Here is a 69,513-nt window from a genome sequence, read left to right on the forward strand (position 1 = left end):
ATTGCTAGAAGAGAAGAGAATTCTAGTTCAAATGCACCCAGCAGAGGTGGGTTGCCACTGGTTAGCACCGTTTCAGACAAACTGGTAGCGCATATTGGGACTGGGTCACCGAATTTGTAGGGACGGCAGACTGTCCACACCCCCAAACCAGTTCCCCAGTTGCCGCTGCCATTGCTGGCTTGGTTTTTAATCTTTTTTTTTCATGTTGTGCACATGCGCACAACAATTTACATTCAACTGTGCACACACAGCGCCCACATAGCGCACACAAAGCATGTGCAAAGCAAACCGGCAGTAATGCCGGCAGCAAGCCACCTCTGGCACCCAATGACTTTCTCTGACTGAGCGGGAACTCAAATCTGAATCTTCCAAGTCCTAAACAAACACCGTAACCACTAAGTCACACTGCCCTTGGAAATGCAGATTCTGCCTGTGTCCTGTACTCATTTCCTTCATTCTTTCCTGAGTCACGTACATTCTACTTCTGCAAAATGGGGACTGAAATCAAAATATATGGGTCTGAAAGACTAGCTTTGTTTATGAGCTCAGTTTCCATTATAATTGAGGACATTGCACATTGACAGCCCTAAAAGCCCAGCCAGGATAATAGAATATCAAACAAAGTAATTTTAACTGGCTTATAAAAAAGCAAGTTGTTATAGTTCCATTGTATTTTAATGGGGGACAAGATGTTAAGTATAATCAAGGCAAGAATAGCTAGCTGGAGAACTCTTAGAGTTGGGGTCCACACATCTTAAAGCTGCCATATTGAAAACTACTGCCTTAGATAGATTTACCAATTATCTGCAACGCATTGCACAATATAGGGACAGACTTAGCCATAGTTTCAAATTGGGAAACTGTGAGCATCGTAGACAAAGCTAAGCTCAAAAAGTTAGAGAATTCCTGAAAGCCTGGCACTCAGAAAAATCAGCCATCAACAAGCACATAGAGCTAAACGATATCTACTTACCATTCAAAAGAGACAATAAAAAAGCTAAAGAGGAAACAAAAAAGACCAAAAATACCTCCTTGCCAACAATCAACATCCAGTTAATTAATACCAGATATTCAATAATAAGCAGTACCCCAATCAAGGAACTACTAACTCATACAAACAATCAAACAATAAACCACAGCTTAATCAAGAAACTATCAAGAATACTCCCACCAACAATAACAGAACAAACCACTTGTGTATAAACACAGAGCAAATCCCAGTCCCTTCCAGCATTACCTTAATTGGGAAATGAAATGTTTGCAAGAAACAACCAAGATCTGAGAACACCAAGGACTCATAGGAATGTAAGACTCTTTTCCTGACAATATTTTATGGAACAACTTTGTGGTCCTTATATACCTGTACTAAATATCAATACTCCCCAAAGCCTTTTATTTCTTTATAGATTATTTCTTAGTAAAAGTATATCACATGTAGTTATGCAGTTCCCAATGAGAGAATCATTATGACATTACTGTAGAACAAATTTGGGACATTCAGAGCTACTGTATATTGTGTTGGTGGGAGTGTTCTTGATAGTTCCTTGATTAGGCAATTTGTTTGATTGTTTGTCTGAGTTAGTAGTTCCTTAACCTAATATTCTCTGGAGGTTGGAATTTCTTCAGGGTGTGGATTTGCTGGATGGGGATTTTAATCTAACACATTTGAAGAAAATCAAGTGGTGGCAGACTGGAATAATTTACTCCTTAAAAGGTATCCCAAGAAATTTGAGAAAACAAATGGAAACTAAATTGCCTATTTCTTTTGTAGAGCTGACTAAATATGGAAAGTAGTATAGAATGAAATACAACAGTTGATACATCATTTGGCAATAACAAAATATTTTAATGGACTCTTTTTCTGGCATGGGAATGCCTTGCATTTAACGTAAACATGGTTTATTTTAGGAAGTAAAATTACGGACCCTGAACTCTGCAGTGCTCCTCAGTGGATCTAATGGAATGTAGTTTTCCTATGTCCTGGAATGATTAGAATGCAAAGGGTTTTTTACACTCGTTTACTACGGAGGCTAATGCGTGATGGCTGCTATTTTGAGAGTCAAGAGTCATTACTACTGCTTTTAATTAGAAGAAATGTCAGGGAGCTTGCAATTTAGATATGTTGATAGGATTGGTATCAACATCTCAACACCTTGAAACATACCTTTTTTCCTGCTTCCTTTATGAAGTCTATTGAATCCCCACAATCTTATATTTTACAAAATAGTTTGTATTTTGGATATCTGTGGGTTATAAGAGGTGATGATGTTTTAAATTTGAGTGAATGATAGCAATAGCACTTAGACTTATATACCACTTCATAGTACTTTACAGACCTCTCTAAGCAGTTTACAGAGTCAGCCTATTGTTGCTCCCAACAATCTGGGTCCTCATTTTACCAACCTCGGAAGGATGGAAGGCTGAGTCAACCTTGAGCCTGGTGAGATTCAAACTGGCAAAGCCAGCAATCAGCAGAAATACCCTGCAGTACAGCATTCTAACCACTATGCCACCACAGCTCTTCGTGATATGGTTTTATATCTACTATCTCTTGCCTAAAGCAAAATATCCAGGTATCTGATGTTTCTTAAGACAGGTGACATACCGGTATCTGAAATGCATCACACTTTTAGATGCTTTGAACCAGAACTTTAGGTATTAGCTAATATCAGCAAAGCTAGTATTGATTAACATGAACTATGTTCAAGTCAATATCTTGAAACTGGTCCAAAAAGAAAACCATGGTTACATCAACTTTCTTTTGGAGACATCACAGATTGGCATTCGTTTATGTATTTTTTATGTATTGGGAAAAGTATTGCCCAAAGGCACTTTTCTCCAATCTTGTGCACTCCAGAGATGCTAAATTGCAGCTACCATTATTCCTAGTCAGCATCACTTTTTGCCTAAGTGAAATTGCTAAGAAGTCAAGTAGGATAAAGATGTCATGTAATTTGTAGCTCAGCACTGTGTCATGAGGAAAACTAGGTAGGACTGGAAAGAAGAAACTAAATAGAATGAGAAAGATGGGCTGGATAAAAAGGGAAAGGGATATTAAAGGATTTGGGGAAGTGGACGGGAAGACATCAAGATAATGAAACTTTCTATTACCCGGATCTCAGGACAAGGTAACCTACACATTAAAACCGTGATGGCGAACCTATGACATCCGTGCCACAGGTGGCACGCAAAGCCCTCTCTTTGGGTGTGTGAGCCATCGCCCCAGCTCAGCTCCACCACATATGCACGTGCGCCTGCCACCAGCCAGCTGCGCATGCATGGGAGATGCTCATGCGGGAGATGCATGCACATACACATGCACTGGAGTGGGGCGCACGCAGGGGGAATGCACGCATTGCATTATGGGTGTGCATGCTTTCGGCATGCAAAGACAAAAAGGTTAGCCATCACTGCATTAGAACATAACCTACACATGGCAAAGGTGTATGTTAAAACATAACGTACACCTTTGCCTTTTGGTTAGTTTAATTTAGAGCTCAGATTTATTGCCTTATAAATTAATGAAGTACAGTGTATTTAATTGTTTAATTAAAACTACCCAAGCCACATAACATTATTTTTACAACCATATATCAATTTAGAGTTCTACGTTATTGTGTGGGAATTTCCTTTCCAGTAGTGTGCATTATCCCTTACAAAATGGAGTTTATATAGCCCCACAGAGAAATCTTGAAATGGCAGGATGTGTGTGTGTGTCTATTTTGTGTGTACATGTGGAAACCCACTGAAAGAAAATGCTGAAGGTTGAGAAAAGATCTCTAAAATCAACTGTACATTTTAGATGATTTTAAGTTGAGGCCAAACAGTAAATGAAGGGTTTGGTCATTTATGTTGACTGATGCCTTTGTGTTATGGATTCATTTCTGTCTACAACATCTGAATTGATTGTTATGCTTGTCATTAAAAAAAGTGCACAGAAATAGGTCTGCGCATGCGCAAAATGTTTTTAAAAGGAAAAAAAATATATTTGTGCAATTACAATTGTTCTGTGCATGCGCAGACCCAAAAATCAAGATGGCGGTCCCATAGGACAACCGGTTTGGGGCCGTGGCAGGCCTGGGTCACTGCCAGTTCCAGCGACCCAGGCCACCAAACCACTACCAGTTCGACCAAACTGGTCCGAACCAGTAGGAACCCACCTGTGGTCTATATGCACTTTTCCGAAGATGCACATGAACATCATCATGAAAACAGTCCCATGGGACTTCATTTGACATATACTCCTTGTTAATATTCTCTGATACCTTTTCCAGAAAACATTGTTTTCTCTCAGACTTCATGCTTAAGAAGTTATTGAAATACATTTATGTGTTCTTAAATACAATAGGAACATTTATTCTAACATCAGTCCAATACAGAACAAGTGTCAGATATCTGAAGTTTGTTTTAAAAGGAAAAACTTGCTTAGACTAGGCTCAAATCCAAGATAAGCCAAGTTAAAAACAGATAGAGATTCTGGCAGTGAAAACTAACATAATCAAGAGAAAATGCATAAAGGAAAAGTAACTTGCCAAAAGTTAAGGAAAAGAGAGTTGGCAAGCTGCAGTAATCAAACTTCAGTTTATGTCACACATACATAGAATAATGGAAGTGGAAGGGACCTTTGAGGTCTTCTAGACCAACCCTCTGCCCAAGGCAGAAGATCTCATTGTATATACCAGATAATAAGAGAGATAGCCAATCATTTCTTCAAAACTTCCAATGCTAGAGCATCTACATCTATTCCATCGATTATGTATTGTTAATGTCAGGAAACGTCTCTGTAATTCCAGATTGGATCTCTCTTTAACAGGCTTCCACTCATTGCTTCATGTCTGGCCCTCAGGTGCTTTGGAGAATAAGTTGACCCCCTCATCCCTTTGACTGCCCCTCAATTACCGGAAGATGGTTATCATGTCACCCCTTTATTAAGTTAGGCATACTTAGCTCCCTTCTCCATTCCTCATTGGTGTCAAACGCGAAGCACAGGTCTCAAACCTGTGGCGTCACATTGCCACAATGTGACGTTTCACAATGTTTTTCCCCTTCGTGAAGTTGGGGTGAATTTGGCCTGTGCGTGATGCACCTGGCCCACAGGTCGCCAGTTTGACACTTCTATCAGACAGTCTAGGCTCCAGACTTCTTATCATCTTTGCTGCTCTTTTCTCCACACTTTCTAGAGCTTCAGCATTTTTTTTTAATCATGGAACCAGAATTGGATGCAGTTCCAAACACCAGTGTAACATAGGGCAGTACTAATACTTCTCGCGATCTTGATGTTCTCCCTCTGTTGATGCAGCCTAGCTAGGCCCCCATTATTATATATTTTGCACTAACTAAACAATGATATCATGATACATATTATGGAATCATGACTTATCACAGAAACATATGTGCCTAACGTCTCTCACCATTAAAGAGCTGAAGTTCAAAAACATTATGAGAGTCACAAGTTGTCCATCTTTGGTCCCCCGGTTTAAGAAATACAAACTGAAAATACCCAAAAGTTGAAATTCTCTGCATCATAATTAGACATCTAGCAAAATCTTGCATAAAACAACAACAGAAATGTTAGTCTTGTAATGATGAGCTTCTCCTGAAAAAGAACTCTAATTTGCATTATGGGACAAAGGTTACAAGCACAACAAAATGTAAAGTGTTTTTCAAAGAAATGTTCTCTGTTTTTAAGCCATAAAGCTTTATGTTTATACTAACAGGACTAAAAATAAAGAATTATATCAAATGGACCTTTGGCTACAATATGGATTATGTCAAAGGTGATATTTGAAAAAACTGTTAAAACTTACAGATAGAACAGTTAGATCAGTACTTCCATGATTTATGACAAACTCAAGACAAAAAGGGTTTAGTTCTTTTTAGTAGTTCTACAAAACTGCTTTAAAACAAAAAATGATTTGCAATAAGTGCTTTAACTGGAAGAGGAAAGAAGGAGCTGGAAAAGAACATCTGGCCAAGTTATTTCAACTCTGAAAAGTGTGTACAAGTTAGTGGTGGGTTCCAGATCCCAGCATTGCCCACATGGATGCATGCAGTGCATGCGCACACGTGCACAGCAGATGCAGTGCATGCTCACACATGCACAGCAGATGCAGTTCATGCGCACACATGCACAGCAGGCGCATGCATCGTACATGCCAGTGACGCTTCCGCAAGCCTCCGCAACGCTCCAGCTACTTGACGGAGCGTCGTGCAGGCGCTGTACATGTCATGCATGTGCGCAGAAACGCCAAAGGTCTTAAAGGACAGGTAAGGAGCTCGGGTGAGCGGGTGGGCCCTCCGGAGCACCGTTACAGAACAGAACCCTGTGATCCGGGCAGGCTCCGGTACACCCGTACTGGGGCATACCGCCTGCAACCCACCACTGGTACAGGTAGTCCTTGACGTACGACCACAATTGAGCCCAACATTTCTGTTGTTAGGTGAGACATTTGTTAAGTGTGTTTTGCCCCATTTTATGATCTTTCCTGCCACAGTTGTTAAGTGAATCACTGCAGTTGATAAGTTGGTAACATGATTGTTAAGTGACTCCAGCTTTCCCATTGATTTTGCTTGTCAAAAGTCTGCAAAAGGGGATCACCACTTGGGACAGAGCAACCATCACAAGTATGAACCAGTTTCCAAGCATCTGAATTTTGTTCACATGACCATGGGGATGCTACAAAGGTCGTTAAGTGTGGGAAATGGTCGTAAGTCCCATTTTTCAGTGCTGCTGTAACTTTGAACCGTCACTAAATGAACTTTTGTAAGTCTGGGACTACTTGTATTTATTGCAGGTTTTCTTCCCCATAGTCCTTTTAAAAAAAACAAAATCGTTTTCAAAATCCTTTGCCCATTTTAAACAAGACTTTAATTACTGCTGAAATTGTAAAAATGAGGAAAATATGAAATATTTGAAATCACTTCTCTTTTCGGAAAGAACTTTTGTCTAGTGCCATGTAGCAGTTTCTCCTTCATTTGAACAGCAAGTGGGAAAATCAGCAACATGCCCCTCTCTCAGATCAGGAACATCTGTGGTCTTCCAGATGTTGCTAAATGCTAACTCTACAATGTTCCTCACTGTTGACTAAGCTGACTTTGTCCCAAATTATAATTTAGTGACATATGGAAATCTGTGGTTATAAGCTTGAATTTAAGTGGTAGGCAGTCATCCAAAGAAAGGTTTTTATGTTGAGGAACTAAAAAAAAACACCCAAGGGATTGTTCTTTTTTCTAAAACATATTTATGTGAACTGTTCTAATAATGAATTCTGCATTTATTCATTAAATCTGCCATGCTATATCAAATAACTAGCATTTAGTTTGGTTAGGTAAGCAGATTTTTGACCATACATCATGAAAGTGTCAGAGATGCATTGGAAGAATATTTTTCCATGCTAACCTCTTGATGCCTGCCCCCCCTCTCTTTCTCTCTCCCTCCCTCCCCCTCACTCTCTCCTTCTCTCTTGGAGGAAGTGGGGAGAGAGAGAGAGATTGGTGGTGGCAATGCTCTTTGTCAAGACATACAAGACTCCTTTGAGCCTTATTATATCTTGGTTGTGCAACATTACATGATGCAAATTTAATACATCATGCAATGGAAGAGAGTGAATAACATTTTAATTCAAGAAAGGCACCAGTGAACCATTGCAGGCAGAATGATGATGATGAACTCATGAACTGGCTAACTATCCAAGAAATTAATCCAAATGCTTTGAGAATGTTGAGATCCCGCAATATCAAAGCATTAGCAGTTTGGGATGCTCCAAGATCTTAGAAGGATTATATCCTTCAAAAAACCATTCTCATTTATGCTGCTCAAAGTACTACTGGACTGCAACCCAGTTATTCTCCAAACTCCATTTTTTCCCCAAACTGTGCAACTCAAAAAGTATAACCAAATACTTTTGCCCTTTCATTACATGCAACCTATACAAATATATGCAGAGTTTAGGAACTATTAAATAACTTCATATGTAAATATGACTTTTCTTGTACATATGAAACACACACAAAAAACCTCTCAATGTTATGTGGGAAACAGTTTGGATTGAATTTATGTATGAATATAGCTCAGAATTAAAATAATGTAAATCAGGGGTGTCAAACTTGATTTCATTGAAGGCTGCATCAGGGTTGTATTTGACCTTGGGGGGCAGGGGGGCATGGGCAGGGTGAGCATGGGCAGCTTGACATCACCCATGTCGGGGGCACCTGTGGTGACCCAAGTGTTCTGCAAGTAAAAATGAGCTCCCGAGCTCCATTTTCAGCTGCGACGGCCTCCTGCAATCCTCTGTCAGTGAAAATGGAGCTTGCGAGGGCCACGGGCAGCCCTCCCGTGCTCTGTTTTCACTGGCAGAGGCACTGTGGGCCAGTCCTTTGTACGGCCCCTAGGCCAGATCTAAGCACCAGATCTGGCTTCTGGGCCTTAAGTTTGATGCCCTTGATGTAAACCATGCAGTGGTGGGTTCTGGATCCTGGTGCAACTAGTACGGTGCAACCAGTACAGGCATGCAGGGCGCATATGTGTCCTTACCTCCTGAGATGGTCTGTGACGTCTCTGCGATGCTCCAGCCGCTTAGCGGAGCGTCACGCAGGCGCCGTACGCTCCGCGCATGTGCATGGAAGCGCCAAAGAGCTCAAATACCGGTAAGTAGCACGGGCGGGCAGGTGGGCCCTCTTGAGCACTGTACCAGAACAGTAACTGGTACTCCTGCCAGGAACCATGCCCATATCGGAGCATACCGGTCGTAACCCACCACTGAAACCATAGTACTTCAGGATTCCTTTGACCAATTCACTTTGTTCTCTGACTAGCCACTGCTACCAAAAACTTTTACCGGTGCTGAGGAGTGAAATGAATTGCATGAACTTGAATTTTATTTTAGGGCACTTGTTTGAAAATTATGTACTCATCTGAAAGCGGACCTCATCAAATATTGATGAGAATAATATTTGAAAGTTGTGCCAATTTATTTTGGGATTAACTATCAGAGCAATTTTGGGTTTGGGTTTCGGTTTGGGTTTGTATATAATGGCACACATTTTCATAAAGAAAATTTGCCTCACTTCTCCTTTCTGGCAGCTGAATTTCTGATCCAAGAAGGGAAATCATAGATTGCCCACTTTGTAGCTTTTGGTAGATCTAACAAAATCATCAGCTCTTATAGCAAAAGATTTGTCTTTCCATCTAGTATGTGATGAAATTTTCAATCGGGAAAAATGAGGACAAGCAGGGATAGTCTTGAAGTGGCCTTGACTGGGCTCTCAACAGAAATGGCCAAAATGGAATATCAGTGTAATTGTAAAACATTTAGAGTCTCCAAACATTCCTTGCTCAGTAAATGTGTGCATAAAGCTGGTCAGAAAATTGTCTCCTCAGCCATTTTATGCTGAACAAATTGCTAAAAAGCATGTAAAGCTGTTTCAGAGATAACAAGACCTAAAGGAATTGCAGCAGGTGATGGGTATTATAGCACCATCTGGATTTGTTGTAACTCAGTCAAAATAGCTTCTGTCGCAATTCAGTGAAGGGTAGGGTGTGTGTGTGTGGAGAGATTCAATAGTAACTTTAAGCAATGATGAATTGAAAAAGGGAACACATCAAAGATAACAAGTCTCTTTAAAAAAAAAAAAAGGTATAAATTTCTATCTTTTCTCTTTAGTAAAAATAAAATAAATCCAAAGCAGCTCACAGTAATAAATTTGACATAAATTATAAAGACAACCCTAATTCTTAGTTGTCAGGAAGACAATATTGAAATTCACATACCATGCTATGCCATGATTCATTTAATCTTGGTTGCATAAATAAACCACCCCTAAGCAGTTTTACGCAACATATTAAGATAAAACTGACAAACCATGAACATTGCTTACCACAAGTTGTGAAGTTACTGTAAAAAATAATAATCAAACAGTTCTTCAGAAATGATGGCTATTGTGTTTTTAAGGTCCAGTCTCTAGATAGTTCATTAGAGAAACCATGACCATGCTTAACAGTATCATTTCTGAGCTGAAAGAATCAGTCTGCTTGCTATATGGCAACAAGCGTAGTTTGTTTTGTTTTCCCACATGCCACATAGGGCAGGGACTAGTATTAATCTTTGCTCCTCTCTCCCATTCTCTCTCTCTTCTTGAGTCATCCAAATATTGCAGTGTTTCTCAACCTTGGCAACTTGAAGATGTCAGGACTTCAACTCCCAGAATTCCCCAGCCAGCATTTGCTGACTGGGGAATTCTGGGAATTGAAGTCCAGACATCTTCAAGTTGCCAAGGTTGAGAAACACTGGATTAAAGGGTCGTAAAAAGAAAAAAAATGTGAATAATGCTGAACTTGGACACCAGAAAAATATTCCAAACACAAATCTTCTTTTCTCTTTACCCTAGAAGAAAAAGAAAATAAATTATTAGACCCTGTCCTTGAAACTGCCCCTTCCCCATGAAGCAGACATTTAAAAACCAGCAGCAGTCAACCCAATGCCAGTTTGCTTCCTGCTGGAAAAAAAAGGGAAAGAGTAAGTTTCCCTTATTGTTAGTGTTAGTATTCCTGTCCTGGTGAAAATAGTTGTAAAGATCTGCTAAGCAGTTCCAACTGCCCAGTGGAGTGCTGGATGGTTGTATTTTGAGATGGCTTCTACACAGTATTGTGCATTGGTCTGATTTTATTTCCCAAAATCTGGAGAACTTTCAGTGAAGGTTTTTTCTCAAGTCTCTTTTTCCTTCAAAGATTTGTGTATTGTGTGTGACCAGCTGAAACTCAACTGGAAGGACTCTTGAAGCAGAGTTCAAATGTACAGAAACTCTGCAAACTGAGGGCTTTGCAAGAAAAAGAGTGTGTTTTTTCCCTTGATTTGTATTACACCTCAGCTAATTAACAAATGAACTCAGGAATCCAATATATGCCACACTACAGGACTGGAAGAGACCTCTGAGGTCAACTTATGATACAAAACATAGTCATAGGGCTGGAAGGGACCTGATAGGTCTTTTGGTCTAACTCCCTGCTCAAGGCAGGAGATCTTATACCAGGGCTGTCAAACCAGAGGTGGTATTCTGCAGGTTCTGAATGGTTCACCCAAACCGCAGTTCTATGGCATCCCATTTAGGCCCCTTTTTTAGGCAAAGCGCATGCGTCAAAGGCGGAGTACATATGCGGACGTGGCGTGTGCGTCAGGGGTGGGTTTCAGCCAGCATTACTGGCAGTTCCTCATGCACATGGCTTGTACATGCACGCACTGCGTGCGCTGGGTTACACTGCATGCGCTGGATGCAGAACTCCCAAAAAATGGCAGCAACCGGGGAACTGGTTCGGGGCATAGCCAGTCTGGGCCACTGCCGGTTCTGCGACCCAGGCCGGCATACCACTACTGATTCAGACGAACCAGGCCAAACCAGTAGGAACCCACCTCTGGTGTACGTGCACATTTGTGAACCAGTAGAGAAGGTAAGTGAATACCACACCTGTGTTAACCTCCTGGCCCTTGGGCAGGATGCATCACGTTCTGGCCACACCCATACCCGGTTTAATGAAAGGGGGAAAGTCCAGATACGTCACGTGACATTTGACACCTCTGCCTTATACGATCCCAATCAAATGGTTATCCATCATGAGAACACAGAGGCCTTAAGTTGCTTCTGGGTTAAGCAAAATATCTGTTTGGAACTGGTTTCAGTTTAATCCACTGGCCACTAGGTTTCCATTCTTCCCTACCTGTCTGCCACTCTATAAAACATTATCTTTGTATCTGATTTCTCTCCTTCGTTATCAGGCTGCCCTGATTTCCTGGCTTCTGGATACTTATTTATAAAATTTCCAGCTTTTGGACCCTGACTTAGCCATCACTTAGCTGCTGAGTGCTTGGCACTTTCACGCTGCTTGAACTTTAATCTAAACTTCATGTTCCCAGTGTTTTTTTACTTCAGTGTATATGCCTTCTTGAATACGCTTCCTTCTGTGAGTTATTGCATAAATTGCAGAAAATCTAGGGGCAGGCCAAGTCTGTGTTGTTGATTTGTGAAATTTCTTCATAGTATACTTATTGGCCATGTGTCTCTGCCTTTTTTAAAAAAAAAATATTTTCCTTAGTAGTTTCTAAGTATTTCATCAATTGCTTTTTTTCTTTCAAACTGAATTAGACACCTATTATCTCAAATTATCCTAATCATAGCCATATTTCAGAGGTGGGTTGCAAATCCCGGCGCTACCAGTTTGCTCGCACTCATCTGTGCACACGCAATGCTTCTGCACATGAGCAGAAGCGTCCAGGTGGATGGGCGGAGCCTCCCACTGTCGTCACTACTGGTTCGCCCGATACAGGCCAAACCAACCCACCTCTGCTGTATTTGGGGTGTATGCTCAAGTACACAGATTTCCTCTGCTCTATTTCGGAGGGTTCACAGAGTATGAGAAAACAAAATCAGGGTGGAGATACAAATAATAAACAAGCAGAGCTCTGATCATATTGTTATGGTGACCTTCTTGACTGTTTTTCATATACTCTTCCTGTCATTTGCTTTTAGCTACAGAAATAGAATGGAACAAATGTATACTTGGAAAAAAAAGATTAAGCAGTTTTAGGCAAACATTGAGATCAAATCATCCTTATTTATTATTAGGGGAGGGTTGAATTCACATCAATTATGTATAGTTACTCCTGTGGAGCACCATTACCCACTTAAAATGCAGTGTCAGTAAGTCGGTGACCCCAATTACTCTGCACCTGGCATTACTGGGTTTGTTTTAAGTTTGGTAATGAAGTGGCATCCAAGCAGGGGTGGGATTCAAAAATTTTAGCAAGAGGTTTCTCTGCCTGGTTGCTGGGTGTGCGTGACCATGGTGGGTGTGGCCCTGTCGGCCTCCTGCACCATGGTGGGGGGTGCATCTTTGCCCTCCCCAGGCTCTGGAGGTTTTCCTCGAACCTCTGGGAGGGCGAAAATGGCCTCCCCGGACTCCGGAGGCCCTCTGGAAGCCAGAAATGGGCCATTTCCAGCCTTCCCGAACTTCCAGTAGGCCCGTTTTTTCACCCTCCCTGAGCCTCCATGCGCACCCTGCACTTACCTGCATCCAAAACGGGCCACATGGGGACTCCTTGGAGGGGCGGGGTGGGCAGGGCAGGGCCAGCCAAGGGTGGGATTTGTGGGTTCTCCAAGCTGCACAGAATCATAGCTAGAGGTCCTCCCGAACCCCTGTGAACTCCCAGAAGCCCACCCTTGCATCCAAGGCTTGACTGTAGTTTAGTTCTCACAGCACACTAAACCAAGATCAAAACCAAGTACAAATGGGACGGAGTTTGTATTGTGGTGTACATTCATCATTTCCTCCCCTTTGCAGGCTTCCAGGTACAGGGAGTCTTGTTTTAAGAGGCACCCCAAAACTCTCTTACCAATGCACTACACATTTGTAAGTGTAATTTTTGCAAGTGTTATCCAGTAAATAAAAGCGTGTGGAAAAATGCAAAATACTAAACTATATTATTATTGACCAGTTTTACTGCGTTGAATGGAACATTCTGTTCCATATAGTCATTTTAAATATTGACCAATCTTTTTGGAAAAGATACCCTTCAGACATAGAGCCAATGGCTACGGCCTGAGCCCTAAAAGGCTCTGTCATCATAGCTTACCAAGATGTATTAACCCAGCTATAAAAATGAGAGAAGTCCACTGGCATTATCTTCCATGATATGCTGGGAATTTAGGAAGTCTGCGTTTCTACATGTCAAGTCTTTGAGACATTAGCTGAGTGAAAAAATCCATGGAATAGTTCAGTGGTGGGTTTCAAAATTTTTTAGAACCTATTCTGTAGGTGTGGCCTGTTTTGTGGGAGTGGCTCGGCGGTCATGTGACCAGGCGGGCATGACTTGGTGGGCGTGTGACCAGGTGGGTGTGGCCAACTTGGAAAATATGGTGAAACTCACTTAACAATGCTCTTGCTTAGCAACCAAAATTTTGGGCTCAATTGTGGTAGTAAATTCTTTTTCTTTCTTCCTTCCTTCCTTCCTTCCTTCCTTCCTTCCTTTCTTTCTTTCCTTCCTTCCTTCCTTTTGTCTCTCTCCCACTCTTTCTTTCTTTCATCTCTCTTTCCCACTTTCTTTTTCTTTCTTTTTCTTTTTTCTTTCTTTCTTTCTCTCTTTCTATCTGTCTCTCTCTTTTTCCTCTCACTCTCCCTCCATTCCTTCCTTCCTTCCTTTCTTGTGCGTATCTCTCCCCATTCCTTCCTTCCTTCCTTTTGGAACAAAAAGTACACTAAATTTCACGAACCGGTTCTGGCATACCGATGTGAACTGGGAGAAACCCACCCTTGGAATAGTTGCTTTTGAAGGATCTATTAATTTTTAGAGTGAGGTCGCCAGGGCATTCCTGGTACCCGAAAAAGGACATTTCTCTGAGGAAACTCATGTTTCCAGAGAACTAGGAATGTCTTGGCAGCATCACTCTAACAAAAATAATAGATCTTTCAAAAGCAATTATTCCATGAAGTTTTTCACTCAGCTAATGTCACTAAGGGGGCCCAAAGGCTTGATATATAAAAATGCAGACTTCCTAGGAATTCCATGACTAGAGAGTGTATAATTGATAGACAGTGCTGGACAGTCAGAGGAAAAAAACTGCCATTATTCCCAGTCTCTTGACAAGAAAGGCTTAAACATTCAGTGATTTCCCCGCCCCACCCTCAGTTATTATATTGATGTAGAAAATCCTAGCGGATGTGAAATTAAGAACTGTATTAAGTAAGATAGCCTTAAATACCAGATGTTTAGTGTATGTTATTTGGGAGCAAACAAATGTGTTATCATTTTTCATTCATCATAGTCAAAGACTTATGACATGCTTGGCATTGTTAAATGTTATTAATGGGCATCCATCCATATATGTTCTGCTTCTACTTATCATTGCTGAGAATTCATGATCTCAGTAGGTTTTTGAGCTGCAAATTCTAGGAATCATAATTTTAGTACATCTGGAGAAGATCAATTTGAAGAAAGCTAGCATGGTACTTACATTCTTAGTCTAACCTTCCTTGAATGTTTAATTGAAATAACAAGTTACATTAATAAATCTAAGAAGATAGATATGCATACAGGCCAAAAGAAGAGGACGATAAAGAATGAGGTAGCAGGACGGAGTCAACAAAGCAGTAGGTGTAAGCTTTAAGCTTACACTCCAGCGGATGGTAGAGGACAGGAAGGCCTGGAGGAATGTTGTCCATGGGTCACGATGTGTCAGACACAACTTCGCAACTAACAACAACAACAAGGCCATAAATGATATAAATGGAGATACCAATGATACATAGATATATGAACAAAGCAACAATATATTTTTGGGTAATATAATTTTATTCAGAATATTTGCAAACGACGTAATCTTTTATTTAATCATTTCTTTTAATAGCAAATTCAAGTCAGAAATGCTTGTAGAAATGTGATCTGAACCTAAGAAAGTTAAATCAACTCCAACCATCTCAGAACAACTTGATTTGTAATAAATATAACCCACTCATTTTCAAATCTGGTTTCATAGCTATGCTTTAAGTACATTGCACAAATATTGATGCAGTCACAGAGTGCATTTTATTTTTTGTAAACAGCCACAGCGAGAATCAGACTAACTTTAATAGCAATTCTGATCTTTTTATGACTATTATTAAAGAACATGCACTGTTTCACCCTATATCACTCAACCCCATCTTATAATCTTCATGCCTAATACTGTGCATAACAATTGGTGGGAAATTGGGAATATCCATTAGATATTTTGCTGACAAAATAACTTCAGATTTCTAAACTCAATCACAAATCAGAGAAAATGCTTCAGAGAATGAGAATTCTTGGTCAAAAGTAGGCTTTCTCTGACATCATCTGGTCACTGTAGTATCCAGCAATGGACAATATTAATCTATCCCATAAGTGGCTGAATTCTCACACAACAGTAAGAAATGTTTTCTTGAATCATAATTTTTTAAAAAAAGATAAACCACAATTCACTAGCTTCCATAAAACAAATGACAAACCATGCTTGACATACAATGCTAAATGAAAAGTAAAAATTGTGGTTTTGCATAATACTCTTCAAGACATTTGGATGGACAACGATTTGACAGCTCAGGGATTCTACTCAGAATTTTAGTGGGAGTGAACATCACAGTTGGTGGGATGTTCATGCAAAATAGGTGTGACCATGTCATATATGTAGCCAGCATGATTTTTTTTTCATTTCTTTCCACTGACTATTTAAAGGGACAGATAAATAATGTCTTCTTTTATCTTCATGTAAAATGTATCAAGTTTATGTTGAGGTTTACACTATACTTTCTTAAAAGTTAAGAAATCCCACTTCCAATTTTCAATAACTGAATTTTGCAAAGGATCCAGATAGATGCAACACATTAAAAAAAATCATGCAGTCCTGAGAAATAATGTGTACCCCTTTCTCCTTTTGTATTTCAGCAAACAATCCAATCCAAAAGGGAACAATTATTTCTATGTTATTAAGTGTTATCCAAGTAATATTTAAATATATCCTTTTTGCATATGTTTGTTTCCTAGGAGAAAAACAGACAGCAAAAAATTATGGAATTAGTGTGGGTCAGGAGGATGGAATTGTATGCACTAACCTTATCCATGATCCAGGAGTCCGCAAAGTGTTTTGTCAACTGCATTGGATTGGAGGAACTTAACACCCACCCCTCTCCTAGGAAAATGAGATTTTTAGGAAATATTAAAAGGGCAGAATATTTCCCCTAAAAGGGAGGCAGAAATTCACATACACACCGCCACCTTTGTCAATGGGCCATTAAGGCCTGGATCAGTCTATTCTACATAACAAAGATCTATCTCCTTCAGGCAGAGCCATAGGAGGAATTGCCCAAAGCCCCTTCATTACATCATCACCCAGCAAGGCTCAACCAAGCCTGGGACACAGGCAACCTACAAAGTTACCCCTGCATGGCCCCATGGGAGTCTGACAATCAATCAGAATACAAGCTCAAATTCAAAAATCCCAGAGAGGCCATAAAACCCAGGCACTCTCAGCATCTCTTTCCTTTTTTTTTTTTTTTTTTTTTTGCCCAGACCTCAAACTATGTGATCCCATGATTCCAGTGTCTTCCCACTTGGAACTGAACCCCGATGGACATTTCTTCCAACAGAATAGTGGACATGCATATTATATACATCCATAAGCTTAGCTGAAGAATCAACACAATTTGCACAGTCCCAAAGTTTTGATAGATACATAGGATCTTCACGCATAGCTTCAGTCCCAACACTATCGGGTATCAATTCAACCTGCCACATTGTGTAAATATCAGTTATGAGGGGTCTTTGGTTCTCTTTGAATTTAGTTGTTGTTCACCGACATTTTATTACCCAAACTAGGTAACATCATCAAGCCCAGAGAGCACAAAAGACCCCTCATTGCAGTTCTGAACTCTAAATAGCAATTCTATTGGGTTAGAATACAATACAATACAATAGCAGAATTGAAAGAGACCTTGGAGGTCTTCTAGTCCATCCCCCTGCCTAAGCAGGAAACCCTATACCATTCCAGACAAATGGCTATCCAACATCTTCTTAAAGACTTCCAGTGTTGGGGCATTCACAACTTCTGGAGGCAATCTGTTCCACTGATTAATTGTTCTAGCTGTCAGTAAATTTCTCCTCAGTTCTAAGTTGCTTTTCTCCTTGATTAGTTTCCACCCATTGCTTCTTGTTCTACCCTCAGGTGCCTTGGAGAATAGTTTGACTCCCTCTTCTTTGTGGCAATCCCTGAGATATTGGAACACTGCTATCATGTCTCCCCTAGTCCTTCTTTTCATTAAACTAGACATACCCAGTTCCTGCAACCATTCTTCATATGTTTTAGTCTCCAGTCCACTAATCATCTTTGTTGTTCTTTTCTGCACTCTTTCTAGAGTCTCCACATCTTTTCTACATTGTGGCGACCAAAACTAAATGCAGTATTCCAAGTGTGGCCTTACCAAGGCATTATAAAGTGGTATTAACACTTCACGATTCTATCCCTCTGTTTATGTAGCCTAGAACTGTGTTGGCTTTTTTGGCAGCTGCTGCACACTGCTGGCTCATATTTAAATGGTTGTCCACTAGGACTCCAAGATCCCTTTCACAGTTACTACTATTGAGCAAGGTACCACCTATACTGTACCTGTGCATTTCGTTTTTCTTGCCTAAATGTAGAACCTTACTACATACTACAAGAGGAAGTAAGTTTTTTTCCTTCACCTTCTAAACTATAATAAACTTATTTTAAGCTTATACAAAGCTATCATGTTTTGCATTTCAAAATGGCAAGAAATTGAAATGATGTGGTTATGTGGGAGAGAATTTTCAAAGCTCTCACAAAGGGATTTTATCTGATGATAGAGATTAAAGAGGTGTTGGTATTGAAAATGGCAGAAAATCCACATTTGATGATACAGTTAGAGTGTAAGACCTGCAAGCCATCTTTTCTTTTTGGATTTCAGGCCTGCCACACCTTCTACTGTGGGAAAATGGGAGAGGGGATTATATGGAATTGGGTGATATGTAGCCATAATAACATTCTTCTTAGAAAGTCAAGGTCATTTTTGTCTCTGCACCTGGGCGGATCTGGATGGGAGGAATCCGTATTTGTGGCAGTGAAGGATTGGATCATGTGATGAACTTGTGGGTTTTGGGAAAGGATCTTGAACTTTCAACTGGGTGGGAAAACCTGGGAGCTTTCAGATTTGGGTTTTCCCAGATGTGTCAACATGACATCTCTAATAAAGTGGAACTTTGAGGAAACCCAAGCCTTGGAATTTTATTTCGTTGGGGGTGTTGTTTGGAACCCTGACTGTTTTGGTCTGGGACTTCAGGTGGCCAAATCGTGTTTCATATCAGAAGCAAATCTAGTTTGTTGAGAAGGTATCTGGCAAAACCTAATTCATATATGGATTATTTGTTCTCAATCCTTCTAGAGGCTGTCTTTTCTGTGCATGAGAGGTTATCAATCAGAGGTGGTATTCAGCCAGTTCTGACAAGTTCTGGAGAACTGCTAGGGAAATTTTGAGAGTGGGGAGGGAATGTTTGAATCCCACCACTGTTATTAATGTGACAAATAGTAAATAAAAACCTCATTTATTATTATTCAAGATATTTGAGGCTTAAGAAACTTGAAAATTGTCGTATCTAAGAACTGCATCTTTTCAGAGTTTAAAGCTATTGCAAATATACAGTAATGCCTATATAAGGAGTGTACATTTATGTGTATATATTTCTTGCAATAACTTAAATTTACAAATGGTGTTTTCCTAATCTTGTGTTTTACTTTTTTCAATATGCAAAATAATATTTTGCTAGGTGTTTACTAAAGTAGTCAGTATAGCAACTTCAGCTCTGAAACTTTTAAATTCTAATGTAGTAAAAGTATTTTGAGCTGTCCCTGTGAGTCACCCTTATTTCTCCTGAAGTCTGAAAACTTGTGCTGATTGAACTCTGCCATCTCTTGGAAATTTAAGGTAACTACACCCAGCTTAAAGGTCTTGAAAGATTTTGCATGAACTGCTTACAAATAGAAAATACTTGACAATTAAGCATGGGGTTGGTACTGAAGGGCCTCTTATTATATGAGATTGGACAGCCCCTGGGCCACAATACTTCTGAAGAAATCTGGATTTCAATTACCACTAAATTTTGCAGGGTTACATGCTACTGACTTACCCTATGTAATCTAATCACATCCTGAAAGCTGTAACTCAGACAATGTAGATATTGGCTCAAGTTTAGAGTATTAAACTTTGGAGCAGGTGTTGTTTTTTTCTGATGAGCTTCATTGGACCTTCTGGTTCCTACAGTTCTCATGATGTACTATCAAGTTGGTGTTAAATGAGAGTATTAAATTCAGATGAAACTGAATGGGATGAGGTTTTCATCTAATTTATATAGCTGCCCACCTGGGACCAGTATCCTGGTAATTGGCCCAAAGTCACCCAGTTGATTTTTCATACCTAAACTGGGCAGCTTATAATAAAATAGATAAAACAAACTTCTTAATATAAAATAAAAAATCCATAGCAGCCAAACATCATAAAATAACCAACAACAAAACTCTTCTGGAACTTCAAGCTTGGGCTGGACACAAAATTAAGCTTTTCGGGTCTTGCAAAATTTTCCCAGAAGGATCAGTTACATTGATTTAAGGGTTTTACTTGGAATTATTGCGATCTAGTCTTCAGCTAATACAAAACATAGCACAGTCAGGATGGTATCAAGAAAACCAAAGCATCCTTCTGCTGAAAGTATTATATTTGTTGCCAATTATTATTTTTCTTGGCACAATCTTATACATATTCTTCTAAATAGTTTCTGTTCCCTCCACCCCAACACTGAAATCTTTGGGAGAGATTCATTTATGGTTTTTTTAAGTTCCTGGAAATCTCCTCTTGCAATCAGGAATACACTCCTACAGAATTGAAGTGCTTAAACTATTTGTCAGTATTTTAAAAGATTCAGAAGAGCGTGTCTACTAAAATAGGATTTGACTGATGATCAATTTAATTTTGATGTTAATTTTTACTTCCATATGAGCAGCTTTTATAATAAAGCATCACAAATTTCAGTAGTTGACTGCATAACTGTTCAATCAGTCAGTCAGAAAGCTGGAGCATGGACACAAGTGTTTCCCAGATAAAATCTGAGCAGCTTCTACAGAACAAGCCAGCATGGCCTCTTTAAAACTGTTTTCTCTGTTGTGTCAAGAAAAAAGACATAGTCCAGGCTGCCCAAAGAATGAGTTTCCAAAATTGGAAACTTCAGAAAGTTTCCAAAACTTCTCCAGGCTTCAGAATACTTTCACCTATGACAAGAGTTATAAAGAGGATGGCAGGCCTTAAGACAAGCAGGCCTTTAAGCATTTCAGATGTTTACAGTTGTTAAGGCCTTAATTTCTGCCTGCAAAAAAAGTGGCAAGCCATGTAGTTTTTTAAAGATGGGTATCATTTGATACCAATGTTTGGGTGATGATTAGATCAACATTGCAGGTTAGGGGTATATACATTATCTGTGGTCCGCAAAATCCTGCCAGGGGATTTTGACAAATGGGCTTACCAAATCACCTGAAATCATCTCCATTGTCTTTGCCACAAGCTTAGTCCACTTTATGCACTTTCAGAAACTTTTGGGAGGCAGTGTTTTTTTCAAGACTTATCAATGGACTTGGGACAAGTGATGAAATCCAGTGAAACAATGTTGCAATGAAATTGGAACTATTGCAAAATGTTAGAAATTCAGCAGTACAGATGCATCCTTTCAAAACCACGTTGAAAAATCAGGAAGTGAAATACAAAAAAGGATCTGATGCTCTTCTCACTACAGATGAAAAATCAGTAGGTGATTGTCCTATCCTTAGCTGGAATGAGGGAGCTGCTTCAGACTGCAGATGCTGGAAACAAGGATAGTGGGAGGTAATGGAGAAAAGCCAGATGTGCGTTCCTTGCTCATTCTCAAAAGTAGTATTCTCAAAATTTGCTCTTCAGGTGAATTCTGGAATAGCAATAGGACTTAAGAATCAAAATGTCACAATTGTGGCTGCAAGCATGTGATGGAAGCCCATCCTTTTCTCACTCCATTCCCCACCCCCATGGAGGTTTGCATCTTGAAACAATCAAATAATGAGAAGCAAGCAAGGGAAGTTTCACAGTTGAGTAACAGCATTTTTCTTTGTTTCTTTTCAGAGGATGCTGCAAATGGGCAAAACAGGTTTAATGGGAAAGCAGGAAGAACTTGCAAGGGCCACCCGGAGCATTTTTAAGATCTACCAAATACAAAGAATATCATCCTTGACCGTTTTGAGGGGAAGGGGAGAAGAGGAGGATGGAGAGGACAACACAACTGTCAGGTTCTTGAGTTGTGGAATTTGGTACTTGATATTTGTACTTCTGGTAGCAAGATAACCTAACCAATAATGTGGAAAAATAAAAAGGCTCCATTAATCACAGTACATACATAAAAAATAGTTAGCCTTCAACATTTATGCTTTTCTCAATTTTACAATATAATTCATTTATATTACATATGTTTTTAAATGTATATGTGTATGTACACATATTTAATATAAGTACACATTTATATTAAATATATAAGAATACACACACATTCATAAAAAAATATGTTACATAAGACAATTTGTTTGCAAATTCTATCTTCATTCTTTTATTGGAAAAACACATTCACAAAAATTTGATACATTTTTGTACTATTTTTTTAAAAGAAATTTTCTAATTAGCATGGAAATGCCAGTAACTGAACTTTAAAATGGAAAATAAAATAATCTGAAATTGTAGAGAAAGAAAATAAAATAATTTTGACCAAGTTGCCAATACCTAATCTTTGTAGTCTGTTTAATTCGGTGCTTTACTCTTCATGTAAATATTCACCCTCTGTGTTAATTAGAGAAACTACTAGAAATCCAATCTGCAGGCTAGAATTATTGACTGATAAATTGATTGTGTGGCATCAAGTCAGTATCGCTTCTTAGCAACAACATAGATTTTCATCAAGTATAGTATTGTAATGCAATATTATTTCTGTAGATCAATCATGTAAATGAATCGTTTTAATTTTAAATTGTTCTTGAACTTGTAATACTTCAGTCCTACTTTTAGGTGCTAGAACTTTATGGTATTCAAATGGAACAGATTTAGAAATGATTTCTACTTTTGAGAAAGAGGGTGTATTTTTATCACGATTTAACTATTTTCTCTAATGTAAAATACTGAAGAAAAAACTATGATTAATATGAAAAAGATTTGAGACTTTATCTACTGTAACAATACTTGCTATTGGGGAACCATTACTTAGAAAAACACGGGGTATTCTCCCATCCTGCCAAGCTAACAGTTCAAAAGCATTCAAATGTGAGTAGATAAATAGGTACCACTTTGGTCAGAAGGTAACAGCACTCCATGACTTTGCCCTCAACATCCCATTTACTCTCCAGCCTGGAGAAAAGCTCTTCCATAAATCTGCAGCAGCTTCTGGCTGCAGATACTCCAGTCCAAACGCTGTAAGCAGAATAACTGCAATCAATCACTCCAGCAGGGCAAGATAATGAGTCCCAGAAGCGGCAAAAATTCCAGCAAGACAAGATAACGCACAGAAGCACGACAATAATTCAAACAGTCAGGAGGAATGCCAGGAATGCAGGCTACAACTCTTAATTCAGTGTTTGTTCCTGAGAAACACCCTTCCCAACTGCTTCTCCTTTAAACTCCATCCCCAGGTGTGCCTTGTGAAGGGAATCGGGCCATTTCCTTCTTCATAAACCACGCAACCCACGTTGCTCTCTTCTGTATTCTTCCATGCATGGCTTAGGATGAGGAAGAGGCCTTGGTCTTTATCTGAACCCCTCTCCCTTGTTCTACTTCTGCCCTGCTCTGCCTAGCCTGATTTTGCCCTTCCCCCGCTTCCTTCACAGCCAATGGAGCCACTCTCATGCTCTCTGTCAGTTGTTCATCTTCCATCTCAAATTCAGACTCCAATGGGGGGGGGGGCATGACAACGCAAGTTTATAGTTCATCGCTTTTGGAAGCCCCATGGAATTTGTGCTACCCCCCCCCCTCTACCCTCACAATCTCAGATCAGCATTTTTATGAAGTCTGGTTCCGTAGCGCAGCTATTGGGAAGCAGCTATTATTGTTTGTACCACTGCGGTACTTCCGTATTTCTTGCTAGGTGGATTGTCCCATCCCCATCCATTTAAAAGACATGGCCTAGTCAATTTCACAACATCACCCCTTGCTTGCTGTAGCCTTCTCTGCTCCCCCCCTTTCCATAAAACAAGAAAAGACAAATACTTGTCCATCCTGCCAAAGATTGTCTGTTCCTGAAATAAATTATGTAGTAATGAGCAGAGGGTATATGTTTGCAATCTCCAGAGTGGATTTTACTCTCTTTGCCATCACCACAAGAACCTTATTATCTCTGAAATAACCACATTAGTATTTAAATAGCATTGCAAGCTTTGCACATGCTCCGTCTGATATTGTGGACTCTCATTCATCCACAGAGATTGCAGTTTAAGTACAGCGTTTTGAGAGCTGATGCTGTACTACCAGCAGCTCCCTTCCTAAGCAAAGGAGTAAAAATGCTTGATTTTTCCCCCCATGAAACTGTAATGCTTTAATCTATTTGCAAGGCTTGTTTTCCATTGGATCTATTGGCAGTGGAAGGTAGCTGACACTCCTATTCTTTGTCTTTTTTGAAGAAGGCAGATTTAAATCAAAGGAGACAGGTGACAGCAATTGCTAGACATGCATTGTTTACTAATAAAATAGAGGCTCTAGCTGTAGGGATTTCAGAATCAGTCATGGATTTTAGCACTTCATCGGTGTTCGATCATCAGAAAGGTAAGATAGTTGCTTTTTCATGCTAGGATTCATTCATGAATATATGTCTCCTATAGTTGCATTTCATGAACACAGTGCAAAAATCTCTACGTTGTATAGGGAAATCTGGGGTGAACATGAATCTCAAGTTAAATTGTCCGATTTGGTTTTCTGGACTTGTTGGTTTTAAAAGCAGATTTTTTTTTCTGCAGTCTGTTTTGAAATCATCCATTTACGTCTGATGCCTAAATTGTTAATTGAAACAGGTGCATTGTTGGAATGGGGGAGGAAATCTGGATGTGTCTGCCATTTGTTCTTATCTTTCATTTATTATTTTCTGTGCCATTCAAAACCAGCCTCCTATGTTTTGTCATTAGTAATCAATGGTGTTTCCTGATCGTAATAAATTATTCTGAGACTACAATATGAAAGCGATAGAAAAATGTGTGGCTGGAGTCATTATTTTCTTCGAAGAATTATTTAAATTGGCTGTTTGGGTATATTTGTGTTAAAATACATAATTAAGTTTGCTAAGTCTTAAAATAAGCATACTTTTTTCTGGAACAATTAAGATGGATGTAGTAATGATCTCTTGGGGGATGGGCAGTGATAATTTTGTTTCAGTTTTCAGTTTAAGATCTTTATACTACATGCTTGATTCTATTTCTTATCTAACTTTTCATATAATTAATCAAAGGATTAGATTTTTACTGTGGAATAACATTACAGACTGATTGCCGTAACTATCTTTATTCTTCCCCCTTCCCCCTGTCATTTCAACATTTTTTTTGTATTTGCTATCTATATTGTTGTTTTTGCTGCTACTTCTTGTAGACTCTTGTTAATTTAGTTGCTAATATGAGCCATCACGATTCCTTCAATTCTAAGGTTTCTCAATTTAATTCTGTCCAAAGGGCAATTTCATGCAAGGTTTTGGATTTGTCATGACATGGCTAAGAGTAAAGAACAAGTGTGCATACGAATCACTGAATCACACCAAGGTAATTACATAGACTACAATCTTTGCCATCTAGGACTTTATCTCTAGATACAGACAATCACACACTAAAAGGGAATTGACGAACATGATAAGGATTTCTCTACTCCCAGTTTCAGAAAGCTAAGATCCCTCATTCTCTGCCAAGTAGACCATATGCAGATTGTGTACCCAATACTCTCACTGAGTAATCAAATGTGTCAGCAGTTCAAATCCCTAGCACCGCATAACGGAGTGAGCTCCTGTTACTTGTCCCAGCTTCTGCCAACCTAGCAGTTCGAAAGCATATAAAAATGCAAGTAGAAAAATAGGAAACATCTTTGGTGGGAAGGTAACAGCGTTCTATACGCCTTCACCATTTAGTCATGCCAGCCACATGACCACAGAGACGTCTTCAGACAACACTGACCCTTTGGCTTTGAAACAGAGATGAGCACTGCCCTCTAGAGTCGGGAACGACCAGCACATATGTGTGAGAGGAACCTTTACCTTTACTCAACAAAAACGTCATGCAACAGAACTGAACACATGGATTAATATCTGTAAATGTTATTGTTGTTTTTAAGCACATATCTTCTCTCTTGTGTATTAAAAGAGAAAGTCAAATTAGAGAAACCAATCTTTTTTATGGTCCATAGTCCTGCAGGCCATCATTGACTTCAATATTTTCTTCATTGCATTGTTTTATGCTGGTGTTTTTTTATGATTCACCAGTACTTGCATATTACGGTACATATAACAAAGTTAGTTTGTACAAAATAAAAATATGTGATGGCCATGCAGTTTGCATATGCATTTTATTGCACCAAATATCACTCCCATTTTGTTTTATTATTTGTTATTTCTATGGCTCACTTCCTGAGGTGGTTTATATCTATCCAAGAAACATACAGTTTGAAATATAAGCATGTATATTACTCAAGCAACATGTTTTCATGCTCCATCCAAATCCTCAACCTTACCAAACACAATCTTGAAGTCCCTTGACTGTTGTTACAATATAGGAATAATGGTGGGGGTGTGAATAGCAGTTAGGAACATGCATCTGATTTTCATAGATAAAGATAAAGGTTTGCCTCGCACATATGTGCTAGTTGTTCCCAACTCTAGGGGGTGGTGCTCATCTCCATTTCAAAGCTGAAAAGCCAGCGCTGTCTAAAGATGTCTCCATGGTCATGTGGCCAGCATGACTTAATGCCAAAGGCGCACAGAACGCTGTTACCTTCCCACCAAAGGTGGTCCCTATTTTTCTACTTGCATTTTTACATGCTTTCAAACTGCTATGCAAAACAGGTGTAAGGCTATTTATGCAATACAGATTCATGACCATTGAATAAACAGTTATGCACATGTTGAGGGAGTTCTCTGGACCTTCTTTTGCACAAAGCAGCAAGAACAGAAAGGCATGGAGAATGGCATTGCCATAGAACCCTGTTACAGGACTTGGTAGACATACTAGCAGAGTGGCAAAGAAAAGTAACAATAATGCTTTGAACAGAATGCCAACAGATCAAAACTTTTCTTGGAGGATAATTCCAAGTCATTATGGAAAATATAAATATCAGAACTTTGAGAAAGTGAGAAGGCTAAAACTGTCATCAACAGTGATTTTTGGTGACTCACATCTTTGTAGGTATCCAAGAATGCTAAATGTTAATGCTGGTCAAGTCAGATAACTCTTTGATATTCCTGCTTTCCTTTCCCTATAATGCACAAAAGGGAAAGGTTTTCATAGGGAATATACATCTTGTTCAAATGACCTTATATTTTCCCTGTGGCTCTGCTAACCTTCATATCTATTTTTAAAAGACCAATAATTAATGTGAAAATAAAGGATAATGGTGATTGGTATATCCTTCCCACTCCCCCATTTTTGAAAAGAGAGATTTTTAAAGAACCTCCTGTTAGATTTACTTAATCTTTCTTCTGGCTCCCCTTTTCTTTTGGACTGAGACTCTGGCCAGAATTGTGTTATGGGAAGGAAAACAGGGTGGAGATACCTGTAGGGGTGGGCTGCTGGGGGTTCACAGGGGTTCGGGAACTTCTAGCTAAGATTCTGTGCAGTTCAGAAAACCACCAAATCTCCTCCTGAATGGCCCTGCCCACCCCACCCCCTCCTTTCCAGGAGTCACCACACAGCCCATTTTGGATGCAAATAAGTGCAGGGCACGCACGGAAGTTTGGGAAGGCCAGAAACTCTGGGGGGCCTCCAGAGCCTGGGGATGGCAAAAAAGCTCCCCCTACTGTGGTGCAGGAAGGTATAGGCCACACCCACCATGGCCACACCCACCCAGCAACCGGGCAAAGAATTCCTTGCTAAAATTTGTGAAGCCCACCCTGGGTACATGGACATTCTGGAGGAGTGTTATGCATAAATAATTTTGCTTGTTCTGGTTTCTTTCTCCTTTGTTAAGGAATTATTGTATTTTAATAGTCATTTCTAGAAAATCCATCCTTATGGTCATTAAAAGTTGGCACTGATTTCATCGCACGTATACAAAGAGCAATTATTATTTCCATTGTAAAGTGCACTAAAATAAAACTATTTTGAGTTGCATTAATTAAAACAAAAAATAAATAAAGTCCACGAGCAGCAGCAGAGAGTTATAATAAATTCCTGTATAATTCCATCACTTCTCCAGCTGAAATAAATTGCCACTTGTTGCCCAAAAGTACAGAACAAGGCCTAGCTCGAATTTTATGTGCAATCATGCTCTTGGTGCCTGGTTAATGAAAGCTCCTGCCAGTTAATTGAAATGATAGAAGTTAATTACAGTATGTTGAAACAGCAAACATAGGTAATGTTTTCATATGCATTTCCAAAGAAATGGGTTGACTATGCAGCCCACTTTAAAGAAAAACAATTTATTCTGCTAAAGAGAAGTTCCTTGAAGAGGGGCCACGGCATGAGTCTGAAAGCTCGGAAGATCCCAGATTGGATCCTGCAACAAGGACAGCATTATCCTGGGACACATATATTTGCCTTTAATTAAAGGCAAATATATTTTAGCATCCCCTATCCCAGTGTTGGCAAACCTTTTCCGCACTGAGTGCCGAAATGGGAGAGAGAGAGTGCCAGAAACTGGAAGAGCAGCTGCCCGGTGTGCATGTGCGCCCCAGGAAGATGATCTTCTGGTTTCCAGCGCACACATGCACACCAGCCAGCTAGTCTTCATGCGCAGGTGGCTGGTGCACAGGTGTGCACCGGAATCCAGAAAATCATCTTCCTGGGACGTGCATGTGCACCGGGCAGTTCCTCTTCTGTTTTCCGGTGCTACCGTGTGTGTGAAGACCAGCTGGCCAGCACGCTGGAACCCGGAAGAGCAACAGGTGATGGCTCACACGCATGGAGAGATGGTTCTGCAGGCAACTTCCTGCACACGTGCCACAGGTTTGCCATCACGGCTCTATCCAGTTCAAATCTGGTTTAAAGAATGGATAATATCAAACCATATAAAAAGCAGGGGAAATGGCACAACATTCCTTTTAGCTGTGAATGGGCGGTGCTAGGGATTCAAACCGCTGAACTGCCAAGCTTTCTTAGCCACTGAACCATCGTCCCTTTCCTTGTCACAGCCATCTGCAATTGTTAAAGTGTGTGAAGAAAGTAGCCTCAGAATATGGTCTTGAATGTCTTCTGTTTCATTCGGTGATCATTGGTCTATGCAATGCCATGAGGTTCCATCTCATTGCTTATGCTTTTAAAGTGAAAACACCGTGAGAGAACCCAATGTAAATAAGGTGCTTCCTGCAGTCAAAACTATAAATTGCTATCACATGGTATTCCGATCACATAAAGCACCAAGGTGCATGGAGCTACTTTGCACAAGTAAAATATCCTTTGCAGATGCCATCCTGAAAATGCATATTCAGTGAAAGCTACCAATTGTATAGTCTGATTCTTTTCTTTTCCATGTGTTTATCTTTCAAGTGGAAAAAAGATAATCACACAGTGCACTCTGAATATGAATACTGTTCAAAGACCAGAGTACATAGGACTGGTTTTCTCTAAAATGAAACAACATTAGTTGCTAGGTTACCTTTTGATTTAACTGCAAGGAAAGCATACCTTCCACTTCATTCTAAGAAGGGTTGTCCTAAATTTGAGGTCAGCAATCTTGTTGTGAGTTTCCCCTTTGTGACTACTATAGAATTTGGGGATATCTCAAGTAAAAAGGAACAAACTAATATTGAAGGATCTTCACGGATGACAGTAGTTAAAGTATTAATATTGTTTACTGCCCTTCTAACTCTCTAAATTTCTTCTTTATTTAATTTGTTTTTTAAAAAAAACCTGTTTAGCCAGCTAGGCTTTGGCTAAAAATGAGATGTCTCTGAAAGAATCAAATAGGCAGAACCTGAAATATTTGTTCGTGGAAAAGCAGGATGTCCCAAATTGGTTCAGATTTTACTACAGCACAGAGTGCTAAGATCCAAGTTAGATTTCCTGCTTTGCGCTATAAGTGATGCTGAATACCTTTTCATTTAGAAATCCCTTTCTCTCCTATATTTATGTCATGCAGTATAGGTTCCTAGACTCAGAAGGAACAGTAGGGAGAAGAATGAGGAAGGAGAATCCATAAAGATTATTTGGTTCCACAGATCTTCAAAGTTGGATTTTCTTGTTTCAATATTAAACATAGCTATTTCCTTTTTTTTTGAAGAGGCAGGAATCTTCATTCTAATGCAAACATTCATTTTCACAGGCGATTCAGCAGAAGAAATTGACCTAACTCTGGTGTATCAAGCAGCGGCTAATGGAGATATTAATACTTTAACTACTGTCATCCGTGAAGATCCTTCAATATTAGAATGCTGTGATACTGAGGGTAAGTATCTGATTCCTATGGTTTTATTGTTGTAGCACTAGTTTTGATATGACTATCTTCTATGGTACAGAAGAAAAGTCATGGGGCTTTTTTAAAACACTGTTATTTACAGCTTCATTGCACAATCTTTTACTATATTTCCTGTTTAGTAAAATGTGTCATCAGTATAACAGACTTGAAATCGTAAGTATCTAAAAAATGTGAAATAACAAGGGTTTATCAGAATCATACGTCTCGAAAGCGAACCCTGTCCATTGGCAATATGGATTTCCATATTTACTGCAGTTGCTCATTGTAAGCTTTCTCTACAACTCTGAGGGAGGGGGGAAACCAAAGGTTTGATGATGGCTTGCACTTAGACATGTATAGCCTGTCTTTAACATCACAATTACAAGTTGTTTGGTCAGATTCAGCTAGAGAAAGGGTTTGGCGCAAAATCACCCAGTGATCTCCATAACCTACCAAAATTCCCACCAATCCCTTTCCAATAGCCTAGCCACCATGCTGCAATGGCTCCCCATTCTTGAAAAGGTGTAGGAGTAGCTGTGCATTTTTCAGAACCTTTAGCAACTGTAATGCAGATACTTATTTGTCTATATCAGGGGTGTCAAACTGGCGGCCTACGGGCCGGATGCATTATGCAGAGACTAGCCCACCCCGGCTTTGCAAAGGCAAAAAAGTCATGAAACATCACATGGCATCGAGTTTGACATCCGTGGTCTATATTTTGCATCACAAATGTGGCAGCCCATCCTGATTGGCTGCTCACTTGTAGAATAGGTTCACCCGAGATTATATAGTAGCAGTGATAGCAATGATAAACTGTCAAACTGTGAACCTGTGACACCCCAAATAACTCCATTCCTGATTTGTCTAATGATATTAAGGGACAGTAGAGGCTTTGACCAAAGCAGGAATTGCAGCAGCTGTAGTAATCTTAATAAATTCTAGGAAGCATTTAGTTAGCATCAGCTGCTTCCAGAGAATGGATACAAAAATGCTTTTGATTACCCAGAGCTAATGGGGCAAAAATTGGCAAATGAGCATATTATAAAACAGGGCTAGAAAGCATTTATGTCTAAATATTTAATGGTATTTAATTTCAATAATTCTAAATGACACATTTGAAAATATCTACCATACTTTTTGGAGTATAAGACGCACCTTTTTCCTCTAAAAAAGTGGGTGAAAATCTGGGTGTATCTTATACACTGAATACAGCATTTTTGGCCTCCCGAAACCCTGCCCCCTTCACAAAAATGGACGTGCAGATGGTTTGGGAGGCTTGCAGAGTGCAAAACCTTTTTTTTTAAATTTGCCTCTTCAAAATCTTGGTGCGTCTTATACTCCGGTGCATCTTAAACTTTGAAAAATACGGTAATTACATTGAACATTGTAGCCACAGTGGCCAAGTGGTGATATACAATTCCATGCCAATATGGAGCCAAGATTTCCAGAGTGTTTGAGGTATTTGGAATTGAGGTGTTCAGACATGTTAAGTATGAGCCACACCTCTGTTTTTAAGGTGGCCTGTTCCAAGGGGCAGCAAATATCTAGTTTGGAGAACATATACAACTGAATCACAGTTTGCTGAAAAACACTAATCAGTTAAGGGGAGCCAAAAGGCCATTGAGGAAAAGATACGTATTAGAGTTTTGTGGCAAGCCAAATATTACACTTATTAACAGGTGAAGCAACTCTCCAGTAAGAAGTAAATAAATAAATACCTGGATCTTGTTGATGCAAAAATAATTTAGGAAGAAACAGGAGAAAGTGGCAGATTCTCTGGCTCTTTTTTCATACTAACAATTTGAGGTCATTTAAGAAAAGCAAAAAATGGGAAACTAAACTACACCTGTTTTTTATGTGTGCCACATATATAGCACCCATTAAAAACAGTAGTTTTGATTGCAACATTGCAACTGCTATCTTGACTGTTTGTTTTTTTTCTTTTAACCCCACCTTGAACACACCGGAGCATTTTTGAACTTCTGGGTCACAATATGGACGTCCCTAGTATATGTAGGGGTGAGGAACATGTAATACACATAAGAAAACTGAAACTTAAAAAAAAGGAACCAAACAAATTTATTACTTCCCCTTGTCTGAGACAGCTCAAAAATCTAAGCACCGGAATGAGTAACTGTCCTTGCCCACAAAATCTGCTTGAGATTTGTCAGCATGTTTAAAAGCCCTGCCTGAAACAGAAACCAATTAGAAGAACATAAATAAACATGACTCTGCCTCACATTTCAAAGTTTTGCTGTTGATTTGTTCTGTTTGCTTTCTGTGCAGTTCTTAGGCAGTAATCCTTGCAGGCAAAGATACATATATACTGTTTCAGAAGGCAGTGTCTATGTGTGTGTGTGCGTGTCAATGGTGGGTTGCAGGCAGTAGGTCCCAGTATGCATGAACCGGTACCTGCTGGAAGCAGCAGCTACCATACCGGAATGGTGCTTTGGAGGGCCTGCCCACCTGCCCTGTTCCTTACCTGTATTTGAAGGAAATGGGCCATCTGCACACACACGCGCAGTGGCGCCTGCGTGCTGCTCCACCGAGCAGCTGGAGCATCACAGGCAGTGTCTGTGGTGCACACCCAGCTCCCGTTATAGCGTACCAGTTGCAACAGAAGCCAAAACCCACACACATATACACATACATATACACAGAAGGAAGAAAATTATATTTATAATTTATACACAATTTATATACATTTAATATATATATACACGAAACAACAATAGACACACAGCCAGCACCAATCAGCACCAATCTATCAATCATGATACAACCACACAACCAATCATTCCGCTTACTGAAACAAAGCCAGCACTCCACACACACACACCAAGATTTATAGAAAGGCAGCAGCTCTGATCGCACTTTAAGCCCAAAACCCAGGCTGAAGATGGAGAGATTTTCACTGGTGTAGGCATGCTGGTCTTGTTGTATTCAGGTCTTTTCCCATGTAAAATTGAGATTGTCTTGGCATCGTTTTGCGAAGTCTCACTCACCATCTTCATCATTTATAGAAAGACGGCAGCTCCGACCATGCTTTACTCACACAAACATGAAGCCTGAACATGGCGAGTGAGACCTTGCTGAAACATTGCCAAGACAATCTCAATCTTACACGGGAAAAGACCAGCATATATATCATTTTTTTGCTGATAAATAAATGAAGGGATTTATATATCCCGCTCTGAGTTCCCCGGGGCCACTGAAAGAACCACATCTTCAATGCCTTCTGAAAGAGTTTAGAGTGGGGGGATGGTATTCCAGATAAAGGGAGCCACCATGGAGAAGTCCCTTCTTCTGGGTCCCATCAGATGGGACATGCAACATTCCTTGTCTCCCCACTCTAGTGGGTCAGGTAGATTTGACCGGAAAGAGATTAGCAATCAATAAACAAAAGATGAAAAGAAGATGTTGTCCAGGAAAAATAGATAGTCTATGAGATTCTACAGAGGAAAAATTATCCACTCTCCAGAAAAACAGAAAATGGTGTACCAGATTCTATGTGCTTATGAATATTCTCACCAACTAGCAATGGGAAGAGTGTTGAACCTCGAGAACCCTATAAAACAGAATCTTGGAACTAGATGTGCCTCTTCTCAAGCATCTGGAGTCAGCCTAAGATTAAAGAGAAGAACTAACATAAAACAATCTCTCCCTCTTATCCTCTTAAGCCAAACAGGGAAGAGACCACTTTGATACCTTCAGATCAAGGAGGACCAGCACAGATACACCACTGTATACCAAACCTACCAAAATACTATAAATGTCATCTTAGGGCTATACCCCAGCCCAAAAGCTGGCTGTATGTACATATATTGTACATCTGACAACTGTTTGTTTAGCACCAATATGAAGTTACAATGGCACTAAAAAGTGATTTACAACTGGTCCTCGCATGTAAGATTGTTGTAACATCCCCATGGTCACATGATCAAAATTCATGCACTTGGTAACCAGTAAGTATTTATGATGGTGGCAGCAACATGTAATTTGCTATTTGCAACTCTTCCAGCCAGCTTCCGTCAAGCAATCAATGGGGGGAAGTTGGATTCGCCTAATAACTGTCTCATTTGCTTAACAGCTGCAATGATTCAACAACTGTGGCAAAGAAGATGGTAAAATTAAGTACAACTCGCTGAATTATTACCCTGCTTAACAATGAAAATTCTGGTCCTAATTATAGCCATTAGTTAAGGATTACCTTGTAAATACGATATATGAGTTAATATAGCCTGTTTTAATCTGTTTTAATTAATGCATATGTCTCATCAATATGAAAAGTAAGAAAGTAGTGATTCCAAACAAGAATTAAAGCCAAATTCTCCCACATTCCGTAGTTTGTATATCTGAACACATGCTAAACTGTGGTTTAGTTAATTTATTGACTATTTAACTGTTCATTCATTTGATATCTATTCCACCTTTCCTTTGGGGAATAGGCGTGGCCCACTCCCTTCTCCACTTAATCTCTCATAACAATGGCTCTCAAAAGTAGGTTGGGTTGAATCAAGTCACCTCATGAATTTCTGTGGTTGCATGTGAAAATATGGAGTCGAAACTGGATCTCCTTTAATGAAAGGATTGCAGTAAAGGTAGAGTCAATTGGAGTTGGAGTAAATTGAAAAACTGCAAGGGAGATTTATAATAAAATTAATCCAGCTAATAAGTGGAGTTGGAATTTCTGGATAAGTAACAGACTTATCATCAATATAAATTCTTCTTTAAAAAAGAAGTGCTTGATATATCAATTAAAGTAAAGGTCAGAAGATCCTGTATTCTAAGACCCTCTCTTAACTTTGGCCTTCAAGTAGGCACAGCTATTGTTGTTGCATTGAAGTTGACTAATTGTTCATACATAAAGAGGAATAGAAACAACTTTGCTGGCTAAATCCCCAACAAACGCTTGCTGAAACGGAACCCCAAATGTAGACAAGGGACAAGATGACTGCACAATACTGTACTTTTTGTACTATGAAAATGTTTCATGTTTATGTCATTTTATTTTCTTTCCAAGGCTCTACCCCTTTGATGCATGCCATTTCAGGGCGCCAACTTGATACAGTGAAATTGTTGCTAAAGATGGGAGCCAATATTAACACTCAAGATGGCCGAGGGCGCACTAGTTTATCTTTGGCAACCTATCTGGTACAGAATGTCCTTGTCTTACACATTGTTTTGGGGAAGTGTTGAGCTGAAATAGAGAAATGATTATTGTTTATTAGAGCCAGTAGTTAGTCTAACAAAAGAAGTTACTGATTAAATAAGACCTAGAAAACCTTACTCAATTTTGTGTGTGTGTGTGTGGTGTGAGTGTGTGTACATGTATGTAATGTATGTATGTGTGTATGTATATGTATATGCATATGTATAATGTGTATAATGTGTGTACATGTATGGGTATGGGTACTTATATTTTTTTCTTTCGAGAGTGGCAACAAAATTTTATTTTCAATACACGCCAGTGTGCTCACAGTAAAAAAAGTCAATAAAGATTATCATCTTTTTTTACCAATATAAACCACATATTATTTTTGAAGTAAAATATTTATTTTGTCCAATAAAGACTATATTTAGTTTAATTGCCTGTTCTATGAGAGAAAGTGAAAGAGACAAAACCAGAGAATTTTGGTTTAGTTAAAGTTGCTCAAAATATGTATAATGTATTATTTTAGTCATGGAGCTTCACTGGAAATATATTCTGTTTCTTTCTCTTGGATGGAGTGCAGAAGTAATTCAGATAATTTCTAACCACACTGTTTTGTGAACAGCACTGACTACCTATAGACTGAAATGTCTAAAACTATTTTCCCGATACTCCAGTGCCCCCAAAATATCCTTCTGTAAACCAGTTAAATAAATCTACATGGAAAGAAAAGGACAAAGTCTCCCTCAACTTACTGCAGTAACTATGACCAGTCAGATTGCATAGGATTTATTTTTAATCCTATAGTAAAAACAACAATGAACAAAATATGAGAAAGATCAGCCAGTGAGTAACCACAATGGTATTTAAGGTATCAGACTACGATGACTATTATCCTGTAAACAGGATATAGTCTTGGTTTGTGTGGGGTTATCTAACACTACACCAGTATTTCTCAACCGTGGCCACTTGAAGGTGTCCGGACTTCAACTCCCAGAATTCCCCACCCAGCGAATGCTGGCTGGGGAATTCTGGGAGTTGAAGTCCGGACATCTTCAAGTGGCCAAGGTTGAGAAACACTGCACTAGACAATGCATGAGTTAATTTGCTCTGTGGCCATGGGGTAACATGAATGTGCCCACTAATTTGGGGAAGAAGGGTGGAAATTCAATGCAGAATCTTTACTCAGTACCCAAGATTTTCTGAGTAAATAAAACTTTGTTCTATTTTCAGGGATGGCTTGAGGGTTGTGTTAGCCTGCTAAGAAATGGAGCCAGACAGAACATTCCAGATAAAAATGGAAGATTACCCCTCCATGCTGCCACTGCTGACCCCAATGTCAGGTATCCTTCTTGAAGCTTCTCAGAAATATTTTTAACAGTGTTCCCTAATACACGTTCTTGTATTGCGTGAGTAACATCACCTCCCCTAGGCAATCTACACAGTAGAGTAAGATGAGAATTCCAATTAGAGTCTATCAAATCAAAATGTTGTTCATTATGCTTTTCTATTAGTCTTAAGCAACCTGGGATATCAGTTAAACAGATAAAGAATTACTAAATTTCATAGTTATCGTGCTATTAATGTACTAGGGTTTGGAGCAATAGATCCCAGGAATTTATCCTCCCTTTCTTTTTGTTCAGAGAAATCTGTGAGACTGTTAATCAGGGTATGGCCAAGAGATATCCATATGTAATCCCCATTTTATTTCAACTGTTACTCCTTGATGGCACAGTGGTTAGGGTGCAATACTGCAGGCTATTTCTGCTGACTGCCGGCTGCCTGCAATTTGACAGGCAAATCTCATGAGGCTCAAGGTTGACTCAGCCTTCCTTCGGTAAAATGAGAACCCAGATTGTTGGGGACAATATGCTGACTCTGTAAACCACTTAAAGAGGCTGTAAAGCATTGTGAAGTGGTATGTAAGTATAAGTGCTATTGCTAAGTGCTACTCCAATGGATAGGATTTGCATCTGCAATGTGTTCAACCAACATCAACATACTGACATACAGTCAGGCGGGTCTTGCAAAAACACAAATACAAATACACTTTAAATGCCTTATTTAAAGAAAGAATTATATGTGAGAGAAGACCAAAAAGCACTCCCCTCATTAAATATAAACTATTTTTCAGCTCTGTCACAAAAGTAATTATATAACTTTATAGTTCTTTTTTTTAAATGGTGATCTTATGCAAGCTTAATTCAGAAATTCACTTTTAAAAAAACAGTTTTTAATACACTCGTATGTCTAGCAACATTACCATCAACCATCAGCAAACTTCTGCAAAAGTTTGTGATTGTCCTAACTACAACTATGATCCTATCACCTGATGAATGAGAAAGACCACAGAAACAAACTTTGTCAATGACTATCCGGCTGCAACAAGCACAGCTATAAGCTATAAATAGGAAAGGAATTAACCAGTATTAACCAGAGATAAAAATTTGGTACAAAAACTCCAGATCTTTTGGATCTGAACTCTCTTCAGCTCCAGCCAGCATGATTAAGAGCAAAAGATGTAGAAGTTACTGACCAATAGGTTCCATTTGCCTGGTATTATTTATTTAATTCTATGCACATGACTTAAATTTAATCTGTGCACTTATATTTAACATACATCCTGTATACATCAAATTTTGAGATATATGCCAAAAATAAGAATTTAGAAGAAACATTTGATTAAAGACAGATGATATCGATGAAAATTACATTGATATTAGTGAAAATTACATGTGCAGCCATCCATGATGCTTAATTCACTGTTTGCAGCTACATCTTAGTTTTTCTTAGTGTCATCGGCATTTTGTTAATTTCCTGTCATTTCCATTTTGCTTTCTGTATCAGTTGAATAGTACACTTTAAAGTTTTCAACACTATCGCAATAACACTATTATTAAACAAAAATGTTCACAGAAAATGAATCAGTGATATTTAGAAAATTATTTGCTTTAACAGCAGAATACTGAGATCCCTGCAAAATAAAATTTCTACAATCCCCATGGTAACAGGTAAACCTTTGGTCAGAACGGAAGTAGGCCAGCTGCTCACTTCATTTTCTGTCAACCCAAGTCAACAAAATTAGCAGTTCTGAATCCGATCACTCTCTTACTGGAAAATACTATTGAAGTGCCACCGTTCCTCAACCCGTATATTTGCTTTTCTCTTTATCTTTGCTCAACCTGGCCATTGCAAGTTGAATAAAACAGGAAATCTCACTGCAGAAAGCAATAACAAGAACAGTATGCCAGTGATAACACTGATCAAGAGATTGATAGTAATCATAATACCAATAACAATTTTTTTAAAAAAAATCAGCCCTAAGACATCCAGATTAAATGCCAAGAAACACTGATTTTTTATGTTAATGCTGCAGTTGAAGTAAATATATTTATTTATATTTACTTTGTAATGCTTCTTTTGTTTTATATAATTTTAGAGATTCATAAAGGAGACAGAAAACCTATAACTGGGATCGCGAACCTATGGCACGCGTGCCACAGGTGGAACACAGAGCCCTCTCTGTGGGCACATGAGCCGTGGACCCAGCTCAGCTCCACTGCACATGTGCACACGCCTCCTGCTGGCCAGCTGATTTTTGGGTCTCTGCAGCGCATGTGCAGGAGGCGGGGCACATGCAGGAGATGTATGTGCATACATGGGGGTCACACGCACATGCGCAGGGGGAGGGATGGATCACAGAGGGTGCGTCAACCCCGCAGCTCATTTTTGGTCCCAGAAGGCTGCAGGGAGGCCCGCTAGGTCCAAAACTGGGTGCAGGGGGGCGTCATGAACGCATGCATGGAGAGGCAGGGGAGTGGGGGTGGTCACACTTGCATGCACAGAGTGTAGGGGGCATGGGGGGGTGTTATGCGTGCATTGCATTATGGGTGTGGGCATGCACACGTGTTCTCTCATGTGTGCTTTTGGCACACGATGACAAAAAGGTTAGCCATCACTGACCTATAACCTGCATCAGAAATCTTATTCGGCTTCTGGAAATTAAAGCAGATTTGAGGCAGGATTTTTCTTTTTACTCTCATCTTAAAGAAATACTATTTATTTATTTTATTTATATAGCTGCCTATCTCATATACATGATTGTGGGCAACTAACAGTTAAGAACAGTTTGAACAATGCTGGTATTTTCTTTGCAGATGGTTGATTGTACCATTGATAAAAAAAACCTCATGTCCAGAAAGGTAAAGTTGGAGACTGATCAATAATTATCAGAATCTAAACTTCTAGATTTACAGCTTTTTGAGGAGGACGTACACAACCACTGTCTTCAAGGCAGGCAGTCATACTCTTTCTCTCAAGGGTGCATTTATCACTCTTCATTTATCACCCAGCCCACAGTCGCTTCCCTGGCAGCTTTCATAATTCGGAGGAACAGAGTTTCAGATTGCAGGTGATACAGCCAATATCTCGGAGAACTCTTGTCCACTTCCTTTGGACTCATAGATTCCAACTTACCTCAGGTACAGGGGTGGGTTTCTGCCAGCATTACTGCTGGTTCTGTGCGTGCGCAATTTCCGCACACCCTCTGCACCACCTGCCCAGTTGCCTTTAAATAGGTCTGCACATGTGCAGAACATTAAAAATGTAAAAAACATGCCACTGTGACCGGGGAACCGGTTTAGGGGCATGGTGAGCCTGCCGTCCCTACCAGTTTGGTAACTCAGTCACCATTTCCACTACTGGTTCACCTGAACCAATGTGAACCTGTAGCAACCACCTTTGCTCAGGTAACCTAACAGGATGTGGTTTCAGTCATCACTTCAAGACATGACCACCTAGCTACTAAGTTTGAGCAGATCTGTGCAGTTTTAATAGTTGCTCATGCACACACAGAAATACATGAACACATAAATACTTGTATAATTCATTATATTTTAGATACCTAATATAGTGAATGTAAGTCATGAAAACTCATGCAATAATAAACGTATTAGCTTTTAGGGTAATAAAAAATGAATGAGGGGAAGCTTGCAATGGAACTATTCCTTGAAATCTTATGTAAATTCAAACATCTTGCTTTTTAAAAAATTACTAGTTGATAACCAGGCATTGCACGAGTATTTATTTATAAGGGGAAAATGTCCGGACCAAACATAATTTCTAATGTTGGATATTACCCCTTACCAGAAGGAGCCCCCACATGGAGTAGTGTGAAGCTGTTACCATAGAAACTCCACTGTGTTGTACAGTAGAAGCCATTTTACGGCAGTACTGTAGATGCCATTTTAAGGCACAACATGCTGTATCTTAACAGAACACACACCCTGAAGGGTGTTAGGGGTGTCTTACCCCCACAGTATTTGTTTCCAGAGAGTAAGTCATCTGGGTACCAAGTTTGGTTGAAATTGCTCGAGGCGTTCCAGAGTTATGCTGGAATATACACACACAGTCATAAGATTCTTCTCATCTATGTGGTCCCATTGATGCTAGAACCCTAAGTGGCAAAAAAGGATCAAAATAAAACTATGCAAATGACATTTAATTTTGTTTATGATGCAGGATCCAATCTGGGTCAGTCACCAGGACCAGAGGTTTAGTCTTACGAGCTTTCAGATTCTTGCTGGAGCCCATCCTCAGGGAACCTTTGTTTATGATGTATTGGATTATAATGTATTACACAGATAGTCTTTGACTTAGGACCACAATTGGGATTGGAACATCTGTTGTTATGCAATGCAATCGTTATGTGAGACACACCTAATTTCACAACCTTTTTTGCTATGCTTGAGTGAATCCAGCTTGAAATGAATTTGACTTAGTTTGTTGGAAGCTCCCTGGGAAGCTGTATATGACAATCACACAGGGGTGGGTTTCAACCGGTTCGCAGCGGTCCCTGCGAACCGGTTGGTCAGCGAACCCGGAAGTAAGTAACTTCCGGGAACAGCGAAGGGCCCACACGCCCGCCCGCGCTCCTTACCCAGTTTTGACGAGTTCTGCGCTTCCACACATGCGCAGGATGCATACAGCACCTGTGCGATCCTCCAGGAGCAGCTGGAGCATCGCACAGACGCTAGTATGCATGCGTGCACCGCACGCGTGCACGAGGACGCCACCGGCCCCGTTCCAACCGAACCGGTTGGAACGAGAAACCCACCCCTGCAATCACATAACCTTAGGGTGTTGCAAATGCCATAATACATGTCACCCAAATTTTGATCATATAAGTGTGGGGAACTGTGATGATTGTTAAGTGTGAAGACAGTTTGCAAATTATTTTTTTCAGCACCATTGTAACTTTGTTGGTAATAAGTCGAGGACTACCTGTAATGCACTGAATATAGTTTTGTTCTCCATAGGCTTTTATCTGTCTTGCTTCAGCAGTCAGATCTGAGTGAAATTAATCATCAGGATAATGAGGTAAACAATCAAATCTAAACCCAAATGTATTCCATAATGTAGAATTAGGATATACTTTAAAGTGTGGTCCCCGTGATAGTGATTCATGCTAAAAGATCTAAAATCAACTCATACTATTTAGCATTCTGGTGAGTATTATTTTCTGGGCCGAAGTACATCATGAAAGGCAAAAAGAAAGTTAGCAAGCTGCCCTGTTTGCAGTGTGCCTTTCAGTTTGTCCTAAGCAGAATTTGATAGGTAAATGAATGACAGCAGCAACAGCAAAAGAAATGGAGCAGTGGGAGAGAAGGAGGAAAGAGCAACCATTTAGATTATGCATCTTTTTCTAGAAAATAGAATCTTCTGACTGCAATTGCTAAAAACTGATAAGTGTTTCCTGCCACTTTTAAGCAGGAAAACGTGGAAACCAAAGTGTGAAAACTATTGCGTGCTTAAGTTAGAGTAACTACAGAACGTGTGAGAAAGTCTACTTGTGCATATTTTTATCCTTACTCCATTAGAGCTACTTAAAAGAATAGAAAAATGGGGGAAAAATTCACAAAGTAATTTCTGTGCAAGGCATCTTATTCTTATTAGGATACATCTATTTTATTCTTAAGAAGAAAAACTCTTTTTCTTTATAACCAATTAGAAATGTGAAAAATATTTGTAGCTCAGGTGGTAAATGGTGGTGGTTTGTTCTCTGAGCTTGTTCATTTGGAACATTTCATTACCAGGCTAGGTAACATCATCAACAGAACTTTGGTTGAAATGTCATAGAAAATAGAATAGAATAGAATAGAATAACAGAGTTAGAAGGTACCTTGGAGGTCTTCTAGTCCAACCCCTTGCCTAGGCAGGAAACTCTATACCACTTCAGACAAATGGTTATCCAACATCTTCTTAAAAACCTCCAGTGTCTTGTTTCAGTTCTCTGAAAGAACTGTGAACTGTGAGGGTCATCTGGTGGCGAGGTCACCCTGGCTGAAGGTCATGTGAGTTGGCTGGTAGTCGATGCCATTGGTTTCTCAATTTATAACCAATTCTACCTTCCAAAGCAGTATTTCTCACCCTTGGCAGCTTAAAGATGTGTGGACTTCCCCAGGAGTTCAAGTCCACATATCTTCAAGATTGAAATACTGGTCTACAAAAAGGATATGTTAACTAAAGCTCTAACGATTTTTTTGCCATTTTCAGGGAATGACATCGCTTCACTGGGCTGCATTTCACAATAAACCTCAGCATGTTCAGACATTGCTGCATAAAGGATCAGATCCAACTTTGGTGGACAAAGATTTTAAAACAGTCCTTCACTGGGCAGTTCAGGTGTGGAATAATTGCTAAGCATGTAGTGTCTCTTTTGTCTCCATATTTTGAAAGGGGAACGAAAAAGAACTATAATTCTACTCATAGCAGAATCTGAAACCTGACCAAAATCTATGGGAGGAACATATGAAATGACTAATCCAGCTGTGTCTCATATTCCTCACAGTGAAAATGACACCGTAGGGTACAGTAGAAAAACAAGACATAATTACATATTTTTAATAAATGTAAAAAAGTTAGGGTTAGGGTTATATTCATATCCTCAAAGCTAACTTTAGCATGCAAAAAAGGTAATTTACCTTTGTAAGAATTCCTTTGCTATAAGGCTGTTTAAATTCAAGAAATGTAAAAATGCTGGCTTGTGGTTACAGAAAAAGGGGAACCTAATCATAGCTTTGCTTAAAACCACTATAGTTGAGAACTAAATTGGTGCACCAATTGCGTCCCTACCTGGTGCACCAATTGCGTCCCTACCTGAACCGGGAGGCTCTCGCAACAGTCACTCGTGCCCTTGTGACCTCAAGACTGGACTACTGCAACATGCTCTACATGGGTCAGCCCTTGAAGAGCATTCGGAGACTTCAGCTTGTCCAGAATGCAGCCGCGCGAGCGATCGTGGGTGCACCTTGGTACACCCACGTCACACCTATCCTCTGCGAGCTGCACTGGCTGCCTATTGGTCTTCGGATACGCTTCAAGGTGCTAGTCATCACTTATAAAGCCCTTCATGGTATTGGACCTGAGAGACCGCCTGCTGCCAATTATCTCCAACAGACCGATTAGATCCCACAGATTAGGCCTCCTGCGAATTCCATCCACTGGCCAATGCCGATTGGCTACCACCCGGAGGAGGGCCTTCTCTGTGGCTGCTCCGGCCCTCTGGAACGAGCTCCCCGTGGAGATTCGGACCCTCACCACCCTCCAGGCTTTCCGCAAAGCCCTTAAAACCTGGCTGTTCCGACAGGCCTGGGGCTGATGAGTTCTTGTCCCTGCTCAAATGGTGTGGTTGTTGACTGTTTTTAAATTGTGGTATTGTTTTGTCTGTGTCTTTTTATTTTCTCTCTGTATCCCCCCCCCCCCCCCCGACTTGGTTTGTGAGCCGCCCTGAGTCCCTCTGGGAATAGGGCGGCATAGAAATTCAATAAATTCAATTCAATTCAATTCAAATTGCAGCCATGGTCTTGGGTAAGGCTGAAGTTATATTACTGCATGGTGTTGTCAGGCAAATATTAGCACACTAGAGCTCCAGATGGCCTAGGGAAGCTAACAAAGGCACTAACTCCATCTTTTAAAAAATGTAATTAATAAATTAGGATCCAGCACTACAAAAAGAAATGTCTGATACCATTGCCATCTATAAAAGCCAATTTTCAAGGTAATATTCCCCTGGTATTATGTCAGGACCCAAAGGCATTTTTAGAAAAATACCCTGTTTCCCTGAAAACAAGATCTCCCCAGACAATAAGCCCCAAAATAACAAGACCTCTCCAAAAATAAGGTCAAGTCCTTATTTTGGGGGTCAAAAGAAAACTTATTTTTGGGGAAACACTGTAATGTGGTTGCGGTTGAAGTCTGATTTAAATTAAACAAATTATTGAGCTGATTAAAAACCGAGAACATGATGAGTAATAATTCAGTTTGGAAAGCCCTAAGAGAACATTTATAAATAAAGCAATATGTGCACTTTCTGTAGATCTAAAATTTGTTCTTAGCAATGTTGATAATAACATATTCTCTATATGAATAATTGGTTTTCAGAGTGGAAACCGGATCCTCTGTTCTATTATCCTGAACCACCATCAAGGCCCATCAATAATAAACTACGATGATGAGAATGGGAAGACTTGCATTCATGTGGCAGCTGCAGCAGGATACAGTGATGTTATTAGTGAGCTGGCTAAAGTCCCAGAATGCAACCTGCAGGCACTGGATGTGGATGACAGGTGGCCGTGAAAACAAAGAGAAAAGCTTTGCTTGCCTAACCCATGGTTGAAAGAGGGTTGATTGCTTTTGAATGCAACGGGGGTTCTAATGTTTCCTCTTGGTCTTTTCTTTGTTAAACAGCAACTAGTCAGTGGGACCTCTAGTCTGTCTTCAGCTAAATAGTCACATGGTTTTAATGAATGCACATATTATACATGACATATTAACTCAGTTAAAGCAGGAGGCTTCTCTTGCAATACTGGGATTGCAGGGAATGGAAAGGACTTGTAAACATGGTCTAAAACAGGGGTGTCAAACTCATATCATCAAGGTGGCATCACATGACGTATTGGGACTTTTTCCCCCTTTGCTAAACCAGGCATAGGCATGGCCAGTGCATGATGAATCAGGCCCACAGACCGGGAGTTTGACAGCCCTGGTCTAAAACGTGATGAGCAACTGGCAGCCCCTTTCCAAGAACTCTGCTAAGTTCAAACATTGGAAGTTTTCCTTTCCTGCAACCTGTTGGTTGTCAGAAAATATAGAACAGAAAAGTAATGTGAAAAAGAGAACAAAGGAGCTTGTTAGAAGGAAGGAATTATCTCCAGAGGTGGGTTGTGTTTTGCATGCGCAGAACAATTTACAGTGAACTGTGCACTACTAAACAACATGCCAGCAATGGCAGCGGAGACCAGGGAACCGGTTTGGGGGTGTGGCCAGCCTAGGTCACTGCTGGTTCTGCACCACAGGCCAAAATACCACTACCAGTTCAGCTGAACCGGGCCAAACCAGGAGCAACTCACCTCTGGTTATTGCCATCAAATTTTCACTCCATTCATACTCCCTGTGGGTATTAGCTTTTCCTCTTGTGCAATTTTTCTCCCCAAAGAAAAGAGGTCATTAATGCTGCAAAAAAATTTCTGCAAAAATGCTGCAAAGAAGGGCATTTATCTAGGTGATCTTCAGTTCCAGCATTTTCATTTTAGAAATTCACTCTTGAAGTTGGTACTAAAACCAACAGTGAATTTTATTTCTGTGTTTTTAAATGAAAAATTACAGGAAAAAAATTGGGAATTTTATGTATGTATATAAGAGGAAGGTGAATACTTGCAATATCACAATGTAGGATGATTTAATTTTTTTTATTTTCAAAATAATAAAAGTTCAAATATATAGTATGAATCATTTGGAAACTGAGATGCTAAGCTAATATATGCCTGGCCATTCACTTGGATTGAAAGCCCCAAATAGTCCATGATACAGTAAAGGAAATATTTTTATTTAAATAATCAGATTGAGAATTTACATTCAGTTCATACTGGGAATTCAATGTTCAAATATGGGCAAAATATTAATACTAATGCAAAATCCTACTGATCAGTGTCAGATTATATCAGAATGGAAAGCCTCTCAACATAAGTTGTTGTATTAAACTTGAGGTTTCAAAGAATACGTAATTTAACTCTTTTTGAATCAGAACAACTACATGGAGCCTATTAGAGAAAAATAATGAGACAATTCACATGCAATTGTTAAAAAGATGTTGACCTCACTGCTCCCAAGGAAACCTTTTTTATAGTTGTGGTAAACTGTTGCCATTTGTCTCTGACATGCCTGTGCATTGAAAGGAACTGATAACATGCTCCAAGATCAAACTTTGAAAGAATTTAATCATCTCAATTTAATGATTCTTAACATTTAAACAATTAAGCCCTGGCTCTGTAAATATATGAAATAATGCGACAGATTGTTTTGTCTTTAAATCAAGAAAAGGTTAATTAATCACAGCTGTCAGAAGTTACATATAATAACTGATATGGCAGAATGAAAGAATGAGTTAAATCTCATGTAGGAGCTTGATCTGCTAAGGGCTAATATTAATCCCCTTGGATTTTACATGGTCAATTAACCCTCTTTTTAAAAAATCTCACGACAGGATAACTACCATGCATGTTATGAAAACAATACCAATTGTCTCACCTAAATCTGAATTTTAAAGTGCCCACGACTGTGTGGATTTTTCTTTATTTATTTTTTCATTAGGACACCTTTGCATTGGGCTGCAGCAGCAGGAAAAACTGACTGTGTTAAGACTCTGCTACAGCTGGGGGTTGAAAGCAGCCCCAGAGATATCAATGAGAATACACCCCTATCATATGCCATCTATTGCGGACACACAGCGTGCATTGCACTACTCTCTCAAGCAAACAGGTAGAGTCTTTCTCTTATAATAAACCAGATTCAATTTTTTCAATTCGGGATAGATCTGGAAGGGACCTTGGAAGTCTTCTAGTCCAACTCCTGAACAAGCAGGAGACCCTAGACCATTTCAGACAAGTGACAGTCCAGTTTCTTCTTAAAAACCTCCAGTGATGAAGCTCCCACAATTTCTGAAGGCAAAGCTGTTCCACTGGTTAATTGTCCTCACTGTTAGGAAGTTTCTCCTTAATTCCGGGTCACTGCTCCTCTTGATTAGTTTCTATTCATTATTTCTTGTCCTGGTGCTTTGGAAAATAAGTTGACCCGCTCTTCTTTGTGGCAGCCCCTCACATACTGGAATACTGCTATCATGTCACCTCTATCCTCCTTTTCTCTAGACTAGCCATACCCAAATCCTGTGGTTCTTTTCATAGCAGTGACGTGTGGTGAGGTTTATGGCTGGTAAGGCACTGACACAGGGGTTTCAAATTTTTTTAGACTTGTGGACTTCAACTCCCAGAATTCCACAGCCAGGCATGCTCAGTTCCAATTTAAAGTGACAGCAATTTTTTCCTTTGTGAAATAAGTTTTCCTTCATTCTTTTTCTTCTCCCTCCCCCTCCTTCCTCCCTCTCTCCCTCCCTCCCCTCTCTCTCAAACGGATACAAGCACACAGAGAAGTTGGATCCCTCTCTCACTCACTCACTCTCAAACAAACACAAACACAGAAATTGGATTGGATATATTTTCCAATGGCTTGAAAGCAGCTCCTCTGCCATACTCCCCACAATTCCCCTGCTGCCTTCCAATCGGAGCCTTTGATTGCAGGCGGAGCCACTTGCCTTTTCAAACTTGTAATCAGTGAAGCTGGCTTATATACTTTTATCCAGGGGTCTGTGTGTGTGTGTGTGTGTGTGTGTGTGTGTGTGTGTGTGTGTTTGAAAAGGCAACGTGGCTCTGCATGCAATCAAACTTTTTGAATTCCTCCTCCCTCCCCACACACGCACCTTTTCCAGCTGTTTCAGAGAGGATTTCAACTCTGCTCTTGCCTGCCATCATGAAAAGAAAAAAAATGTAAAAGGAAAAAGGCATGAGCTCTGAAGTCAGACTGAGCTAGCTGCTCCCAGAGCCTCTAAAAAGTCTCTAAAAAATGCCTTCTACAGGAGGCTGGAGAACCACATGCCTCGTCTACATAAGGAATTTTTCAGCTTTTAACCCTTGTTTAGCTCTGCTCAAGTAATCATAAAGTCAGACTAAATGAGGCACCTCATTCTCCTGCCGCCCCCTGTAGAGGACACTTTTTTAAAGGCTTTTTTACAGAGTTAAGCACTAAACAGAGTCATCCACTGTGACTCTGGCAGCAACTAGCTCAGCCTTTTTCCTTTTACATTTTTTTTCTTTACATGATGACAGTGGTGAGGCCCTGCCTGCCCTGACTGCACGTCCCTGTTTCATAGTCATATTACCGAATATGAACATATTACTGAATATGAATATATTCATACTACTGAATATGAACAGTTTATCAGATGACTGATTATGCTTTTCATTGAGGACTGTTGCAAGTTACCATGCAATGTAATATCTATTCATATTAAATGTTTTCCTATTACTGTATTCAAAGTTTACTATCCCAGGCTATATCTTAACCTATCACAGCTATACCAAAATATTTTACTGCCGGAACCAAATGAATTTTCTTTCAGAGTCTCCTTTCAGAAGGAAAATGCTATAACTCAAGAATAATTCTATAACTTCCAGATATATCTTGGGAAGAGGTTCTGTTAAGTACTTTCTGCAGAAAGTTGGAAACTATACATCCTTTTTTAAATATCACCTTTCTTGGTTTGCTTTTTCTATTCTGTATTGCACTATTGATGCCACCACTTTTTACAGCTTTGTGTGTCAAGGCATAATATAGCAGAGGTATCCAAATTTTTTCAGATCACAGGACCTATTAGTTTTTTTAAAAAAAGCTTTAGTGCTAAAAAAAAAAACCCGCAGCACTTATTCTCTCAGAAAACCACATCAAAGTTCTGCAGAACAGTTTCAATAACCCTGTTATAGTAAATACTGTCAATAACTCTAACTAGGAATATGAAACTAGCATCAGTTGATCATTATATTTCACAGCTGTTTAATGCACATTTTAAATTGGATTCAGAACAAAAATAATAAATTGCAGTTTGGAAGACTGCACTTTTTAAAGAATTAAAAGCAATTTAATGTATCAATATTTGCTGGTATACACACACACATGCACACATACACACACATTTTTCTTCCTTGTAGTACCTGATCAAACAGATTTATCAGCTTTTAGTAAGACTTCAAAAGATTTGCAAAATTTATTTAACTGGCAATTGAATGGCACAGCTAAAAATAATATCTACCTTTATGCTCTTTCAGAACTAGTTCTCTGTAAAGCTATGATATCCACATTAGCAAATGTTCAGATTTCATTTGCTAAACATAATGAGATTAATAACTCACTTTATAATGGACAAGAAATCTGTTTTAGATTAAATCCACCACAATAATGTAATTGTTCTTTTAAAAGTCAATGCACTTGGTATATGTTCTGGTCATTTTGTGCAAATGAAAGAAAGCAGTCTAATTTGGATATACAGTCATCCAAGAAAAAAAAAATGCATTAATTTTCTCTAATTTTCTAAATGTTAAATGTGTCTTCTTCCAGTTGATAAATATAATCAGCATTATGTTCTGGGTTGTTAATTCAACAGTGAAATTTATTTTATTTATTTAATTTGTATCCCATTTTTATTGTTTTCACAAATAATTCAAGGCAGCACCCAACACACCTTCTTCCTCCCATTTAAGCCATTTCCCAAAAATACTGTACAGGCTCAACAGTGTGGAATTGAGCTTAAATGCTGGATTGTTCATGTTCATCTACAGCCATGGGAACTCACAGAGTGACTTTGGAACAGTTCTTTTCTCTTACTTCAACTGACATTAAAGATGTTGTGAAGAAAAAAAATGAAGGAAACATTGCTGTATGTATTCAGCTTATAGTGAAAAGACACAATATTAATTAAATTAAATTATTTAATACATTACTTAGAATGAGGTTATTTTTTTAAAAAAAAAGTTAAATCCAGAATCCCTTGCAAGCATTATATGGGTAATATGCAATTTATAATGTTGTTGTAATTCTTTATTCAGAATCATAATATCCTTTTGCTATCTTGGTGGAGTTTTATCTTCATCTGGTAACCTCTTAGCTATTGAGTTAATTCCTGGTTCTCTTTACATGAAAAACCTATTTGCCCACATTTTCTGAACATTAGATGAAAGAAATTTGCCTCTGATTTTGCTACTGCTTTTGATTATCTCTCTTTTTTCCTGGTGTCTTTTAAAATATATTATTTCTATAAGTTATTTTATACTTTGTAAAAGTGTTTCAAGATGCTTTTGTACAGTAAGTGGTATAAACGTATATTTAATTATCACAAACTTTATAAGACATTTATTGATTTAAAAACATTTTGTAGTGCCCTCTTCATACTGTGTATGTGTGTGTGATTATACACACACCCACACATCAGTTGTGGGATTCAAAAAAAATTATTACCGGTTCTGTTGGTTTGGCTTGGTGGGCATGCTAGGGGAAGGATACTGTAAAAATCTCCTTTCCCACCCACTCCAAGGGAAGGATACTGCAAAATCCCCATTTCCTCCTGATCAGCTGGGACTCGGGAGGCAGAGAATAGATGGGGGCGGGACCCTTTCATAGGTGGCATTTGCCGGTTCTTCGAACTACTCCATATTTCCGCTACCGGTTCTCCAGAACTGGTCAGAGCCTGCTGAATGCCACTCTGATACAGACACAAATCTCTAGAGAAGACATTTCATTTCTTTTTTAAAAAAAAACTTTGTATTTTGTTTATGCAAACATAACATACTTGTAACACATTTCACTTCTTTTACATAACTGTTGTGTTTCTTTTATCTGTACATGTAATTATTATATAATTATAACTAACTATAACTATGACTATGACTATGACTATAAAACTATAACCAACTATCTATCTATATATGCAGGTCTTGGTGTATTCGGGTCTTTTCCCGTGTAAGATTGAGAGTATCTTGGCGAAGTTTTGACAAGGTCCCACTGGCCATCTTCAGGCTGGTGCCTTCAGCTTCGTGCTTGTGCGAGCAAAGCATGATCGGAGCTGTCGTCTTTCTATAAATATTGGTGTGGGGGAGTACTGGCTTTGTTGCTGTAAGCAGATTGATTGGCTTTGTTGTAACATCTTGATTAGTTGATGGAGTTGATGTTTGCAGATTAGTCAGCTGTTTCGTAACATCCTGTATGGCTGAGGTACTGGCTGTGTGCCTATTGTTCTTTTGTGTTGTAACGACCTGGGTAATGGACTGTGTGATGACATCCTGAGCTTTATTGTAGTGATATCCTGAGTCCTGTGCTGCAACCTCCTGGGGGGCTGGCTGCGTTGTAACATCCTGAGCCTTTGCATTGTAACCTTCTGAGTTCTGTGATGTAATGTCCTGAGCAGATAGCTGTGGTTTGGCTCCCAGTTTGCGGTCTGGCCATGTGTTCATGGTGTGTGTCAGTTTGCTTTGTGTGGGGGTTGGAGGGGGGTGCAGCAGTTGGTGATGCCACCATGGTTTGGCTTCTGGATGGTGGTTGTATTTGGTCTATGGGATGGATTTGGGTTTGACTCTAGTGAGGGTGATTGGTGGTTGTGTCCTGTGTTGTTCTGGGTCCGGTGTCGGTTTTCGTGGCTGGGACTCATTTGTTGACTAGGGCTAGTTTCCAGATGTCTGGTAAGCAGGAGGTCCCCACAACATGTTTATTCGTGTTGTTGGGGTGTTTCTCTATTTTAATGGCTTCCATAATTATTCTCTTCAGTGTTCAGTTTTGGAGTTTAATTTGGTTCTTTCCAAATCAATTTCATGTCCTGTTGCTTTAAGGTGCTGGAAGAGGGAGGAGGTTTTTTCTTCTTTTCTTGTGTTCTGTGATGCATGCATTTATTCTTCTATTAGTTTGTCCAATGTATGTGGCTGGGCAGTTTTTGCATGCTATTTCATATACTCCTTGGTTTTCTAGATGGATCTTGTCCTTGGGGTTTCTTAAGATGTTGGCTATTTTTTGATCAGTGCTAAAGGCTGTCTTGATATTGTGGCACCACAGATAAAATCAGCAAAATTCTCCACAAACACAACACACATAGAAGGAACACCCATGGGATCACCCCTCTCACCTGTCATCGCAAACTTATACATGGAACATTTTGAAACTAACACCTTATATAAATCAGAACACAAACCCAAACTCTGGCATATATATTTTGATGACACTTTCATGATTTGGCCACAAAGGAAAGAAAAACTGGACAACTTCCTCACACATCTCAACAGCCTACACCCCAAAATATAATTCACTATGGAAATAGAAGCAAACAAACAACTTCCCTTTCTAGATGTCCTAATCTACAAAAAAACCAATGGCTCCCTAGGACACACCATCTACCAGAAAAAACGCACACCAACTGATACTTAAACGCATAAGCCCATCACCACCCTGCACAGATCAACTCTGTAGCCAAGACCCTCATCTCCAGAACCAAACGCCTAGCCGACAAAGACCACCTGCAAACTGAATTACACACTCTCACAAACATATTAATCTCCAAAGGATTCCAAAGAAAAACAATTACCAACCTAATCCAAAGGGAGACTCCTCCCAAAAACTGAGACACAGAACAGGATGTCATCGTCCTCCTCCCTTACATCAAAGGCACCACAGATAAAATCAGCAAAATTCTCCACAAACACAATATCAAGACTGCCTTCAACACTGACCAAAAAATAGCCAACATCTTAAGAAACCTCAAAGACAAAATCCAGCTAGAAATCCAAGGAATCTACGAAATACCATGCAAAATCTGCCCTGCAACATACATAGGACAAACGAACAGGAGAATAAATGCACGCATCGCAGAACACAAGAACACAAGAATGCAGAAAGAAAAAAAGAAAAAAACTTCGTCCCTTTTCCAGCACCTTAAAGCTACAGGACATGAAATTAGTTTTGAAGGAACCAGGTTAATGTCCAAAACAGAACACTTCAACAAGAGAATAATTATGGAAGCTATCGAAATAGAGAAACACCCCCATAACATGAATAAACGTGATGATGCCTCCCACCTGCCAGACATCTGGAAACCAGCCCTGGTAAACAAACAAGCCCCACCCACCACCCAGGCCATTACAACACAAAATAACAACCTACAGCCAGCACCAATCAACAGCAATCTACCAATCATGATACAGCCAAACATCCAATCAATCCACTTTCTGAAACAAAGCCAGCACTCCACACACCCCCACCAAGATTTATAGAAAGATGGCAGCTCTGACCACGCTTTAAGCCAAAAACACCATCCTGAAGATGGCGAGTGTGACCTCGCCGAAACGTTGCCCAGACAATCTCAATCTTACACAGGAAAAGACCCAAATATAACGACCAGCATATATATATATATTCATATATATTCACATTCTCATATATATATGAGAGCTAAATAGCTTGAAATAGATCTATACTAGTCTCCCTTTATTTATTTATTTATTTATCAGCACAAATGCTACATACATACATACATACATACATACATACATATATCCCAAATATTAATCTGTGGTCCTAACAATAACATACCAATGTTCATACAATCTGCTTTTCTTTTTTTAAAGACCTGAGCTACTTCATCACATTTCTTCCCAGAACAATAAATTATCAAAGAAGGAAGGGAGATTCAGCATGCTAAACCAAATCTTCTCCTCTAGAAAGAAAATAGGGGATTGGAAAGTCAGTTTGAAGGAGAAGAATAGTGACATATCCCAGAAAGAAGAGACCTCAGAAGTAGATGAAATTATCACCACATTTGATTGCATAATGGATTCCAGCTTTGATGGGTCATCCAAGGAATACATGAAAGCTACTAACTTTCAGAAAAAAAATGTAGATTTCAAGAAGTACCTCATTTCAGAAAACAATGCACCAAATTGCAATGACCTTCCACCAATCAGAACACAAAGTCTCCCACCCATAACTGTGAGTCATTCTTTTTTAACAACTTCTCACACTACAATCTCCAGCATGAATATTGATAATGACTTTGCAACTTGGTCTCAAAAAAGCAGAAGTGAACATGATTTGTCAAGTCAAAGAACCAGTCGACAAGCTTTGGACAGTCCTTGGAAAATTGTCAAAAACCAAACACCCACATATAGACTCTGGACGACTGTGCCTTCTGATAATAAACTGATAGATGGATTGTTCCCAAACAGATCCCATCATGTGGTATGTCCTCCCCATCTGCCTAATTTGTCACCAGGTAATTTTTTCCCCCACACTTTTTATTTAGTTTGAGCTAAATGTATTCTGGGTATGCTGAAAATAATTGTAGCATAATAGATATAGAGATGCGGTGGCTCAGCAGCTAATATGCTGAGCTTGTCAATCAGAAAGATCAGCAGTTTGGTGGTTCAAATCCCTAGCACCGTGTAACAGAGTGAGCTCCTGCTACTAGTCCCAGCTTCTGTCAAACTAGCAGTTCGAAATCATGTAAAAATGCAAGTAGAAAAATAGGAACCACCTTTGGTGGGAAGGTAACAGTGTTCCATGCACCTTTGGCACATGACCACAGAGATGTCTTCGGACAGTGCTGGCTCTTCAGCTTTGAAATGGAGATGAGCACCCACCACTCCCTAAAGTTGGTAACGACTAGCACATATGGCAGGGGGAACCTTTACCTTTTTAATAGATAGCAGTTTCCAGATTGAAATGTCCAAATCTTTTATGCTGAACAGTGATTCTTCCCTTAAGAAATAGGAATGAACTCAGTTTCCAAAGGGGCTTATGCAGTAGATCTTCTATCGACCATTTTGGTCCTTAAAAGCACATATACTTGCCCGCACAATGCACTGCCACCAAGAAAATATGGTTTATTCAATAACAATCATTATATTGGTTTATAAATTATAAATTTGTAAACAACAAGTCCAACTACAGAACACATTGAATTAAATAAATTACAGTATAGGTTAATAGTATATATGAATTAACCATCTCTTTTATGCTCTCACAATAGAATTAAAATGAGAACAGGTTGGTTTTACATGAAATTCAGATAAACTCATTTATGTCCGTTAATAAGAAAGAGGACGCTTAGGTTTATTTGAAAAGAAGTAGGCAAACTTTTCCGTGGCAAAATAAAGTTATGAAATGGGCCAAAACTCACTTAACAAATGTTTCACTCAGCAACATAAATTTTGGGCCCAATTGCGGCCATAACTCAAGGTCTCCCTATAATTCCAAGCCAGAAAGTTTAACAATTTTCTCAGATTTTCTCAGATCTTTTGTTGTACAGATTATTTTATTGTCCATATAATTCTTCAGTTTGTATGGAATACAACATGAATTATTAATTTAAAACAAAAACAAAAGCTATATTTGGGACGTACCCAGTAATTTCAGCTTCTGATACCAGCCCTGTATTTTACTGATCTAAGAATTAAAGGCAGGATTAAATAAACCTTTGCAACTGCTAGGAAAGTAATGTTTTGTCCCAGCCTTTATTAAGTATATATTCTTTATGCAGGGTAATCATATTTTGCACTAATCATATACTCTGTGGAAATAGAGAATGAACACAGATCCTCCAATCTCTTCTCAGTCCCATTCTTTTGAAGGAAACTTATTTAAGTGTGTGTATGTGTGCATAATACTTACTGTACTTCCTTTTCCTTTTTTAGGGAAAAACTTTCAGCATACCACTTTAGATCTTCCCAGAGTAAAAGACCTAACCACTGTAAGGAACAACTTGGCCCCCATAATAAAACACAGTGATCAAAAAGGTAAGAGCAATGATACAAGGTATTTTCTTTTTAAGGCTTCTAAGTTTTCCCTTAATGCAAAAAATATAGGATATAGATGATACAAAATATTATATCTGCATATATATTTTTGACTATTAGAAAACGGTCTGAAGACAGAACAGGTCTTCTGCATTTATCACTTGCAGTAAATGACCATCTCAAGTCTATCATTATATACTTTCAAGAGGAGTACAGGGTACAAAGATTTGTGCAGCAAATTATTGTTGTTGATTCAGTCTCTTCTGACTCTGCAGGATCCAATCTGGGTCAGTCTAATACTTCTGACTCTGACCCAGTCATTTCGTCAATTTTTTTAAAAAATTCTTGTAAACCTATATCTCTACTGATAATATGTTGTTAGATAGCAGTGACTCTTGTCAGCCTCTTTTTCAATTATTTGTTCTTGGATTTTTCAAGGTGTTGTCAACTATTTTATCCATTACCTGCCCTTTGCTTTTGTTTACATCATTTATATCAGCTACCAATAGCTTATCATTCATACACAGCTCTGAGTGAAAGCTCTGCGGAGACTGTTGCAATATACATTATGCCCTTTGTGCATATTCTACAACAGTGGTTCTGAAATTATTTCTCTTCTCTCCCATTTCAAATAATATTGTTAGCTCCTTTCCTCCCCTCTGCGCCACCCCTCCCATAAATACTGTTGTTTTACCAAGGGGTTTTGAAATGGCAGTTCCAATCTGGATCCTCAGGTTATAAATAAATATTAAAAATTTCTCTGTTACACCCAGAATATGCTCAAATTACCCCCATCAGGATAACTACTCCCCAGTTTAAGAACTACTGTCCTAGCCATTTTACAAAACAACATTTTATAAAAAGCCATTATATTTTAAATATACAGCAGAGTATAATTATAATTAATGACATAAAAATAATAAATATCTAAGACATTTCAATAATAAACCTACAATAATAGCAATAGCAATAGCAGTAGACTTATATACCGCTTCATAGGCCTTTCAGGCCTCTCTAAGCGGTTTACAGAGAGTCAGCATATTGCCCCCAACAATCTGGGTCCTCATTTTACCCACCTCGGAAGGATGGAAGGCTGAGTCAACCCTGAGCCGGTGAGATTTGAACCGCTGACCTGCTGATCTAGCAGTAGCCTGCAGTGCTGCATTTAACCACTGCGCCACCTTGGCTCTAAAATATCCAATGTGAAGTATACCTAATAATCTCGCTGTATAAATTCTGATTATTAATATTAAAACTACAAATCATGAAGTTTGATTAATTAAACATTCCCCTATTCCTCTTCACTTTTTGCAGCTTTGATTCTATGATAGAAGAAACTACTGGCAGCATAATTTTTTTAATACCTCCAGTTTCTTTTTTACTAAAAGACTAGATCATCAACTTTTATTATTGTTTATTTATCTTATCCTTACCTTCCTTTCTTAGTTCAGAGGAACTGAATTTAACAGAATTTGAAGTTGAGGGTCATAATGCTCAGCTTCCGATCTCAGTTGATTATCAGTTAGAGAGATAACAAAATAATAATTCTTTAAACTTTCTCACTCCCTTTCAAGGAAAGCCTACATAGATGCTGAATAAAATACGGTATCTTCAGAGTGATTTTATTTGAAAGTTTGTATCAAAGATCATGAAATTAAAATTGTCCTTTTTACTCTGCCTATTAGGTAAGCTCCCCGTTGGGAGAGCGAGTACGTTCAGAGAAGCGTTGTGAGAGTTGTATTGGAGCACACACAAACCAGCATACAGAGACACTGCAGTTTAAATAAGCTTTTACTTTCGTGGAAATAGAGGTATCAGAGTCCATCAAACAGGCCAAGTCATACACGGATAAGACAGTCAGTCATCAATGTCTTTCAGTTAAGGGATAACCCAAATAACATAGTCCATAAACATACAAACAGTCCAGTACTCAAAGTTTGCTAGGAGTTGCAAAACTTACAATAGCTCATGGCACTTTCTAACAGCCAGCTTCCAAAAACACTCAGGTCCTATCAGCCCAGCATCTAACAAAACAGAGAGCTAACGGTCATTCTGGCTCCTTCTTAGGGCCGATTGAGGAAAACAGCAACCAATCACATTTTACAATATGATTTAAAGAAAAAGATACAGCATTGCTATATGATTTATATATTGCCAACCCAAGCTTTAGAATTATATTCCTAAAATTCTTCCCTTTGAGTAGGACAATATATAAATCTTACAAACTTAATCCGTATTCCTTGCAACAACGTTTATGCTTTATATTATATTCCTAACATTGCCCACATTTGCTGTTACTGCTATTTATATAATAACATGCAGTTAATGCCATTGACATAGATAAGAACAATGAAGGGATCTGCAGTTTTTAAGAGTACAGTTGTGGAAAATAAATGAAGTTATTTATTCCTTTGCCATTTCAGCAAAAAAAAAAATGTAATTTTGCATGTGCTCGGTTGATGGGGGCATTTATTTATCTCATTTATAGGTATGCCCCTCTCATTAGCGTTTAATTTATATATATCCAAACAACAGCATACAATCAATAGGCAACCAGGATAAAATTATAGATAAATGTCCAAGCATAACCATTTCATGGGCTCTGCATAGTATGATCCCTAAAAATAGGCAACAGCACTTAAGACTGCAAGAACGTCCAAGTCAAAATTATATGGTAGATCAAAAATAAGCATGGGAAAAGGTCAGAATACCTTCCTCCTTGCCCTCACAGAACACAGATGCTATAGAAGCTTACTAGGAAACCACTTTCTTCACCAATCCATATAGGGGGACCTGTCTTTTCCTATTGACCTGAGACAATTCCCAGATACCATAACATTATAGTGCCTGTAAACACTGCATGCTTTTAAAAATTTAATAATTAGATTCTTTGGATAGTGTTGTGACATGGAAGATGAGGCTACAGTTAAGGTACATTTATTGCATTACGTTTTAGGAAGATATAATTAAGATACTGCATCTTCCAGCAAGAGTATCAAAACAGAAAGACAGAGGTAACTCTCAACATGACCATAGTTAGCACCAAAATTTCCATCACTAAATGGGTATTCAATATGACCTATGACCTATTACTTGCTGTTTATATATACACTGTAAACTTAGCACCGGAGGCAAATTCCGTGTGTGTCCAATCACACTTGGCCAATAAAGAATTCTATTCTATTCTATCATGAATTACAGCAATTTTATGATCTTTTTGCTGCAGAAGTTAAGCAAATCAACAAAGTTGTTAAGTGAATCACAGTCATTAAATGAATCCAGTTTTACCTATTGATGTTGCTTGTCAGAAACCAGCTGGGAAGGTCACAAATGGTGACCATGTGAGCCCCCAAGACACTGCAACCATTGTAAATACATACTGGTTGCCAAGTCCCCAAATTTTTTTACATGACTGCAAGTACACGGTAACTATAGTAAAATTGTGTGACCTGTTGTGCCACAATTAAGTGAATCACTGCAGTTGTTACATTAGTAACACGGTTGTTAAGTGAAGCTGACTTCCTCATTGACTTTGCTTGTCAGAAAGTCACAAAAAGTGATCATATGACCTCAGGACACTGCAACCGTCATCATCAATATGAGTCAATTGCCAAGCATCTGTATTTTGATCACATGGATGCTGAAATGGTCATTAAGTGTGAGAAATGGCCATAAGTCACATTTTCAGTGCCGTTGTAACTTTGAATGGTCACTAAACCAACAGTGCTAAGTCGAGGTCTACCTGTTTGTAATAGGCAGTATTCTTGCAGATAAGAATATGGGAACCACTTATCTAATAAGCGGATTGGCTGCTTTAGTTGCATTAAAGCAGAAGTGTCATGAAGGGGCTTTAATTTGTTGGTTGGATTTGGTGGCCTAAATAGGTTCCTCCAACTTGTGATTCTGTGTTGCAAGTGATGCAGCTAAGATTGTTACATGTATTTAGTAAAAAAAAACAAAAAAAACTAGCTTTTTCTTGCCTTCAACGTTATTCACTTCATTTTACACAGCCTGTATTATCTATTATTTGTTTCTGATGTCTCCCTTTGCACTTTCTTTCAGATCAGCTATCAACCAACCACGTTCCTCAAGGTGCCAGAGAGATGAAATTACTGTCCTTAAATTCACTGAGAACTGACACATCTGTTTTGCCACCAAAGTTTGCTACCAAGTCCACCAAAGGAGGGCTTTCCCAGATTTACTTTCCATTCTCATTCTTATCACTGCAATCAACTGAGCCTCTGGGAACAAGCAAAGTCCTGCCAGCTATTCCAAGCCAGAAAAGATCCAGCTTCACAAGTGAAATGCTTGATCAATCACATTGTGATTCATTCAGTGACCATTAGCCCGGAAGCTCCACATGGTGGAAATGAATGAAAAGCACTAAAAATACTAAATGTTTGCTTTCTAAGCCACTGCTGGATATTCTAAAAAGAAGACATTTATTACTACAATTTATTGACCCATTTAATTGTATCCTGTATTGGGAACATGCTAGCATTACGCAAATAGATGGACAAACAAAGGAAAGGAAATGCAACTTCATTTTGCTACTTAAATTTTGCTCTAATTGCAAAGTAATCAAACAATACAAGTGTGACAAAGCCCAAGAAGTTTTAAAATATGATATTCCCATATTTCTGGTCAATTAAAAGCCTTTTACCTCTAAAGTGTTGTTGATTTCAGTAGAAGTTAAACTTTATTTTCTTTTCATTACAACCTGAGTAAATAAGTGCTGGAACATAATGAGAATGAATATCGCTATTTTCTCAATTCCAAATAAGCACCATCTTCAACATGACTTGATGTTTTAATTCTTCTGCTTGAAATTGATGGCTATAGTGGCAGCCATGAGTTGAAAATGTTGGTGACATGAAAACAAATAACAGCATTTTTCTTCCAATAATTTTAACTGCAAAGAAACAAAATTCAGAAATCAACAAATGCATGTATCTACCCATTTAGGGATTTTTCATATAATCATTTTAAAGGAACACCAGCTACACATGTAATTTATACACTATTCAACTCATAAAAATAGAAATCTTGTCAACAGATTTTCAACTGAAAATAGATCTGATGATCACAAAAAGTGTGGAAAAATATGTGCATAAAACATTTTTCGTTTTCAGGGCTCTTGAAAAACTATGTAGATTCATTCAGGTCTCAATCAAATCTGAGTACAATTAGTTCCTCATTTTTCCAATCTTCTGTTATTTTTATCAGTTTCCCATTTTTAAAGGAAGTATGCATGAAAATCAGTACACAATAGTCACAGTAGTACTGGCCCTGCTTCAGTCTTAGATTATCTGCCACCCCAGGCTTGTTGACTTCAAGTTGATCATGTACATTTTGGGTTTTATTATCAGTTCCTGCCATGATTGGCAAGAAGCTTCAGCTTCTAATAGCAAAAGCAATAGCAGTTAGACTTATATATTGCTTCATAATGCTTTATATTTTCCAAGCAGTTTACAGAGTCAGCATATTGCCCGCAACAATCTGGATCCCCTTTTTACCAAACTCAGAAGGATAGAAGTCTGAGTAAACCTTGAGCCAGTCAGGATCAAACTGGCAGTGAGCAGAGTTAACTTGCTATACTATGCCAGCTGGATGACTTTGAGCTAGTTACTCTCTCTCAGTCCTAGGGGGGAAGCAATGGTAATCCACTTCTGAAAAATCATTGCCAATAAAATTGCCAGGGCAGTTGTTAACCTTATCAAGTCAACCAGATAGAAAACACAGCTAGATAAACTAATTTTATTTTATTGTAAAGCTACATTAACAGAATCTAGCAAGTCTGACAGTACAAGCTTCCTGCCACCATGTTTATCTGCTTTATCCATTACGGTGGATCCTTTCCGCCTCTCTTCTTTGATTGTTTCCTAGGCAGCATCTCTTCCCCTCAGCCCCAAAGGTCATCTAAACACACTATTACATTAGTCCAGACAATAGGAGTCAACACTGATTTAAAGGCTGTTCCCCCCTCCCCAGCAAAAAAAAAAAACCTATACATATAATGTTTGCTACTAAAGGAGATGTGTTCTGATCTTTTCTGTTTCTTTCTTAGCTTTTTGTCATCTTTTTTAAAATGGTGTGTAACCAGGCACCCTGACTTGCAACATAGACAAAGATCTTACAAAAATCTTGCATATCTCATAGAGAAGAGCAGATTTTCCATCAATTATCTACTACAGTGCAGCTAGAAAATCAAAGATCTAAAAGCAGCAGAAGATAAAATTATATGTAGGTATGACATCCCCTCAATCAACAAACACCCAGATAAGCAAAGATTAATACTAAGGAATCTAGCAGAAAACAATAACCTAATCAAGGAACTATCAAGGAAAAAACTATTCTAATCCACGCACACAAACTGGCAGGGCAAGCAACTATGTAAAAACAAGGGGCAACCCCCCATTCATAAGCACTAATGAGGTTACCTAGTTAGGGATTAAAAATGTGCAAGTTAAGAGCTAAGGCCAGTGCTAAGTCCTCGCCTTTAGGACCGGTCGCAAGAGCACCAAGGCCTCTATGATTCAACCCTGAGCTACGTGTGTTTTCTTCTATATTAAATGTGTTAAGCTATTAATCTGATTGCTGCATTCTGTGTTAGATGAAATATAAAGATAGGTTGGTGCCCTTCTCTGCTGGAAAGTGTCTTTTTTATAGTATCATTTCCCAAACATATATTCCATAAGGTGGCATAAATCAGACCGCTATTATGGCTTGCTCTCCAAAAAAACATGGGCTCCCTTTTGAGAGAGACAGGCAGGCAGGCAGGCAGGCAGAGACAGAGAGAGATTGCTTATACTACATAATAAGGCCGGTGACCTTTTTAAGATTCTCTGTTTCAGGTTCCAACTGGCAGGAATGTGTTCATGAGTCAGCAACAGCAGAAAAGAAGAGCAAATCAAGCACTGAAATAAGATACAGGTGGTCCTCCCACCACCACCACAATTTTTCCACAATTAGGACCATAACCTCAGTTGTTAAGCAATATAGTTGTTAAGTGAATCATACACATTTTATGACTTCTTGCCACAGCCTTTAAGTGAATCAGTGTAGTTAAGTAAATCACATGGTCATTAAAGAAATCCAGCTTCCCCCCCCCCCTATTGTCTATGTCTGTCAGAAGCCCCCTGTGAAGTTCACAAAGGGCAATCCCATGACCCTGGAATGCTGCAACCATTCTAAATACATACACCAGAATGTTGCTCATGTCACTGTGGGGACATTGCAACAGTTGTAAGTAGGAGGTCTAGTCTTAAGTCATAAACTTAAGCTGTTGTAATTTCAAACCATTATTAAACTAAAGCAAAGAACTGTTATTCAGCAAGTAGAGATTTCAGAGCTAAACAGACAAACCATCTTTATGATCCTGGGGCTCATTAGAAATTTTACTGGCAAAAAGATGCATTGGCGTTCTTAGAACGGGGTTTGGGACAAGTCCCCATTACTACAATGGAGAGACTACTGAGTTGAATGAAAGCAGCATTTCAACCTTTCACCTATGTAAATGAATCTGGAAACCCTTTCGCCTCCTCCCTTATATGAGATTGGCTGAATCCAATTATTTTATACCTAAACATGAATCCCTGACACTAATGCAGGCCATTTTTCCTAGTACAGATGACACTAAAGTAGATTCTCTTCTAGAACACAACAAACAGCCTTTTAAATGCTTTTGTTGACATTCAGAGGTTCAATCTGGGGCCTTCTACAGACCGAACATGCATTTTATCTTGAATTAGTCTCCCACCCTTGGACACCTAGTGTAGGTTAAAAATAAAGTATGTAAAAATGATAGTCCCAGTAGAAAAACTGGCTTTGAAAACATATTTGAGGTCTGTTAGTTAAGGAGTCTTCACTCTCACAATCTCCAGAATGCAGAATTCAAATATTTGACCCAAAAGGCAAAGTTATTAAAACTAATCTTTATGTTTTGAGCTGTGGTAAACTAACAAACCCATAGACTGCTGTGTGGTTTTACTCTGCTGATTGTGGTTCTCAGTTCCAGTACAGATTAATTTCCTAGGAAGTGCAAGCACTTTGTTGCCAAGATCCATGACCTTCTCATCAGCCCTGCTGAGAAATGACGACATAAATATAGAAGAGTTTGGCTTGTCATTGAAGGGGTGTTATCTGGAAGATCAGACGAGAAAATATTGCTGTGAATATGTGATTCTTTTGGTCAGTAGATTTTGTCGCTTTCTTCAAAAGCATTATAACATTTTCCGTGAAACACAACTGCATTTTCCCAACTAAGAACTAAGCCCTTGACTTTGACACTGATAAATGATACAAAGGATAGGGTTGCAGTTACAAAGCCAGGTCAAGATATTTAGCTGCAAAAACAAGCTTAGGAAACACCTTCTCTCTTCCATATGCAGATGCTAACTGGCCTGATATGTAATAAAACAGCATGGCAATAGGGGAGCTTTCCCATAGCATGCAACTTTTTAGGAATTCTGGAGAAACTGTTCAGACTTCTCTCTTTCTCAGTTTCAGTAGTATGTCCAATGTATAACTTCAGCCTCCAGTTGCTCACCATGTATACTGATACGATCTGTCCTATGATGAAGATATAAAGAATTTTCAGCTTGTTTCTATTATGAAGTTAATGAGAGAATGCTGGAAGGATAGTCAGTGGAGGGAAAATATTTTGTTTGGTCCTAAATCTGCAAATATGCTGATACTGGAAATGTGTTGCGCCTATTAAATTTATAAACCAGAAATTGAGCTTCTACTAATGGGAAAAGATGGAGGGGGGGCAGAGTTTATTTACTGGAAAAAGCTATGGTTATGTGAAGAGATACGTATCTTTCTGGTTAATCTTCTTTTGTGTTTATTTTTCTGTTAATATAGTAAATCTAATTTGAGAAACAAGAATTAGAGATACATTTTGCAAGATATGCTCTGCCTTTCTACTCCCTATCAGAACATAACAAGTTTCTGGTCAACCAAAAGTAATCTAAAGCTTCTGGTATTATGGAAGGAAATGAGAGACCTTCTAAATTAATTTATCCAAAATCCATAAAGTAGTGCTAAACAGCAGAATGGAGGCCACAGATGGCCTCTTCCTCTCCATGCCAAAATGACCTTCAAAAAGGTGGAAAAGCAACCAAAGAATCCAACTTAGTTGACCAATGTTCTCAATTTCCAGCACAAAGAAAAGGGCATACGGATCATAATTCTCTACATATAACATTATTTCCATAAACATACTATCTCTGATCACTATTAAACCAAGTTTATTGCTTGGTGTACTGGTGTATGTAACTGGTGTACTGGTGTATGTGAAACTATCTAATTTAACTGTTGAAACAGTCAGGTTATAAAAAAAACATGCTTTGGATCATGGAACCATGTTTTTTTTCCTGGCTGATGGAAATACTTCAGTAGATCCTACAAAATATGGAAACTGTGTCTAAAAAAGAGAGAGAATTCTTTTTTGGGGCCTGGTCCAGTTTATTAATTTAAAGTTACAAGGTTTGGAATAGCATGTATATGACTGATAATCAAAAAGGAACAGAATCTCTTTGGTAATGTAGGGATTGTTGAGCTGGGACTCATTCCATATGTGTACAAAAATGTTGCTGCTGAACATTCTGAGGGGGCAAAACTTAAGAGCTGCAATCTTTGCCTTCCTTTCAGGTGGGCAATAGCTGGGGAAAGCATAAGAACCACTAAAGAAAAACTATTAACTAAATCACACCTATCAACTCTAGGACACATCAAATGGATGAATTCCTTCACACTCTTGGTTCTGCTACCCTGTTTCCCTGAAAACAAACCCTCCCAAAAAAAATAAGCCCTCCCAGAAAATATTGCAACACAGCAGCAGCCATGAGGTGATCACATTGGCTGCCTCCTGCACCTCAAAAATAATAAGAACTAATAATAAAATAAGCAATTGGTCTTATTTTGGGGGTCAAAAGAAAATAAGACCTTATTTTAGTTTCAGGGAAACATGATAGGAAATCCTCATACATAATTCTACTCATTTCTCTCTCTGAAATGGTTTTTAATTTTTACATGTACAAAGATGCATGGAATTTGGGACACTGGGGAAATTTACTGCTTAGTTTACATTTGCAAGAGCAAGTCTGCCTATTGTTCAAGAGCTGTAACTTTGCCTTAATGGCAATCCTCAACTTACAACCATTTGTTTAGCGACTGTTCAAAGTTACAAGAGTGCCAGGAAAAAAAAACATTTAAGAGAAATCCTTGCACTTATGACTAGCACAGCTTCCCCATAATCCTGGGATCAAAAGTTGGGTGCTTGGCACTCAACTTGTATTTGTGATAGTTGCAGCTTTCCATGGTCACATAATTATAATTTGCAACCTTTCCAGAGGCCTTCTGACAAAAAAGTCAATGGGAGAAGCCAAATTCACTTAATGACCATGAAAAAACATCATAAAATTGGGCACGACTCACTTAACCTCATCAATTAAGAATAGAAATCCTGGCCCCAATTATGGTCATAAGTCAAGGATTACCTATACTTCCAGGTAGTTTCTTTTTTCCTCTTGAAATATCATGAAACCCCTGCATACCCATAAAAATATTGTGCATCATGTAATTTTCTTTAACTGGGCCAGGATTAGTCTCTCTAAAGCTTGGCAAAAATCTGATTTCTAATAATAATAACGGTACATAAAAACTGTCCTCCTGATGCAAAATAAACATCTTACAATATGCATGTGGAATGTTTGCTATATAACATACACATTCAGTTTTAAACTTCTCTTAGAAGGAAGTTGAATTGCTAAGTAGACATAATCTATCTTTAGCCTGGTATTTAACACTAAATAGGAAGAAGAGTCAAGTGCTTATTTCCTTACTATTAACAATGAAATCTGCATTAACGCTAGTACAATTCACCTTCATACATATTAATATGTTCACTTATCACATTTAACTTAGGACTCATACTGTGCTTTACAAGCAGAAGACAACCACTGCCCCTGAGAGTCAAGCACATCCACCCACTTCACTTCCAAAGAAGTCCCTTTTGCACATGGTGTTATGTCCTACAATTTGTTATGTACATACTGAAGACTTCAGAGCTGTCAGACTATAAAACAAGAATAAACATCATTTTAGATAAAGGGACACATGGGACTTTTTAACAAAAGTTTTGTTTGTAACTACAAAATGACTACAGTGTAAAAAATTTGCTCACACATGAAGTAATTCTTATAATGGGCTTCACCAGTCTGAGTTATCAAATAGGGGGGGGGGGGAAGGAACTTTTTCTAAGAGTTGCCTGTGGAATATATGGGACCCTGAAGAATTCTTGTGAATGAAGTTGACATAAGAGTAGCATTTGATTATTTGATTATGAATAGCCAAAAGATCCAAGGTCTATAGTACAAGAGGGTTTCACAGTGAAATTGTTAGGCAAAGGCCTAGTCACATCCAGGGACCAAAACAAACCAAGTTCCAGACTAAGTCCAGTCCAGAACATAGAACACTACAATGTTCCTAGACTCAGACAAAGGTTAGGGTTTCTAAGAAGTCAAGTAAGGAACAAATCAAAGCACACCATACCACAAGAACAAGAACCAGTCTGGTTGCAATGGTCTATGTGGCCACAACAGCTGGCATTAAATAGCTTGTTCCTCTTCCAGGTTCCTAAAACCTAGAGTCTACTAAAATTCAATGGCTCAGTGTGATATCAGTGAAGCACAGATAATATCTCATAATAATCACCATTTCTTGTTATAAAAGCACAGAATTGCAATTAGAATTTAAACTGATTAAATCACACGTGTTGACTTTTTAATTATTGTCTCAAGCTGCTCTTGCTTGCAAAATATATGCAAGCGTTCTTTCTAAATTAGGCAACATTTGGTTTCTTTGGCAGGTAAGGGATAAAGCAGGCATAACCACCTTAGATGGAATTGCTCATTTCTAGCTCATGCTTCATTCTTGACAATGCTGCTGCTCTCCTTTATCCTTCTAAACTTTCAGCCAAATCTCTCCAAAGGCACCCTATCCTAGGAAAACCTTAACAATTGGATACATTGAACTGGAATCAAAATCATACTCCTGGGTTTCTAATGAAATGGTTTTTCTGACTGTTGGAAACTTTCTATTGGCAGATGGATGAGAAACAATCAGGATAGGAATGATCGCATGTGGATTGTCCGTGTATCTGAATTATCATCACTGCCTCCAAAGTTTCTGAGCAAATCTGTGTTCTCAAAACAATGATTTCCCAATTAGTTTTGAGACAGATGATATCTATACAGATGATATCTATACAGATTGTTACATACTGTAAGCAATCATAACAAAAATAGATTTAAGGCAATTAGAGCAATGAGAGATTCCAGACAATAGTTACTTATTTGGGAAACCATGACCAGAACATAATAAACAAATTGGAAATCAGAGTATCACACCATGTAGGGTAGACATGTGATGGAAGGCATATTCTGACCAAGAATAGAAAAGATCCAAGTACAAGAAATAGGACTCAATATGGTTAAAAAAAAGGGAATGTATACTGCCAAGAGCATCCAGTAAATAAAGAAGGCAAGAAATGGATACCTTACTGGAATAACAGTGGGCTATTTTTTTAAGTCCAGTGAGGGTAACTGCTATGGTATTGGGACTGAACAAGGAAAACAGGAAAAAATACAAAAACCATAAGGAGTTTGTAGCACCTTCCGTGTGTAACCAACAGAATTAAAGTTACATTACAGTATGCTAGCTGAAGTGACTTATAGGCAATGTAGGTGGCAACAACTTTTGAGAGCTGTGCAAGAGGGAACTTGTAGCTGTGCAACAAGTGAAACTAGAAAGGAAGGTCCTGTTGAATTCAGTCAACCCGGTTGCAGCTTTAGTGCAGCCTTCCTCAACCTTGCCTTTTCCAGAAGTGGCTCAGCTCCCATGATGCTGACTAAGGGAGTTGTACTTCACCATGCTAACCTAAGAAGCCTAATAGATAATGTTAGCTATATAATCTAGCAAAAAGCTAAAAAAGTAGTGACAAGACATACAACTTCAGTTTTCAGTTAGTTGATGTATAACTATTTGCTCTGGCTTATTGCACGAAGTTGCAGTTAACTTCTAGATTCCTTCTAGAGAAGTATCAAAAAGGGAGAAATGAAATCTAGTCCTTACATACATATATCTTTAGAGCAGAGGGAAGGCTACTCTCTCTCCAAGAAACTTAGCCAGTTCCCTGAGCATGTTTCCCTCAAGGCAGCAAGAAAAGCACCACCATGTGGCATACATAGAGATGACTAAAGATCTCAAGTTCAGGTGGAACTGAGGAAGTACATTTAAATCAAAACTTCATAACCTTTTTTGAGATAGATTATGGTGATTATATTAGCTGAGTGGCATAAAGATCATACTCCCAAAATAACAAAACTTGTTTTATTTTCATTTCAATCTAAAGGTTGTTGAATGTAAAGTAATTAAATAGTTAA

At 38.8% G+C, this 69,513-nt stretch overlaps 1 protein-coding gene across 1 annotated transcript; it reads left to right on the forward strand.

The window, feature by feature from the left end:
• Positions 1-24,345: 24,345 nt before the first annotated feature.
• Positions 24,346-60,590, forward strand: ANKRD55 (ankyrin repeat domain 55). The gene is made up of 11 exons (XM_032214309.1): positions 24,346-24,385; positions 30,068-30,190; positions 35,223-35,353; positions 36,585-36,694; positions 41,669-41,729; positions 42,906-43,034; positions 44,793-44,977; positions 47,001-47,168; positions 53,900-54,543; positions 55,964-56,065; positions 60,128-60,590. Exons 1-11 carry the CDS (start codon positions 24,346-24,348, stop codon positions 60,409-60,411), a joined length of 1,977 nt encoding a protein of 658 aa, XP_032070200.1. The 3' UTR covers positions 60,412-60,590.
• The last annotated feature ends 8,923 nt before the right edge of the window (positions 60,591-69,513 follow it).

This window comes from Thamnophis elegans, chromosome 3 (assembly GCF_009769535.1).
Source record: "Thamnophis elegans isolate rThaEle1 chromosome 3, rThaEle1.pri, whole genome shotgun sequence".
NCBI lineage: Eukaryota > Metazoa > Chordata > Lepidosauria > Squamata > Colubridae > Thamnophis > Thamnophis elegans.

Bases quoted from the DNA above. Each gene is read 5' to 3' on its own strand.
- ANKRD55 (XM_032214309.1), top strand. From the start codon at position 24,346: ATGGATTTTAGCACTTCATCGGTGTTCGATCATCAGAAAG. The intron at 24,386-30,067 runs GTAAGATAGTTG...TCATTTTCACAG, and splicing joins GGTGTTCGATCATCAGAAAG to GCGATTCAGCAGAAGAAATT. The intron at 43,035-44,792 runs GTGTGGAATAAT...ATTGGTTTTCAG, and splicing joins TCCTTCACTGGGCAGTTCAG to AGTGGAAACCGGATCCTCTG.